The sequence below is a fragment of the Miscanthus floridulus genome, chromosome 8, assembly GCF_019320115.1.
Source record: "Miscanthus floridulus cultivar M001 chromosome 8, ASM1932011v1, whole genome shotgun sequence".
Classification (NCBI taxonomy): domain Eukaryota; kingdom Viridiplantae; phylum Streptophyta; class Magnoliopsida; order Poales; family Poaceae; genus Miscanthus; species Miscanthus floridulus.
In genome coordinates, this window is record NC_089587.1 from 22,926,007 (window position 1) to 22,998,095 (window position 72,089).

At 45.5% G+C, this 72,089-nt stretch overlaps 3 protein-coding genes and 1 pseudogene across 3 annotated transcripts; 3 read left to right on the forward strand and 1 right to left on the reverse strand.

The window, feature by feature from the left end:
* The first annotated feature begins 8,282 nt into the window (after positions 1–8,282).
* LOC136475965 (transcription factor TGAL9-like) lies at positions 8,283–18,339 on the forward strand. The gene is given in 11 exon segments (XM_066473620.1): positions 8,283–8,676; positions 9,506–9,609; positions 11,795–11,850; positions 11,977–12,132; positions 12,231–12,383; positions 12,590–12,667; positions 12,949–13,015; positions 13,177–13,478; positions 17,606–17,689; positions 17,691–17,855; positions 17,967–18,339. Coding segments are annotated over 11 exon segments (1,485 nt in total). The 5' UTR covers positions 8,283–8,575; the 3' UTR covers positions 18,186–18,339.
* Positions 18,340–18,467: 128 nt separating this feature from the next.
* On the reverse strand, positions 18,468–27,136 carry LOC136475966 (uncharacterized). The gene is made up of 6 exons (XM_066473621.1): positions 26,479–27,136; positions 21,374–21,825; positions 20,867–20,951; positions 20,622–20,791; positions 19,546–19,859; positions 18,468–18,904 (listed from the first exon to the last, which is right to left on the reverse strand). Exons 2-6 carry the CDS (start codon positions 21,747–21,749, stop codon positions 18,749–18,751), a joined length of 1,101 nt encoding a protein of 366 aa, XP_066329718.1. The 5' UTR covers positions 21,750–21,825; positions 26,479–27,136; the 3' UTR covers positions 18,468–18,748.
* A 3,638-nt stretch (positions 27,137–30,774) lies between these two features.
* LOC136468695 (uncharacterized) lies at positions 30,775–49,912 on the forward strand. Its single transcript, XM_066467173.1, has 4 exons — positions 30,775–30,862; positions 48,709–48,834; positions 48,949–49,235; positions 49,313–49,912. The coding sequence occupies exons 1-4, from the start codon at positions 30,775–30,777 to the stop codon at positions 49,910–49,912; spliced, it is 1,101 nt and encodes a 366-aa protein (XP_066323270.1).
* Positions 49,913–68,842: 18,930 nt separating this feature from the next.
* Positions 68,843–72,089, forward strand: part of LOC136471337 (uncharacterized) — a 4,849-nt pseudogene continuing 1,602 nt past the window's right edge.

A 72,089-nucleotide genomic window follows, 5' to 3' on the forward strand; every position in this document is an offset into this window, starting at 1 on the left:
TATCAACACTCTTGGTATATTTCCTCAGCTCCACTCCTCTCATTTGGCCGGTTGGGGGTCTATTTATAAGCCCCACTAAGAAAGTAGTTGTTGAGGACGAAATCTCGCTTTTCTACTACTGACCGGATGCTGCTTTTGTCCTGATCGGACACGTTCGATTGTCCCAACCATTGAACACATGATCAACTGATCGAACGCTAATGGCGTCTAGTCACATGCCACCGAACGTGTCCGGTAGCAATTTCACCGCTTAGGAACCTCTCTGTACTCGATCAGACGTTGTAGTCCTGCGTCCAGTCGATTTATCGCCTGCGTCCGATCAGTACTGAGTGTGTTGCCATGATGATGAATAGTGCCATCGGTGCGTCCGATCACTTTCAGTACTCAGCGTCTGGTCGCTGCTGCAGACGCTTTCTGTTGCCAAGCAACTTATTAGAGCATTCGGTCGCTATAAGGGTTGCGTCCGGTCTCTACGTCCGATCACTCTGCCGAGCATGTTTCTTCATGATCTTGCATCTTGCTTGATTCTTATCTTCGTGCTTGGATTTTACTTGATGTCTTGGATCTTCTTTTGTGCTTCTAGGGTCTTGCTTAAGGTGTTGATCATCGGATCATCACGTCACCTTCGTCCAAGTCACGTCTTGCACTCTATTGAACTATAAAACAATCACTTGCAAATTCATTAGTCCAATTTGGTTGTGTTGGTCATCAAACACCAAAATCCAAAGTAAATGGGCCTAGGGTCCATTTTCCTTACAATCTCTCCCTTTTGGTGATTGATGACAACACGACCAAAGCAAGCAAATAATAAAAATTTGGAATTTAAAAACTATCTACTTGCTAGGATGCAATGCAAAGGGCTAGGTTATATGATACTAAAAAGATACCACTTGTAAGACTAAAGGATACCAATTGTAAAGCTAAAAGGTAACACATGTAAACATCTTTGAAAACTTATCTTGCCCTTGCAAATGTCCCCATGTGGCATTATAGATTTAAGCCTTGCTTTTTGGTCCTACATTACATAGACTCATCCATAATCCACTATCCTCCCTTTCTTGGACCATTACCACTTGTAGACCATTACCACTTGTAAATTATTATGATCTTGCTTTTGGTCCTACAAATCAATGCTTGCTTTTGGTCCTCTAAATTCTCCCCCTTTGGAATCAAACACTGAAAAGGAAGACATTAGTAGCACAAGGGAGGGTCAAACTTTGTGATCCTTTTGTATGTGGAGTGGAATAGGTCACAAAATTTGACTCTCACATTACATAGACTAAGCCCCCCCTAAATATATGCATAATATGATGGAGAATGTAGTTTATGCATAATTAGCAAATTAATGCTCAAGAGCATTTAATCTATATAATGCATGGAGAAAACATATAAATATCAAAGTGAAATCAACGTGATGATATCGGTTTAGAAATACCACATGTAGAAACCAATTTAATTTATACCACTTGCAATAGGTGGTGGATATTTGAAGTATGATGCTTAACTCCAGGGACTCTATTTTCCTTGCAATGAGACTACTACACACATGATAAGTTTGAAAAGGTGTTAGTCTCAAAGCATCCAACTTGTAGAGTAACATCCCCCTAAATTTGTGCACACAAGTATGGAATACTTGTAGGAGACATGCACATTGATTTTAGAATCAACAATAACACTTGAAAGATGACATCACATGATGTGAGAATCATTTTCAAATGTGATATTCAGGAGAAATTATCTACAATTTGGACTTTGGCACATATTAGATGAACAATTGTAAAATAAGCTATGTGCCATGCTCCTAAACAATTAAAACCATGTAGGTTTGCTCTAAGGGTTAAGAATGAAACCGAGCAAGCCTACCATAAGATATACCTAGTGTATGCAAGACAAAAGAAGAAATATGCAAATGCAAACCTAGGCATAAAAAGGAACTAGATGCTAAAAGATACCAGTTGTAAGAACTTAAATCTAGTTACCTAATATGGGAAGGGGAATTTGGATCCATAGTATTCACTAACCCACTTGGCAATTACCTTGTCTATAATGATGCACCCCATGAAATGCACCCATACTTTGCCCAAGTCTCCAAATTCTTTGAAGTCCATTAGACTTCTCACTTTCCTTTCGGGATCCAAACCTTCTTGGTGCTCTTCGTATTTGAAATAATTTCCTTTGGCACCCAAAAGCGTTTGACCCCATTGTTAACTTGCTTGTTCACCTTGATGGCCACTGCCTTATCATTTTTCTTCTTCAAGAGAGATAAGGTGTGGAGGTCTTCTTATCCACCTTGTTGGTGTAGGTATTGGAGAACTTGCTTGTTTGCTTTTTCTCTTTCTTCTTTGCTCCTCACCCATTCTTCACCTTGCACTCATAGAACTTGTGGCCTTCCTTGTGGCATACGTAGCAAACCACGGTTTGTCCTTCATCAAGCTTCTTCACTCCCTTGATGGTGTTATCTTGATGAAGTTGGGCTTGCTTTGTCTTGACTTTCACTTGAGTCAAGTCCTTGGTGAGGCGAGCCACTTCTTGCTTGAGTTGCTCATTCTCCATTGCAACCTCTTGTGTGCATGTATGTACAACAACTTTCTCAACACAAACCTGGTTGCACAAGGGTGAGTCTAAACATAAATTATTACAAGAAGTAGAAGCATCCTTTTTAGGCATGTTAAAGATAGAACTTTTCTTTTTAGATTCCTTGGTGGGGGTTGTATCGATGGCTTCAAGATTAGCAACTTTATTAGTTATCTCATCACAATGTTTGCACATGGTTTCTATTTTAGCAAGCAAACTTTTATAAGCATCTTGTGATCTAACTAACTTTTCTTTTATTTTTTCATTTTGCTTTACAAGTTGCTCATCATTGATTGTGCATGCATTTGTTGTTGCACTAGCCTCAAGTTGCTCAATTTTAGTAGATAGTTCAACATTGAGATTAGCAAAATTCTTATATTGTTCAAGCAAGGTTTTATATGCTTCTTGTGAACTATCTAGCTTTTCTTGCAACATTTTTAACTTCTTTTGTTGACTGGTGCAAACTTTAATATAGTTAAGATTTTGTTGCACAAGTTCATTAAGAGAAGGTATTTCATAATCACTATCACTCTCACTAGAGGATGAGCTTTTGTTACCTCATGCCATAAGGCACATACGAGAAGAGCTTGACGATGAGTGCTTATGGCCTCGCCTCTTGTGATGGTGTTCTTCTTCACTTGAAGAATCATCCCATGACCTTATTGATGTGAGGGATTTGTCCATACACGCCTTCTTCTTTGTCTTAGGTGTGGACTTGTTTGGACAAACTTCCACAAAGTGCCCCAACTCTCCGCATCCATAGCATCCTTTCTTTCTTTGCTCATTTCTTTGATTGGTGAAGATGATATCTTGAATTTGGATGGGCACACCCTTGACATTGAGCTTTTGGATCATCTTCTCCACCTTATTGATAAGTTTGATTGATTCTTCATCAAGGTCAAAGGTAGAGGAGGAAGATTGATCATCATCACTTGAATCTTCATCATCGTCATCATCATCATCCTCATCTTCTTTATCTTCACTTGAGGAGCTTGAGCTTGAGCTTGTCTCAACTCGCTTGCCATTCATCTTCTTTTTCTCACTACATGCGAGAGCTTTGCCTTTGCTTGATGAAGAGGCTTCTTCTTAATCCATCTTGTGTGACATTTCAAATGCCACTATCTTGCCAATGACTATGACCGGGGTCATGGTGCTCAAGTCCTCCATGTTGTGAAGGATGGTGATGATGTTTGCATATTTCTTTTATGGTAGCACAGAGATGATCTTCCTCATGATGTTCGCATCATCTAACTTTGTTAATCCTATTGAATGAAGCTCATTGATAATTAGATTCAAATGAGAATGCATATCACGAACAAGCTCATCATTATTCATTTCAAAGGAATCATAATTTTGTTTAGATAGACAATGTTTTGGCTCACGAACATTAGCTATGCCATCATGGAGCTCTTGGAGTTTTAACCAAATTTCTTGTGCCGTATTTAAAGTGAACACTTTGTTAAACACATCCATACTAAAAGATTCAAACAAGCAATTTTTAGCTCTAGCATTGAAATGAATTTTGTTTTCTTCACTCTTTGTGGGTTTATCGGGATTCTTAATGGGTTTCATCCCGTCATGAGTGACTCTCCAAACACCCAAATCTACCGCCTCAAGATGACAAGCCATTCTAGCTTTATAGCAAGGGAAGTTAGTGCCGTCAAAGTGCGAAGGCCTAGAGGTATCCATCCCAACCACTCTAAATAGCGTCAGCTCAATGGCAGTTAAGCCAAAGGTCCAAATTGAGCCAACCGGCTCTGATACCACTTGTAGGGGACCGTGACACCTAAGAAGGGGGGGGTGAATTAGGTAACTTAAAATTTTAACTCTAAACTATGGTATCTTTTTTCTACCCTTAGCAAAACCTATACAAAAGATAAACTATCTAAATATGCAACTATGGTTTTGCTAATATATTGCTATCTCTACCGCAACAAGGAGTAATACAAACAATGTAAATGCAGAAGCTAAAGAGCAAGGTAGAGATATGCAAACTTCCATCGACGACTCCGTTATTTTTACCGAGGTATCGAGAAGCGTGCAAGCTTCCCCTCAGTCCTCGTTGGAGCCCCTCTCAAGGAATCCCTCGCAAGGGTCAAGCTCCCAGTCGGGTAACTCCATGGATAGCCCTAGGCCTTCTCCATGCTCAAGTGGGTCTCTGGTGTGCCTTCCGACAAGCCTCTCCCAGACCGCTCCCCACCGTCTTCACTATCAAGCTTCCGGCCAAAACGCCACGGATCTTGTTCCCTCCGGTACACGGTGGCGGCTACACCACAAACGCGGTTGGTGTGATCTCGCAAGACAGCAAGCCCCTCCGATGTACAACAATGGTGCGCGCAAGCACTGAGTGGTAAGAGATATGCAAACCTCACTAAACGCTAGGCCTAAACCTAGAGCAAGCGCATAAGCGGCGGTCTAATCAATCTAGGCACTTCACAAAGCACCTACGCTAATCACCTAATGAATCACTAAGTACTATGCAAGTGGAGATCACTAAAATAGTGTATCAACACCCTTTGTATGTTTTCTCAGCTCCACTCCTCTCATTTGGCCGGTTGGGGTGTCTATTTATAAGCCCCACTAAGAAAGTAGCCGTTGGGGTGCTACTGGTCGGACGCTGCTTTCATCCTGACTGGACGCGTCCAGTTGTCCTGACCGTTGAGCGCGCGATCAACTGATCGGACGCTGATGGCGTCCGGTCGCAATTTTGCCGCTCAGGAACCTCTCTGTACTCGATCGAACGTTGTAGTTCCTGCGTCCAGTCGATTTGATGCCAGCGTCCGGTTAGTACTGAGTGTGTTGCTAGGATGATGAACAATGACATTGGTGCATTCGGTCACTTTCAGTACTCAACGTCCGGTCGCTGCTACAGACGCCTTCTATTGCTGCGCAACTGATCGAAGCGTCCGGTTGCTATAAGGGCTACGTCTGGTCACTCTGTCGAGCATGTTTCTTCGTGATCTTGTGTTCGGCTTGGTTCCTATCTTCATGCTTGGACTTTACTTGATGTATTGGATCTTCTCTTGTGCTTCAAGCGTCTTGCTTAAGGAGTTGATCATCGGATCATCACGTCGCCTTCATCCAAGTCACGTCTTGCACCCTATTGAACTACAAAACAATCACTTGCAAATTTATTAGTCCAATTTGGTTATGTTGGTCATCAAACACCAAAATTTAAAGTAAATGGGCCTAGGGTCCATTTTCCTTACATCTCTATCCGTGTCGGTTAAGGACCGGCCGTTACATTGGATTCTAGTCAGGTCACAGACTTATTATCCTGAGCACATACTTGTTTATGGGAGCATGGAAGGCTCGTTGCTCTCTTGTCATGGGTTCCGGCTCTTTCCGTGCCGACTGATTGGAGACGGAGATGATGAAGGTCTAAGCACCACACTGAGTCTGGGACTCAGGTGTGTGGGCTTGGAGTCCAAGTTTGGACGGGGACCTAGACCCCTTGACAGGAGAGTGGTGGGTTGGTCCTACTTGTGCCTGGTGTTTTAGGATACCCAGCTGGGCTATATTGATTCGTGAATCGCCGTATAATACGGTACGACTTGTCTACGATCTAGCACCGTAGTAAGAACTGAAAGATGAAAGATGGTGAAATGGATCTGATTGCTCAACTCTTGCTTGAAAGTAGAACATGTGCTTACATAGAATGGTTAGCTAATGAACTAATTATGACTGCTAATAAAACACATACATAAGGATTCACTACTAGTATTGTTTTTTTTGCAAAAAGGAAACCCGACAAATCATAAAGCTTATCATATCCTTTAGAGTCAGAAAATTATTCCCACTAGTCGGATAAGTCTTGCGAGTACATTGTGTACTCAGGGTTTATTTACCCCTATTGCATGTGTAGCTTGAGAATGGCGGTTGTGTGGAGGATTCTTCTGGTGGGCACAGACGGATCCTTTATCTTATCGTTAGATATTTATTTTAAATTCCGCTATTTAAATTGCGCACTCTGAATTTGGTATTGTAATAATGTATTTCTGAGAACTTTTTCTGAGAACTCTTAATGTATGAAATGGACTAAGTATTGTAAACTCGTTCTTATTATTGGATCATGGAGGAAAAACGTGGATTGTTCGAGTTCTCACTTGGGTGTGGTCGACGAAACCGTCCGATGTAGCTAGCTTTCGGGGCGTTTAGTGTCTGATGAAAGACGAGCGCCTCCGGAAGAGTGCTATTTCGGACGGTTCTGCCACGTTCTGAGATTTCTTTAATTTTGAGCATCATTTTTTTTTGCTTTTATTTATAGGGCCGGTGAAGGTGCAACGCGTAGATGATCATCATACAAATGCATGCATCTATCATTTGAGGTCAACGACTGCAACATCATATCATTTGCACGCGGCTAGCTAGCTGGATGCATGCATTGCCCGGCAAGTTCGTAACCTAACAGAGACGCAGGCAGCCAGTACATACTGGCCAGAGATCGAATTAATCAAAGGCAAACACTGTTTTATGCTTAGCAAACATCAGACATTCAGACAGAGTGTTGATAAGTGTCTGGAATTTCTTTATAACGACATAGCAGAAAATTAGAGGATACCTGATTTATTCTATCGCCTTACGTACATTATTCCTTTATTTTTTATATAAAAAGACAATTAAGAAAAATATATTAATTACAACAATATTTCTTCTTTAGTGATCTCACATTCTTCAATTTCCTCTCTCATGGTCAAACTTTTCCCGAGAAGTTCTGGGAATTCTCTAGGTGTTTTTTTCATAGGAACTTTTGGTTGAATTTGAGATACTGTTTGTGAACTTTTTTTTTTTAGAAAATGGAGCTGCCTTTGCTGCTAGCTAGCTAGGATATCATGATCACCTTTTTCCACCAAAAGTTTGATCAATTACACATCACATAGCTTGTTATACACAAAGTGTGCCATGCATAAACCAAAGAAATTAATATAAAATCCTCTCACTCATCTAACATAACCCCATAACTGATCCACTGTTAGACAACGATGGTCCAAACAGAACGAAGTTTGTTTTCTAGGGCCCAATAATTAATTTCCCATATAAATCCTACCAAATGCCTAAAGTAACAAGTTTTTTTTCCGGAACCATGGCACCTCGGAGAGACGGAGACTAAGACGATAGATTTAAAAATTGACGAACTCACCGTAGACGTCTTGTTATCACAAGCACGTCCCCTATCACTAAAAGAACAACTAACACCGTTTTTTACCACAATGAACCTAACCGGCCAGTTGAGCTCAATTCGCCCGGAAGCAACAAGCTGAATAGTATGGCTGGAGTTGCTGAAATTTGGTTTATGCTAATGCTTATATTGATTTGTTGTGAGAGAAAAATAATGTTAGTTCGCTGAAAAATACTATTGAAGTAGTGCTTTATATTATTTTATTAACTTTGCACAAATATAGAACAGTTGGCATTAGTAGCAATTAATGTCTCACTCCCGAACCCTATTGATGATTCAGATATAGCTTCTTTTTGCAAAATTGACTTGGATCTCTAATTTAAGATGAAACATGAGAGATCAAGTGGCAGGTCAATATAAAACTAACTGCTCCGAAACCAGTCATCCTATCTCACCCTGACTCGGTCCAACGACACGTCGTATTCTGCCTTTCTTTTTTTTTTTAAAAAAAGTCTAATTATTGTGCCTAGCTTTTTCCAAGCTTTTTCCAAGGTTTGTAACCACTCCCTTATATTTCTTGTACAAGCACTCCACCTCAATCAGCCTCCAAGTCCTACTTTTGCTATAGTTTCCGGTCAGAAGAAGCCATAGCCAGGAAGAAGAAGCCATAACAAGCTAAGGGGGGAACTAAAGAAGAACAGCAGCGCATCAGATGCGAAGAATCGAAGCTGATTTTTTGAATCATATGCCTTTCCTGCTTCATCAATCCAATTGAGACTTGAGAGAGAGGTGCGAGAGAGAAGAGAAGAGAAGGTCAAAGTGATCAAGAAGCTTAGTAAGCTGCCGGCCGCCGCACTGGTAGCATGCTAAGTGATTGCATGCATGGGGGATAGGACATGGCAGCAGCCACATGAGCAGGCTCCTTATCCAGACACAGGGACGATGGTCCAAGCTTCATCCTCCTCCGTCCATGGCAGCATCATGTAAACCCTAACACAAATAGATAGCTAGATTCGAATCTTGTTCTACTTTATTGCGAATAGATATGTAGAATTGAAAGTTGTTGCTCTATTTCTTACTTGCTTTTGGCTCCTCTCTTCTGATTTCTGAAGCATATATGAATCTTTTCTCGTGCCTTATATTTTATATGGCCCTTAGTCTCTTCTCTGGTTTTCATCATCTTTTTCGGCCCTGTGCTTCAGCTAATTAAGGTTTTGGAGAGTTATTTTCATGTCGCGGTTATGATTGTTAGCTACCTACTACGCAGGCATGGTTTGGGAGCATATATAACCATCTATCTACTATACTTCTGTAGATTATGAATGATGTTTGGGCGTCCTATTTTTTTTTAAATAATTTTTTCTTTAATTAGTCTGTACTTGCATATGTAATATGTACTACTCATGACGTATGTTCAGAGAATGCCATGCTGTAAGTCTGTAATAACCACGCATGCAAGCTATCAAAACTTATATATATATATTTTCTTATTTAATTATGAGATGTCAATTCAATCCTATCAAAGTTAACCAGTATTTCCCTTCTACTTAACTTTTCCCACAAGATGGAAATGAATTGTGTACGTGGAAATGTTAGCTTACATTAATTAATTTATTATTGGTAGCATTTCCAGTGGATTTAATTAATTTAATTTAATTGTTGAACATAATTTTTTTTGTCTTTGCATTTATTTATTTATTTATTATTGGTAGCATTTCCCTAGTATATCATTTTAGTAACTGACCGAACTAAAATGATGGTTGATATCAACTTAATTTATAATTTTGTGTGTATTAATTTGTGCAAGTGCAGCAGAAAGGAACCTGGAGGCGGATATGACATGGCCGAATTCGATCAAGCGCTCTTCCTCTATCTTAACAGCCAGGATCAAGCATCAGTTATTCAAAATCAACCTCGTAAGCCACACTTAGCTTATGCATATACATAGCTGCATAGGTTGATCATACATGGCAGATTAATTAATAATTAAACATAAACATGTCATTTAGTCATGCATCTACCCTGATTGGACATGGTAAAACAAGAATGAGCCAAGATGCGAGACAATGGCGTGATAAAACCTCTCCATCGTTTTTCCTTCTTGTATGCAAAGCTTGTTCTGTCTGAGTCTGACAAAAGCCAAAATTTCAGAAAAGGAAAAAAAGAATCTCTGCTAGTTCAAGGAGAGTGACATGTAACAAACACATGCTCATGTATGTGTGTTCATTCTGGATAGGTCATTTTATTTCTGCTCAAATAAGGCAGTTAGGCAGAGATATGATTTCTCATTGTCCAAATATCCTTTACCACTTATCTACTTCCAAGAACCATATACACGCATATGTGCATGCATTTTTTTCCCTTGTCCGTATTGAGTATATATTCTCCTATACATTTATTCTTCGCTTTTAACTGTATAATGTATAGGACAAGCTAATAATTATTTCACAATAGTGTCATGATTAACTTTTGGTAGAATTTGTGGGAAGAAAGAAATCGAAGAACATCCTTCCAAAAAGCCGGTCTCCAAACGGCCGGTTGAATTAGCTTAATTATATATGTCAAGCAATAATTTAGTTTGGCACCCCAAACTCATATCTCGAGATGTCAACGGGGAATTCCCCATCGGGGGTTACTGCCCCATCCCCGTCCCCGCGGGGGCAAATTTCCCCCGTCCCCGTCCACGTGAAGGCTCATGGGGAGCACTTCTTCCCCATCCCCGTCCCCGCTCGGGGATTTAATCCCCGCGGGGATCCCCATCCCCGCAACACGTGAAGCACGCTCGCCGCCGCCGTCGTGGACGCTTGCCACCTCGCCCGCGGATCTGACCACCACGGTCGCAGATCTGCCTAGAGAAGCCGCTGGAGGTGCTCCTCGGCCAGATCCACCGCCGAGTTCAAGGGAGAGGGAGGATCCACCGCCGCTGGAGGTGCTCCTTGGCCAGATCCGCCGCAGAGCTCGAGGTAGAGGGAGGATCCGTCGCCGGGGTACGCCGTCTCCCGCACCCGCGAGAGGGAGGCTGTGCCGCCCCGCGCGATGCCGCCACAGGTGGGCCACCACACCGAGGATCCACCCGGGCCCGAGCTGGATCCGCGTTGCCCCGCCATAGATCCACCCGGCCTCGGCATGGATCTGCGCCGCCGAGCGCTGTGAGGGCCGCTCCGCCATGATCCGCGCCGGAGGGAGGAGAGAGGACGCCGCTACGGAGGGAAGACAGCGCCGTGAAGGAGGGAGGACGGCGCCGTGAAGGAGGGAGGAGAGGACGCACAAGAGGGAGGAGCCGGGAGGAGAGCGCTGGAGGGAGGGAGACTGGAGAGGCCGTGCAAGAGGGAGGGATCGAGGGAGGGAGTGACCGGATGGGGAGTGACCGGGAGGAGAGCGCCGTGAAGTGCGGGTGAGGGAGGGCGCGCGCCAGCAGAGATGAGGAGGCGGACGTGGAGCTGCGCGGCGTGAGCGGGGTGTTGGAGAATTAGGGTTTGGACGGCGCGTTATATACCTCCACGACTAGGCCTTTACATGGGCCGACGCCTGCTGCGTGCTTCGCGGCCTCGCAGGGCGGGTTGGCGGGGATTGGGGTCGGGGACCAGGCAACCATCCCTGTCCCCGCCATCCCCGACGGGGACAACCTTCCTACCAAATATTTTCCCGTGGGGATTAATTTCCCCCCATCCCCATCCCCTGATGGAGGAATTCCCCGCGGGGAATCGGGGATCGGGCCCTGTTGACATCTTTACTCATATCATGGATCGTTATTCCAAGCATTAGTCCATTTTTTCTCTACCGTTGTACAAGCTGCCCTCTATGGTTTTGATCTTTTTTGTTGTATTTTTAGCTCATATATTCTAGTACTAGTAGTAGTTGTAGGGGCTGTGCTGTTAGATCCCAGAGCAGTTGCACGGCTGCTTGTATTTTTTTTCCTCTTGTTTTGTGTGTGTTATTCTTGTTTAGTTTGGTCACTGTGTTTTCCTCCTAATAATAATATAATAACTCTCTTAATTGCCGTTTTCTAAAGGATAAATTAGTTCAATGGACTAATTAGCTTTGTTGTAAACGTCATGTGTATATGGTGTTCATGCATGTTTTGGCACGCTGTGCATGCAGAAACTCTCAACATCTTCCCTTCTCAGCCAATGCACGTCGTCGAGCCCGTACCAAAGGTACGTACGTATATATGCATTAAATATTCATCAGCTTTAATACACGCGTTTAATTGGGATGCATGCGTTTTCTTTTGGAATATTATTTTTGGTTTCAAATATTCTAATCGATCAAATTTCTAGCAGGGATCCATGGGGACTAACAACACGGCGTCGAACGCTGGCCCGTCCAAGCAGCAGCAGCCGCCGCCGCCATCGAACCATCCGTCGAGGACGACGACTCTGGCGGCAGGGCTGCCACCGCCAAATAATAAGGACGGCGGCAAGCCGGCAGCTGTCAAGGTTATTAGTTCAGTTACCTGACTGTGCGTCCGTATATACACACAACACGCCTAGCTGAGCTGACGTGCCCATGCCATTGTCGTCGCCGTCGTCGTCAGAGAGAAGGGAGCAGCGGTGGCGCCATGGGAAGCGGGACGCCGTCGACATCGAATAATCAACAGGAGGGCCGCCCCAGGACTTCAAACGCCAAGACGCTGAGAAGGCTCGCGCAGAACAGGGAGGCCGCAAGGAAAAGCAGGCTTAGAAAGAAGGTATATATATGTGTTTCAATTTCATCCTGCGCCTAACCAAGGAAGCGAGTCCTAACAAAACAAAGAAAATGGTGAAATTAACTTTGGATTTGTCATGAGATTCCCATTTCCTGTATGTTTCCCATACCATTTCTTCATGTGGCCTGGATTGATTAATGTTCGTTTTCATTTGTCTCTTCTCTCTAAAATATAATCAATGATCGTAGGCTTACATTCAGAACCTAGAGACAAGCAGGATTAGGCTGGCCCAGCTGGAGCAAGATTTACACAGATCCAGAACTCAGGTATGAACGAACTGAAAAGAAGAATGCTAAATTAATAACAATCTATTTCCAACTTTATTACTGAAGAGATTTGGAATTAACATGAAGCAGGGAGCTAGGCCTGCCAAAAAAAGAACCTAATAATTTGATCTAGTTATATTATTATTACTAGGCAGAATAATGATCATTTTTTTAAGAAAAAACAACTGCATAAGCTTATTATAAAAGTGAAGATAATATAGTTCCATATACTTTCATAAACGTACCGACTGAGTTTTTTCCGTGTGCATTTTGCCAAACAGATCAACCAGGGAGCAGTGTTTGGTGGTGGAGCTCTTTCTGCAGGTTGCAGCGGCGGACTAAGCCCAGGCACGCATTCAAACCCTAGCTAAACTGCTCGCATACATGCATCTCTTACATTACGTACTCCCATGCTAGCTCCTTTTTTATACTACCTCTCTTGCATGCACTGCACGTTTACACGTTTATCACAAGTTGATGAATAGTGCAATCTTGCATGAGATGAGCAGAGGCGGCATGGTTCGACATGGAGCACGCGAGGTGGCAGGAGGAGCACGGCAAGATGATGCGCCACCTGCGGGCGGCGCTGGAGGCGGAGCACGCCGCGGCGGCGACGACGTCGACGGCGGCAGACGCACAACTCCTCCTGCAGCTGGTGGACGCGGCCGCGGCGCACCACGGCGTGCTGGCGGAGCTGAAGGCCGTGGCGGCGAGGGCCGACGCGTTCCACCTCGTGTCCGGGGCGTGGGTGTCCGCCGCCGAGCGCTGCTTCCTCTGGATCGGCGGCTTCCGCCCTTCAGAGCTCATCAAGGTTAGTTTTACCAAGTTTCTGTAAGCATGAACTCACAGGCTACACTCACGTATGATCAACCAATTGCGTGCTACTCCTTTCTTTAATTAATTGGTGTTCCCAACAATCAAGTCCACGAAATTGATTTTGTAGAAGTAGTGCACTGCGTGTCTTAACTTTGACCCACACCATGTCACACAGTTCCTGCCGAGCTGCCTCCTTCTTGTTTTTGGCCATGTACACGAGGCATGCATGCATGTCTCACGACTCACGGCTCATGAGTGAGAGTGACAGCTATGCATATAGGTTCCTGTACGTGCTGATGATGTAGGACGACAATAATACACACATATATATACATAAAATGCATATGAAAAGGTTAAGGATTCAGGTGCTATTTGGTACTAATAATGGACAGAGACATTAGGTAAAAGCAGCATCAATGGAGAAATATATATAGCTGATTAGGTAGGTAAGAGGTCCCAGTTACGTTGATGGGAACAGTTCAGGCCTTTGGAATTTTCTTCGGACTTTTCTAGCTATATAGTACCAGCAGCCATCTACTACTACTACTATGTGACTGGGTACTTACTGCAACTGCAACAGGGTAGTAGGTTAGATGGGAGATGGAGACGGGTTTGGTTAACTTACCTACAACAATGCAAAGGACCTGCGCTTGGCCTTGACACATGTGTATGCCTTTCGGCTTCTAGATGGATTGGTTGGAACTTGGAACTTGCAACTTGGGAACGACCAACAACCCTAGGTTTCACAATAGTACAAGAAAAGGTCCCTGTTTCAACTCTAAAGGATAGGTAGATGTCTCTATTCTCCCAATACAACGCGGACTTTTTTTTTTCTTAAACTGTCAAACTTGCAAGGCGAACTTTTTCTTAAACCATCAAGCTCTGCTTATTGTATGCGTACGTTACAATAGGGTGTATCGATCATTTTATTGTATATATAGTCACTTAGACCAATTCATGATAATGGTAATTAGTCAACTATCTTTTTTAAAAAACACTGGAGAGCTGCATTTCATTGTATTAGCTAACTATCTTTATTGGATTTAATTAGGCTTGATTGGACCTTATTTCGACTAAATCAGAAAATGTGGCAAAAAAAGAGAAAATAGGTCACCAAACCTCGTATCCAAGTTTCTCAAGCATCAATGTGTTTTTCTAAAATTTTATAGAATTTTCAGGTCACCTTTATATAGAATTTGACTAAACTTTGAATTCTATGGAATTAAAACAAAAGCTAAATCATTTTCTCTCTTCCTTACTTGCTCTAGGTTCAGTAAAGTGTTGTGAGTGGGTTGTATGCTAAGGTGGAGGAGTGCGAGGAGAAGCGGGCTGGCCGGCTTAGAGAGAAGAGCCAAGAAAGAAACTTTGTGAGAGAGACAAATAAGCCATGTGTTAATAATAAATAGTTAACTACTATATGAATAGGCTGAGAGATATGCTGTAAAGATCCATTCAGCCAACAACAGGCTATACTATTAGGCTTGCTCTTAGCCCAACTTTTTTTTTTCTCTCACCCAAACCTACCTCGAGCTTTTGGACCATTTATTTCCCATCTTATCTCTTTTCTAGGCCAACTGGAGCATGGACCGCTCCTTCTCTCCTTCCTCCGGCCTGACAATGGCCAGGCTGCAACATTCTCTCACACTCTGCCTCCTCCTCCCTTATAGTCGTCCTTGCGCAGCGAATAGAGTTAACTGCAACAGGGTAGTAGGTTAGATGGGAGATGGAGACGGGTTTGGTTAACTTACCTACAACAATGCAAAGGACCTGTTGGCCTTGACACATGTGTATGCCTTTCGGCTTCTAGATGGATTGGTTGGAACTTGCAACAACCCTGGGTTTCACAATAGTACAAGAAAAGTCCCTGTTACAACTCTAAAGGATAGGTAGATGTCTCTATTCTCCCAATACAACGCGAACTTTTTTTTTCTTAAACTGTCAAACTTGCAAGGCGAACTTTTTCTTAAACCATCAAGCTCTTCTTATTGTATGTGTACGTTACAATAGGATGTATCGATCATTTTATTGTATATATAGTCACTTAGACCAATTCATGATAATGGTAATTAGTTAACCATCTTTTTTTAAAAAACACAGGAGAGCTGCATTTCATTGTATTAGCTAACTATCTTTATTGGATTTAATTAGGCTTGACTGGACCATATTTCGATTAAATCAGAAAATGTGGCAAAAAAAAGAGAAAATAGGTCACCAAACCTCGTATCCAAGTTTCTCAAGCATCAATGTGTTTTTCTAAAATTTTATAGAATTTTCAGGTCACCTTTTTATAGAATTTGACTAAACTTTGAATTCCATGGAATTAAAACAAAAGTGAAATCCTTTTCTCTTCCTTAATTGCTCTAGGTTCTTAGAGCAAGTACAGTAAAGTGTTGTGAGTGGGTTGTATGCTAAGGTGGAGAAGTGAGAGGAGAAGCGGGCTGGCCGGCTTAGACAGAAGAACCAAGAAAGAAACTTTGTGAGAGAGACAAATATGCCATGTATTAATAATAAAGAGTTCACTACTATATAATAGGTTGAGAGATATGTCGTAAAGATTCATTCAACTAGCTGCATGCTATACTATTAGGCTTGCTCTTAGCCCAACTTTTTTTTCTCCCACCCAAACCTACCTCGAACTTTTGGACCATTTATTTCCCATCTTATCTCTTTTCTAGGCCAACTGGGGTGTGGACCGCTCCTTCTCTCCTTCTTTCGGCCTGACAATGGCCAGGCTGCCACATTCTCTCACACTCTGCCTCCTCCTCCCTTATAGTCGTCCTTGCGCAGCGAAGATACAAGGGTGAGCAATGCACGTCATGCGCTACGGCTACTCTCTGTTCCGCATCTCTCTTCCCACGCGCGCCCCTCTCCTCTCTTTTACGATGACAACAGTTTCATCACTAGAGAGTCATAAAATACAATCTATGATTAAAAACCCAGTTAACATCATTATTTGAACAGTCACAGAAGGCAGCATCTCTTACAGTGAAGGGATTGATCCCATATAGAAAATCGACTAGATATTGGCTCGGTTTAAAGGGATGGCTTTATAATGTGCACCTATCATGAGGTTAGGAAAGATGAAATGTGAGCCACACACACGCATGTGGCATGGGCTCAGGAAGCGAGGCTACGATAAGAGCGTCGAGCATCAATAAAGGTTTTGCAGTTCTACACTGTAACCAACGTCGTGTCCGAGAGGATACAATCTATTTGTAGTTCCAAACTATAGGTAATGTCGTGTTAAAGGAGGATACTATCTATCGGCCCTCGGACTCTTTGCCATGGGCGTATGTTTGTCACCCAAGCCTCAGACTTTGGGTTTATGTTTGCCACTTGTGAAGGCAAGAAGAGTTAGAGAGTCTATGTTTGCCACTTGTAGGAAAAGAGTTGGAGAGTCTATGTTTGCCACTTGTGAAGACGAGAAGAGCTGTAGTGAGAAACGACGGATCAAAGGATAGGAGAAGAGGTATGTAAGTGAGGGACGACAAACGGCTGAGAGAGTGATGAACTAAGAGGTGTAAGAAAGAGGAACGAACATAAGAAATTTGTTGTCTAATATTAGACAAGCAAGCATGCTCACGTGCAGCTTGGGTCATCTCTTAAAATCAGACTATATCCTGATGGAACATGCGCTGTTCTAACTCATGGATGGTGAGGACCGGAGCATAGAGTGACGATAAAAATTTAGAGGAGATTTTTTATTTTCTATGTAGATATACATATCATATCATATATCATATAATATTATTAAGATCTCGTGTCTGAACCAAGGGTTTCACTGCTCCACTGTTCATCACCAGTAAACCCATCCCAGCCGTCCGTTTGTTCACCGACCACATCAGTCTATCTCCGGGTGTTAAAAGCTCATATTCATTTACCTATCGGTAGTTCATTCCTCTAATGCTGAACATCATAATGGAGTATATTCATGTGTATAATATACTAATAAAATTAATTTCGTGCGTGCTTTTTTTCATGGTTAAGTTGTCCAAATTTCAATTCTTATCAGCAAGGTAGCACTTTCAACTTTGATTATTTATTAATGCTGCTATTTTTTTCTCAAAAAGAGTAATTTGAAGATATCAATGAATTAACCATGCAGTATGCATCCCCACGCAGATAGCGGCCCGGCACGCGGAGCCCCTGACGGAGCAGCAGGCGATGGGCGTCTGCGGCGTGCAGCAGTGGGCGAGGGACGCGGAGGGCGGCGCTGGACCACGAGCTCCAGGCGATGCACCGCTCCGTCTCGGAGGCCGTCTCCTCCGACGCGGCGGCGCTGCTCTTCCCCTACTCCGACGTGCCCGACTTCATGGCCACCATGTCCCTCGCCATCAGCAAGCTCGCCTCCCTCGACGCCTTCGTCAGACAAGTAAGCAAAGCTAGCACATGCCTGCCTGCCTGCAAGCATTTTGTGTGTTTCCCATGATGAAATGGTAACAGCAACAATGGTGAACGCGTGCTTGGTTGCATTGCATTGCAGGCGGACGCGCTTAGGCTGCAGGCGCTGCACCGGCTGCCGCAGATCCTGACGGCGCGGCAGTCTGCACGGTGCTTCCTCGCCATCGCCGACTACTCCCACCGCCTCCGCGCCCTCAGCGAACTCTGGCACACCCGGCCAGGCCAAGTTCCAGCGGCGAGCAACCCGGCGGCCGGCCCCAGCCAGAGACCGCCCTACCAAAGTAGAGACGGTTTACTATAGACATTATAAGAGCCTGCTCAGCCTGGGATAGTTTCAGAGATACAGATAGAGGTGATCACTGATCAGGAATTCAGATGACCCATTTCTCGCTTATTTGACATCAGCTCTAGCCTCTAGGAGTGGTTTATACACATGTAACTGTGGAGTATATATAAAGGGTAATAGTAAGCAGTAGCTGATTCAGCAGTATGAATATGAAATAGTAGACAGGAATAATAACTGAAACTACCCAATTGCCAAGCTGATTGACATGTCAGACACTCAGAAGATGTAGCATTCAGATTGATACATGGTGAGAAAACAAATTATTGCATAACTATTGCCAAATAATGGGGTGCTACATGCTACAATTGTCATGTACAGCCAGCCTCCCTCCAATCTCAGCGCGAAAAAGAGCAGTTAGGTTGACAAATTGTAGTTAAAATAAACTTCAGTACAGGTGTACCTAGTATGAAATGTCAAATGTGGTTACAGGGTTCAGCAGATGTCGCAACCCCAAGTTCAGAACAGTCACACAACATAAAGTGCCATGACAAGGATGACTTCTCTCTCACCTTCTGGTGTTACAATCTATCAAGGGCGTCGATGATGGCCTTGCGAAATGCGTCATTGTGGAGGAAAAAAGAGGAAACATGGCCGCCTGTTACCCACCGGACTTCTGAACCTGGCCATGCCTTCTGGAGCTCCATGACTGAATGTCTGGGAATATAACCGTCATCCTGTAAACAGAACATAGCACCAGATTAGAAGAATGCTCCAGATAAATAAGACTACCGAGTAAGAAATCGAATCCTCTGAAATAAGGAGGTAATTTAACCAATCTTTTAAAAAAAGAGTCCTCAAGTAAACTATCTGCTATCAATGTATGTTTCAATTTCTCAACATTGCTCAAGCAAGCTAAGGTGACCTGCTGTTTGCTGTACACAGTGCAGGTAAAAGACATTTTGAGTACTCACACCATTTCCTTTTATAAACTGTAACAGGATTTGATAGTTTTTCAAGATAATCTTTTGACCATTAATTTCTCAGTGTATAAGCAATTACTACAAATAAACATCCTACTAAAAGGCATAAACACAAATCTATTGATATATCATTGTGCACTAAACACCCATATATTGACTAACTGATGATCCAAGTTTATAGTGTTTGACTTTTTACGAAAACTAATACACCCTGTATTTTGAAATGGAAGGAATAGTAAAGTAGGCAGTCAACTAGTGACATAATCTGATCGTGGTTAGTGGTTACTCTGCCAAAATCATGAAACCAAGTAAAAAGACGAGCGGGAAAACAATTATGTTTTTTGAGATAATAAACTGATGTTAAAAGGCCATAAAGCTCGGAGAGCATCACTAACCGTTGCACCAACAAAGATGACCGCCTGTGGGTTCTTTGGGACTGGGAATCGAGTGACATCAGTCAAAGACAACACTGACCGCAACCTATCTCTGACTTGTTCGATAGTAATCCCAGTTTTCTGTGCAGCATTTTCTGCCAAAGATGTTACATCTTGAGTTAACGCTGCAGCATCTTCTCTCAAAACATCCCAAGCTGTGGCGTATTTGTAGACCCCTTCACAGAAAGGTACCACAGCAGAGTGTGGAGCGAGAAATGGCAGTGTGGCAATTGGTGTAGGATGCAGGGATCCCACCATTGCAGCATGTACTCCACCTGTGACATCAGCAAAGAAACCATTTGAGAAGAATGCACAAGATATCTTGTAAAATCTGCTACATGATTTCTAAGACGCACTTATTCAGTCATCAGGAAAACCAGTAATTTTAGCAGTGCTTGAATTTAGGTACTTGGATGTCATGGATTCACAGAAACAAGTGTCTTTGATGGTGCCTCCCCCTCACTCTTGATGGCTTATCAGTATTTCAAAGAGGACATGAGATTATGGGGCCTAGCTGGAGCTAGAGAGCTTCAGGAATTGGGCACAGGTCAGGGGCTAGGACTAACATGATTTAGTCCAGGCTAGGGTTGTTCCTTGTTCTATTTTGTTTCAAGTGTATGTTATTTTTACCCCTAGTCTTTTAAGGTCACCCCTTCATATTCCCTTGTGAAATAAGGGGGCTCTCCAAGATGAAGCTCGACTTCAAGCTTATAGGATTTCTGAAAACAAGCGATCTGTTTTTCTCTCCTGGGTTGATTCTTGTGTTTAGTGGTTCTTTGTCTTTCTTGTTCTAGCCTTGCTAGGGCTTAGCTGAAGTGTTTTCTGTTTGTTTGTCTCAGTTTTTGTTTTTGTGTTTTAATAAAATCTTACAGTGGGGGCTTCCTCTGCTGTTTTCCTGGTTCAAAAAAAATAAGGGGGTTGTGTTGTATTGTATGGGACCGTTCTTTCTCTCTCTCTCTCTCTCTCTCTCTTTCATACAAAGATACGCAGATCTCCTGCGTGTTCGGGAAAAAAAAAGGAAAACCAGTATTACATACCCATGCTGAGCCCACATACGCCCATCTTGCTGTAACCAGCCTCAGTCTGCAGCCAGTAAAGGAGACTGCGAGCTTCATCAATTGTGGCTTTCCCTAAAAGTAACAGGTCACTGACACACTGGAGCTTTGCACCACGCTGCATGCTAGGACGTCGCTGTCCATAATAGGGGCTGTGGTTCATGAGATATCAGATCTTAGCAAACAGTGGATAAAAAATCATACAAAAGAATGCAAGCAAATCTCACCTCTCAAGAACCATAGTTGCAATATTGTTCTTAAGAAGAGGCCCACCGAGCCGAAGCCTGCGCTCAAATGTGTGATCACCAGTGCCTATAATATTTCAGAAAATGTAGATTAATTCATTACATGCGAGTAAAGGAATATTTTTATATAAAAAAGAGGCGCAGATTTTGATAAAATGGAAGTATACATTTTTAGGCAAGAACAAGTTTATGATGCTGCTTAGGCGTTCATGAATCAATGATACTTACAATAAAAAGGACTAGTAATTGTTCAAGTTTGGCACTTGGAAGCAAGAAAAAAAAATATCTTGAAGATAGGGAAGTTGTCAAAGAGGAATGTTAAAGTTGGCAGTGCTAGAAAGCCAGCAGACAATACATCCATATAGCATTCCACTAGCAAAAACCTTTTAAAAAAGTGAAATGCATACAAGCCAAACAGTCATATCAGAAAAGGTTTTCATAACCTATGCAGCATTAGGGAACAAATAAAGAAACTACAAAATCATGTACCTGCAAGATGGACCACACATGACATCTTCTCAGGTGTAACATTTTTAGGGGTAAGAAAAGCAACTCTTGCATTGTGACTCTCAAGGGGCAATGCGTCAATTAGTCGCTCATCACATGTAGTCCTGAAAACACCTTCTCGCAGACAAGAACTGTTTGTCTCCCATACTGTTTTCCACATAGGCTGCACAGCAGTTGGTGGCCAGTTTTGGCAATGTGCCTCCGGAAACAGCTGCTTCACCATCTTTTCTAGCAAATCAAGTTTGGTACCTCCCCATCCTTTTGAGAAAAATGGTGTTCCTAGTTTGGTGCGATGAAGAAGAGTTCCATATATGTGGTCCAGTACATAATGCACTAACCCAAGATTAACTGATACCATGTCCAACCACTGGTTAAATAAACCTGATTCTCCAAACCTTCTTTTTATAAATTATAATTACAAGACCAAGATATGCCTGCAACATAAAATCAACAAGAATCAAGGTTTAACATACTTTAGGAAATTCAATGCAGCAGGAACACTTAACAGAAGGACAGTCTGCAGCATATCACAGTCACAGAGTGGAGGCTCACACAGTTGTTTTTGACAAGTGTCAGACCCAAAACTTTTTTGCAGGTTATATTCAGAGAACGCATTGGCTACGCCAATGGGTGCAATTAGAGCGGGATGAAGCCAATAAACAGCACATTATCAAGTCTGTCAAATGCTAGAGGCAATGGCAATGGATTTTTCTGTGTCCTTTGGATGGCCTTATAATTTTAGAATTGTGTTTTGAGTGTGACATTTGTGTGGTTACACAATACTGTAATAAGTGGTCTGATTATCTTGGAGACAGGAGATGAAGCCAGATTTATTTCCATTATCTAAAGAAGATAGGGCATAGCAACACGAATTAAGCAATCAACGATATATAGAGCAGCAGCAACAACAACAACAAAGCCTTTAAATCTCAAACAAGTTGGGGTAGGCTAGAGTTGAAACCCAGCAGAAGCAATTAAGGTTCAGGCACGTGAATAGCTGTTTTCCAAGCACTCCTATCTAAGGCTAAGTCTTTGGGTATATTCCATCCTTTCAAGTCTCCTTTTATTGCCTCTACCCAAGTCAACTTCGGTCTTCCTCTGCCTCTCTTCACGTTACTATCCTGGCTTCGGATTTCACTACGCACCGGTGCCTCTGGAGGTCTCCGTTGGATATGTCCAAACCATCTCAACCGGTGTTGAACAAGCTTTTCTTCAATTGGTGCTACCCCTAATCTATCACGTATATCATCGTTCCGAACTCGATCCCTTCTTGTATGACCGCAAATCCAACGCAACATACGTATTTCCGCGACACTTATCTGTTGAACATGTCGTCTTTTCGTAGGCCAACATTCTGCACCATACAACATAGCAAGTCTAATCATCGTCCTATAAAACTTGCCTTTTAGCTTCTGTGATACCCTTTTATCACATAGGACACCACATGCTTGGCGCCACTTCATCCACCCTGCTTTGATTCTATGGCTAACATCTTCATCAATATCCCCGTCTCTCTGTAGCATTGATCCTAAATATCGAAAGGTATCCTTCCTAGGCACTACTTGACCTTCCAAACTAATATCTTCCTCCTCTCGAGTAGTAGTGCCGAAGTCACATCTCATATATTCAGTTTTAGTTCTACTGAGTCTAAAACCTTTGGAACTCCAAAATCTTCCACCATAACTCCAGTTTCTGATTCACTCCTGTCCGGCTTTCATCAACTAGCACTACATCGTCCGCGAAAAGCATACACCAAGGGATGTCCCCTTGTATGTCCCTTGTGACCTCATCCATCACTAAGGCAAACAGATAAGGGCTCAAAACTGACCCTTGATGTAGTCCTATCCTAATCAGGAAGCCATCCGTGTCTCCATCACTTGTTCGAACACTAGTCACAACATTGTTGTACATGTCCTTCATGAGCCCGACGTACTTCGTTGGGACTTTATATTTGTCCAAAGCCCACCACATAACATTGCCTTAGTATTTTATCATAAGCCTTCTTCAAGTTAATAAAAATCATGTATACCGCTCCATAACTTGTCTTATTAAGAAAATGGCTTCCATAGTTGACCTTCCGGGTATGAAACCAAATTGATTCATAGAAACCCTCGTTATTGCTCTCAAGCGATGCTCGATAACTCTCTCCCATAGCTTCATAGTATGGCTCATCAACTTAATTCTCCGGTAATTAGTACAACTTTGAATATCCCATTTATTCTTGTAGATCGGTACCAATATACTTCTCCTCCACTCGTCAGGCATCTTGTTCAATCGAAAAATATGGTTGAACAGCTTGGTTAGCCATACTATAGCTATGCCCCAGAGGCATCTCCACACCTCGATTGGGATACCATCCGGTCCCATCGTCTTACCTCCTTTCATCCTTTTCAACGCCTCTCTGACCTTAAATTCTTGGATTCTCCACACAAAGCGCCTATTGGTGTCATCAAAAGAATCATCCAACTGAAAGGTTGTGTCCGTATTCTCATAATTGAACAATTTATCAAAATACTCTTGCCATCGATGTCGGATCTCATCCTCCTTCACCAAGAGATGCTCCCTTTCATCCTTAATGCCTTGTCTCTCTCTCACGAACCCTAGCCATCCTATAAATGTTTTTCTCTCCTTCCTTCATACACAAATATTGGTAAAGATCCTCGTACGCTCTACCCTTTGCCACACTTACAGCTCGCTTTGCAGTCTTCTTTGCCACCTTGTACTTCTCTATGTTGTCCACACTCCTGTCATAGTACAAGCGTCTATAGCATTCTTTTTTCTCCTTAATAGCCATTTGGACTTTCTCGTTCCACTACCAAGTATCTTTAGCCTCGCCTCCACTTCCTTTGGTTACTCCACACACCTCTGAGGCCACCTTCCGAATATTGGTTGCCATCTTCTCCCACATGTTGTTTATGTCCTCTTCTTCCTTTCAAGAGCCCCTCTTTGATAACCATTTTTTTGAATACCTCTGACGTCTCCCCTTTCAGTTTCCACCACTTTGTTCTTTCAATCTTAGCTTGTTTATCCCTACGGCCACGCATCTGAAAACAAAAGTCTGCCACCAAAAGCTTATGTTGAGAAACAACACACTCCCTGGTATCACCTTGCAACCCAAGCATGCTCGTTTGTCCTTTCTTCTTGCGAGGACAAAGTCAATCTGGCTAGAGTGTTGTCCGCTACTGAAGGTCATTAGATAAGATTCTCTCTTTCTAAAGAAAGTGTTGGCTATTATCAGGTCAAAAGCTACCGCGAAGTCCAGAACTTCCTCCCCCTCCTGATTCCTACTACCATACCCAAAACCTCCATGAACTGCCTTAAAACCTGCGCTTGTAGTACCTACATGCCCATTAAGATCTCCTCCTATAAAAAGCTTTTCACTACTAGGTACAGCTCTAATCAGGCCATCTAAGTCTTCCCAGAACTGTGTCTTAGCACTCTCGTCGAGGCCTATTTGGGGGGCATACGCACTAATTACGTTCAAGACCATATCACCAACGACAAGCTTGACTAAGATAATCTTATCTCTTTCGGGTTTCATCTCCATTAGAATGGCTAGATTTAACGTTGGCTCGCCACGCCTATCACAACCCTCCTCCTTTACCAGGGCTTGGGACCTGCTATGTTAAGACAACACAGGCGGAGTTCAACGATATATAGAGCAGTGAGCTACAAAAGCTGTCCAAGATTTGGACACAACCGGAAACCATAATAAGAGTAGAGAACTGCTAAGGGACAAAGCCAAACTAGAGTGGCCGGTTCTGAAATTGGAATGACCAACCAAGCTTAGTGAAATACAAACTACTGAACCAGACACCAAATATTCCGAACATTTCTTAAAAGGCAGATGACATGGGCTTTGATAAATTTGGTGGCTCAATGTCGTAGATATAAAAAGGAAAACATTTCTTTATTTGAAACATGCTTGCTTGTGTTGACCCATTTCAATTAGACATGACAGTTGCAGCCTTATAATTTCAGAATTGAGTTTTGAGTGAGACATTTGTGTGGTTACACAATACTGTAATAAGTGGTCTGATTATCTTGGAGACAAGAGATGAAGCCAGATTTATTTCCATTATCGAAAAAAGATAGGGCATAGCAACACGAATTAAGCACTTAATAGATATATAGAGCAGTGAGTTACAAAAGCTGTCCAGATTTGGATACAACCAGAAAACATAATAAGAGTAGAGAACTGCTAAGGGACAAAGCCAAACTAGAGTGGTCAGTTCTGAAATTGGAATGACCAACCAACGTTAGTGAAATACAAACTACTGAACCAACCACCAAATATTCCGAACATTTCTTAAAAGGCAGATGACATGGTTTTGATGCATTTGGTGACTCAATGTCGTAGATACAAAAAAGGAAAACATTTCTTTATTTGAAACATGCTTTGCTTGTGTTGACCCATTTCAACTACACAAAACAGCTGCTTTGAAGGAATATCTGAACTGGTGAACTAGTCAGCTAGGCTCTGAAATTGGAATAATAAGAGTAGAGAACTGCTAAGGGCCAAAGCCAAACTAGAGTGGTCGGTTCTGAAATTGGAATGACCAACCAATGCTTAATGAAATACAAACTACTGAACCAACCACCAAATATTCCGAACATTTCTTAAAAGGCAGATGACATGGTTTTGATACATTTGGTAGCTCAATGTCGCAGATATAGAAAAAGGAAAACATTTCTTTATTTGAAACATGCTTTGCTCGTGTTGACCCATTTCAACTACACAACGCAGCTGCTTTGAAGGAATATCAGAACTGGTGAACTAGTCAGCTAGTGTACCACTTCCAGGAGACGAGAATTACAGATCACTTGAGGGCAATTCAGGATAATGTAGCATCATTTCATCTCATACAAGTACTACAACCACAGCCTAGGCATCCGGGACATCAAAAACAACAGCTTTTGCACAGAGGAACGCATCTAATGAGCTAGATCCAGAACAAATCCGATTAAGCACACTAGCAAACGTCCGGAAGATGCAATGCAGGTGCTCAGATGTGCTCTCCCCAGCACGCACATAACATCAAATCAACATATTGATTTCGAATTATGTGGAGTCCAGAAGGTCGCACCTTGCGATGAACGCGACGGGGAGCCGGCGACGACGAGGCGGCAGAAGACCGCGAGCCCACCTCGGCACCCGGCGGAACACTAATACCAGTCCGACACACTCAGTACCAAACCCGCGCGCGAAGGGGAAAAGGCCACCTTTTTCTGCGTGGTATAGGGACAATCGAGCGACAGAACGCGGGTGGTGGCTGGGCGGCGCGACACGAGCAGAAGGACCTCACCAAGAAACCAAGAAGACGGCGTGCGCGGCCATGGGTGGGAACTGGATCGCACGAGCCTGGCTGCACGGTTCGCTTTCTCTCTGTCTGGTACAAGCAGCTCCACGGATTCCTTGTGCACAGCTCAACCCGTCAACCGAAGAAGAAGACGAGGAGGAAGAAACCGGTGGGCGACGACCGCGGGGATGGGGAGGGACGGCGCCGTGACTTGCTTTCGCTCTCTCGGATCTGATTCGGGGGCAAATGCTCGATTCTGCCGTGTGGGCCACTGAAGGGGCCCGAGGAGCAGGGACAGGCGGAGAGCGCCACGGTGCGGACGCGCGGTGTCCGCGGCCGTTGTCTTGGGCCAACGGCGGCCGGCCGGCGGGTACGTGGCGGTCGGATAAGGTGGGCCCGATGCCGAGGTGGCGGTGCAAGTCGGAGCAGAACGGGACTGGATTTGGCCCGGACTAGCAGGTTTCTTGTTTTTGCTCTTCAGATTCAGAGCTCAGATAAAACCCAATTTTGGAGTCGTGTTTGCTACTCTCGAGCCGAAAACCAGTAATTCTAGTAGTGCTTGAAATTAGGTACTTGAACGTTATGGATTTACATGAACCAGTGGTTCCGAAAACCAGTAATTTTAGCAGTGCTTGCTAAAATATGATAGAAAACCAATAATTTTAGTCCAGTGTCATGCTAGTTCCACACGGAGGTTGGGTTAGAGATATGATTTTTTTTAGAGGTCAGTATTTTTCTCAGACACATATTGCTGCATGATAATCACGCTGTGTGAAAGAACATGTTCCAAACAAGCCCTTTATACATAGATGATGCACAAGTCCATGCGACATGATGAAATTCTAGAAAAGCATTTATTTAATATGATAGTGATGTGGTCCATCTTTTCCTCGCTCTTTATTTTTTACTTGGTTTATAGTTGATCCATTACTAGTTTACTATCTCATTCATCGTAAGCTAATAATTAGTACTCTCTTCAGTTCTAAATTATAAATATTTTTTGGTTTTTTTATTTATAATTTTTACTATGTATCTAGATATGTTGTATGTCTAAATACATTGCAACAGCTATGTAATTAGAAAAGCCAACAAAACGACTTATAGGTTGGAACTAATAGAGTACTAGCATATGCGAGAAATGAAGTCTTTTCACTAAATTTACATTGTGTTTGGTTTGGTTATTGGTCGTATCCAGCATGAGGATTGTCGGGGTTATAATCCCGGGTGTCTTAAGGCACCGATTAGTTAGTAGGCCGAGCGACCCACAATACACCAGCTAGTGAAAGTCCGAACGATCGAGGCCCAGCTGAGCCAAGTGAACCAGGTTGGACACCAAGGCCAGGGTCAGCCACGACCTCTCCCTTCTGCCTTAATTGCACGACGCACAAGGGACTCATGACCTCTCCATCGTCCCAACCCCTGGGAGGAACAGGGAGAGGTAAGCCCAACCAAACGTGCCCGCTCTGACAAGAGTAGGCACGCCGCACTGACCCCGCAAGGATCGAGGAGACAACAGTCACCTTGGTTCGGTCAGACGCCATCCCTGCGCCACGCGGTGACGGCCAGGTACGGTGCCCACCCGCCAGATACGGCCTATAACACCCCAAAAATTCTATTTTGGGTTATGAATAGAAAATACTAAATAAAATAAATAATTTTAGTTAAGCTTTTGGTAATTGAAATATGCAAAACATGAATTTTTAAATATTTTTTTATAATTTAATTGGATATGGTTGTTGCATTCATGCCATTTGCATTAATTTTATTGAATGGAAAATAATTTATTAAATCCGATTTAGGGTCAAATCGATTTTGCTCTATCCAAAAAGCTTTTGAATTTGATCTTAAAAGGAGTTTACATAAGGCAAAGAAAAAGGCTGAAATACATCTCTCCTTCCTGAGCCTCGGCCCTTCTTTCCGCGCAGACAGGCCGGCCCGCGCTAGCGCCTCTCCTCTATTCGGAGTTACCTCTCAGTTTCTTCCCGACTCTTCGCAAGGGCGACTCCGAGGCGGTTGCGGTTCTGCCGCCGGAATCCGCCGACTTTCCCTTGCCTCCGGCGACCTTTATGGCACCGGTGAGCTGAGGGGGGCTACGGATCTGGTGGGTAGTGTACATATCCCCTCCTTTAGGGTAATTTTAGGTAGTTTAGGGTTGGATTTTGTCCAGGTGAGAAAATCAGTCGGGCTCTTTTGGTTCTTCCTCACCTTCTCTGCTTTCGTCTCCTTCCATGGTGAGCGAGGCTCGGTTGTGTCTGGTGGGTGCGTGGTGCTCGGCGACAACATCTTTTGCAGGGGATTCGACAGTGACGGGTATGCCATCGATGTATTCATTTGCGTTGGTGTTCGATTCCTCTGTGTTCTTCTCTGTGTCGGCGATGCCCATGCCTTCATCGTCGATGCTGGCCTCGTAAGCCATTGTATGGTGGCTAGGTACGTGGAGGAGTTTTGGTGGACGTATCGATAGGGATGGGTGTCATCCATCCATCTTTTGTCCCTCGAAGGAAATTCTGGTGGACTGCGTCAGAAGTTTCCTTGTCAGGTTAGCTATCCACCTTCCTGTGTGTTTGGGTTGGTGTATTCAGATCCCCCTCGTGGGTTTGCTGGTCGTCGTCTGGGGTTGGATGGTGAGGCAACTGGCGTCAAATCCCCGCAACGACGAGGAGATGGCAGCTTGCCTTTGGCCGATGCGTTCAACGAATCAACAGCACGCCTTGGGCGTGTTTTTTATGGGCTCCTTAAACTTTGATGAAGATTCTTCGTCGATCCGGAATTCGGCCATGAACTTCATTCCGTGTCTTCTTCATCGCGGGAGGTGGAGAAGGACCGGCTTGCTGCAACATCGGTCGGCGACGGCGAAGGCTACGGGGTGCTCCTCCAGAGGACTTAGCTGTAATTTTTATTTTCTTGAGGGGTGCCATTTACGGGGCTGGATGTATTAGTTCTTTTCCTATATTAATAAAAATCCAACCCTTTTCTCAAAAAAAAAATGCCAAGCGGACCTCGCTGGCTCCCTCTCACTCGGTCGCTGACGTGTGGCCCCCAGTCGTCAGCTCCACCCCTATCCCCCGTCCGCTGGACCGGACGACGCCGCCGCCATTCCCGGGAGCACGGAGCTCCGCGACCGAGCCCCTCCTTCCCCTCTCCACCCCGTAAGAACAGGTCCTGAGGACCCGTGCATCACTGCCGCCACCGCTTGGGGCTTGTTCGCCTCTGACCGGTCGCACTGTTTGCCCCTCCTCTAGAGCCGGGCCTGTCTGTCTCCGATCGGAACCTGACACCACGAACTCCTCCATCAGATTCGCGGTGAGCTCCCGAATCCAAGGCACCTGATCTCGTCGTCTCCCGTGCTCTGTATCTCGTGGGTGTCGCCGGCGAAGTTCCGCCGCGGGTACCATGCACCGTGAGCTCCTCCCGTCCGACGCCCTGCCTCTTGTTAGCTTGTTGACACCATCGTGACATCACACTCGCATTACGGCCGTTTTTCTTCACGGAAACAATTCTGGAAATACATGAGGAATAAATACGTACCTCACACTCGCAGGTTGGCCGTGCGCGCCTTCTCTTTGTTTGCTTGATGATGTCACTCCGACGTCATACACAATTTATGGCCGTTTTTCTTTATTAGAAAAATAAATCCAAGAATACAACTTCAAATACATCATCATGGACATGGTCCTTGGTGCGCTGCTCTCACAGCCCTTCCCCGGTCCACGGACCGTGGACCGAGTGCGCAGCATAGTGCATGCAAACTTACAATCTAGCCCTTTCAGTTTTGTCAAATTAAATCACAGTTTCATGAGTTATGCTATTCTTCCATTTCAGCCCCTATCTTATCTAGTTTTCATACCCGCAGCTCAGAGCTCTTTTCTTTTTCAGTTTTATTTATTTAAAAATCTGAAAACGAGTTCAGTTTATTTACAGTTTTGCCATCCAACTTCAAAAGCCCATAACTTTCAAACCGTAGCTCCGTTTTAGTTGGTTCTTCTGCTCACCAGTTCATATTGATGAGTACTGCGTGTTAGTAAACTTTATAATATGTTTTTCCAATGTTTGGCGTATTGTTCTTATCATGTTTTGTTGGCCATGTTTGGTGTATTGATTACAAACAGTGTTGAATGCGAGAACTTCCGGGACCAGCAGATTGATATCCCGGAACAAATCCAGTTTGAAGGCAAGTGTCCTTGACCATACTTGCTCCTACTTTTGTTTTATTGTGAGTTAGTGTAGTTAGACCATTAGTTGCATGCAGAGTCTAAATTTGAATCCCATGTTATGGTTTACTAGAACTTGTTACATCATCCTTGAAACCCGGTTTGGATGGGTAGATGCCATGCTTAGCTTTGCAGTCTTGGGATGGGAAAGGTTGTAATTTAAACTTGATTAATGATCTATGCAATGGTTACTAGTAATGTTTTTAGCAACATGGTGAATAGGAAATCTAAGCATGATCATTGGTTGTGTTTGATTCTACTCTGGGTCCCTAAGGACCGGTTCTCAAAGCATGTAATCTGGCTTAACAGCGCAGCCATGAGGTCTGGATGGGATGGACCTAGCTAATTAATTAGGGGATCCCTATGTGGATATTAGTCTCATAATGACATGGGTACAAAAGAAGGTTTCTATGCAGGATATCGCTTGGTACGGGAGTTGGCTCCTAGGCTTGCCTAGTCCTGGGCTACAGGAGATGGCTTCCATGCATGCCCTGTGAGAACTAATACATATGGGAGGACTCTTTGTAAAGGCCTTATAGTGAAACCCTATTGATCTACCTTAGAAGTGGGTCAAGAGGCTAATCGCCTCACAAATGGGAAACATGACTCATGGTGAAAGTGTGCAACCTCTACAGAGTGTAAAACCTGGTATATCAGCCATGCTCATGATCAAGAGCGGGCTGAGACTTCTTTGGGATTAGATGGCTCTGGTTCAGTTGGGTGGTTCCCTTAGTAAGGGAACAGGTGGTTCAGTTGGGGGCTTGGATGGAATCCAAGTGTGGTGCTTGGATGGAATCCAAGTGTGGTTTGGTCCTCTAAGGAGAAGGCAGAATCTCACTTAGTAATTAGGTGCTAAGGAAATTAAGGTAATATGCGTGTCGCTTAGGTGCTAGGTGTCAAACCAAGTTAGCCTATCCTTGCTTTAAGCCTCATGTCATACTTTTTCTACACTTGTCGAGTACATTTCGAAGTACTCACCCTTCCTCTTTGTCCCCCTGCTATCCCACCCAGACGTTGGAGATGACTGAGGAGGAGTACGTTGAGGACATTGCCTTCGACCTCGACGATGTGTACTAGGCTGGTGCTACCCCCGGTCAACCTTCCTGTGTAGATGGCGTCCTTTTTCGCTGGAAGCTTAGTAGATTTTCTTTTAGACCCATGGGTCATTTTTGTAATAATGTTTCCGTTATGTAAGCAAACCTACTATGATACTATAATGAAGTCGACATATGTATGAATAAATTGATCCTGGCATACATATGTTCTGCATCAATTTTGTCCTTAAAATCAGGTGTGACACGACCCAATAAGACGCATGTACGATTCTACCCACTACAGAATAGGATCCATGACGGAGGCCTTGACATAGAGGCCATCCAGCCGGCGGGAGCCATGACCTCGGAGCTCTAGATCATGGCCACCTGCTCCTCAAGACAACCAGGCGATCGATGGCCTAGAAGCGGCTACCAACTCTGGTATGACACCCCTAGGAGACAGGAGGCGATGATGAAGGCCATAACGGAGAACACATCGCAAAGGATGGCTGGCGCACCACCACCATGTCTATAGTGCTACCACGGCCGGCATAGACCATGCCACGCCTTACCGCGACGTGGGCACAAGACCATGATGACAACCATGCCCATGCGTACTTCACATGACGACGTAGCTTGCAAGCCAAGTTAGCTAGGCCTCTCCCTCAGACTCATGACCTCACGGGTGGGAGAACCTTCTTCGTTGTACATGTCCTGGCCTTGGGCATCCTGATCTGGGGACATTATCTCATTCTACGCATCTCTGGACTCCTGAAGCTTCCCTTCTAGCAGTCCATCTCCTAGCTCTAGATCTCCTACCTCTTCCACCATTCTTGCACCCCCATTGTAAGAACTTCAGACCATTCAAGCAAGGAACATGCACTCGATCATCTCTAAGATAGGACGTAGGGCTCCGGCCTGAACCCATATAAATCCTCATGTCTTTTGGATGCTACCATTGTCTTTCTAGAGTAGTGTGGTAATCATATAAATTTACTAGTCTAGTTTACGAAACACCAATAGTTAGCGCCAGGTACAGGATAGTCGCACACCCTTGATTGTTGAGAAGGAAGCGATGGCTCCTCGCACCATCAGTGGACTCCCTTGTGGAATGGCCCATGGCAGCCACATCCACCATGAAAAATACGAGTTCACCGGCATCGAAGGGCTAGCGCCCACGTTTGCCTTCAGCCGCATCCAAGACCTTCGCTCCAGAGATCTGGACCCTACGATCTACGATGGACACACTCTTGGAACTACCCTTAGTGGTAGCATCCTAGAGTTCACTTACATAGGGGGGCTAGTACCCTCTCTCGCCATCGACCATGGCCAAGTCTTCCACCTAGGGAACCAGAGGTCCACAGCTTAAGGCGAACTCGCCCAAGGAATCACACCAACCGGCCACATCCTTTTAGGGAACTGCAGGGTCATCCACACCAATGGGTCAATGCCTATCACCAGCTTCTACCACATCTAGGCCAACTGCGAGGGAGGCCTTGGATCGGTGGTAGAACCATGTCTCGATCGGTGCCTCCACCACCAACGGAACGTAGCACGTTAGGGCATACACGAGTGACGAAATCACCCGCCACCACCCGACATCATCATTGGTGATTAGGTGGCTACCCGATGCCAGACCTTGAAGGCCAAACCTGAAACCAGGGCCCAGTCTCGCATGGCGGACAAACTATCCATTATGTCTCAGTGAACTATCAGCCTTCACTTGGAGGCATGTGCATCCAAGAAAGCAGGCTCGCAGAGTGCACCATGTGTCACGCCGAGCAGACCAAACCACGTTGCCCTCAGAACCTGCTTCTGCAGCGACAGGTCACGTCAGCTCTTTGCTGAGAGCAGCAACCACACCTAGAAGTGAAGATGTGGCAACCACAATGTCGTCGCGCCATGAAGGCTCAAGCACCAGAATGCGCGAGCCTCCCTGGCCAGAAGCTACAACAGGCCAGACTTGAAGGAATCATCCCTAGGGGCTTGTGAGCCCGCTAAGGACGTCGAGCAGGCAAAAGTCAACCCAAAGCCACCCAAGAGGTCAACCCATGTCAGCTATGACCACTCCAAGCAATAAAGAAGCACCCTCATCAGCTCGTGGCCCAGGGACCGCAACAACACCACCACAAACAGGCGCTCGGGGGCTTGCCTCATCTCGAGCGACGACAACTAGGTTCACGATAGCTTCTAGTACACCGGTCAGTCACATCCACCTTAACTTTAGCCTTTCTACCCAAGAACGTTCACATACACATGTAGGCTCACCTATAGTTCCAAAAAACTTAGAGCCGACCCATAGAGCCAACCAAGGAACATGATGTCAATACACTTCACCCTAGCAACGTCCATACTCCTAAGCGACTCGATCCGGCTTGCGTTGGCAGCTAGACACGATTCACTTGTGGGGGTAGTACACATAGTCACATATATGTGATCCATGGCATAGCACTGCTTGTCATCGTCCCGGTGACTCGCTTGTTTTGAGCTCTTTCTAATCATGCCTCAAATCATGACGAACCGATGACCCGAACCTTGATTTCTCATTCGCACCAGGGTCGCCCCGGCTAAGCCCCATGGGCCAGCTCCTGGGTAAGGCCAGGCACCCACGCATGAGACTAAAAGGAAACAATAAACTCGTTCGCTCAAGAAGGAATAAAAGGAAAGAGAACTCTAGTCGCTCGCTCGCTTTTCTTCTCGCATCACACCGGATCTACGACCTTTCCTTGATGTCTTGTTGCGTGATCAGGTCATGTGCCTTTGCTACCCCATGGGCCAGTCCCCAGGCTAAAACATGTACTCACATGCATAGGACTAAGGAGGATGGCGTACATTCCTAGCTTGAACTAGAAGAGAGCAAGGAAACGGCAAGGTGACAAAGCGAATGCGCCGACCACATGCCATACATACACAAAACCCATAACATGTTCACCACAACAAGAACACCCATGTAACATAGAATCCTTACACGAGGATCATCACACGCTAGAAGCTTAGGAACTGGTGGCGTATGTAGGCGACTGACACATTCACCAACAAGGACTCTCACTCCATGAGCGGCAGAATCACTCATCGCAAGGATGTCATCCGTCTGACCTCCCCAGCGTGTGACCTCGCACAACGACATCGAGGTCGGTGCCAGCATAGCACGGGCCCTCCAATGCTAGGGTAGCCAAACAATGAACGACTGTGTTAGCCTGACCAGCAAGGGACGTGGCACATCGGAATAAGCACGCCAAAAATGACTCTCTATCAGTGCATCCACACCCCGGACGACCAGTGTCGATTGGCGCAAACTAGCCAACTGGGGCTCGCTCACGAAGACCACAGCGCAACGCGCCATGAGCTCATGCGCAACAAAGGACCACGCTGAAGTCAAATCTACATAACCCAATCTAGGCAGGGCTTCACTGCCTGCGCGAAAGCAAGGAGAGGAAAGTGTCCACACAACTCGAAGAAAAATGAAGAAAGGCGAGATGCCATTGAACTTACCCTATAGATACTGAGAGGACCTGAGAATGCCACCTAGAGGGGGGTGAATAGGTGTTTCTAAAAATGCAACCCTTTAAAATGCTGAAATGATTAGTGTTGGAGTTTCCAATTACTCAGAAACTCCAAATCAAAGAAATAAACCCCTCACGAGTTAGCCAATAGAGAATACAAGGTATATAGAATAAATCTATGAGCTACAACCCTGCAACAAACAAGTTAGAGCAACAAGTGAATAAATTCAGCATAGGGTCCAAATTCCGGACACTGCCCGGTATTGATTCGTACACGTCCGGTATTCAAGGGCTTGCTGGATCAGCCCTCGATTTGCTTTCGATCGACTTCTCTTTTCAATCCAAGTTGTTGGCACCTACTAGATACCTGTCAACAAGCTCAAGCAACACAAGCAGATCACCAATGCCAAAAGAAAAGAGAGATCGAGACACGAGATTTATTTTACCAAAGTTCTGACTTCGTCGAGTCCTACTCTTCGTTGAGGGGGCTGCGAGCGATCCAACAAAGGTCAGCTCTAGAGGACCACAAAGGCCACTCTAGCTAGAGTCTTTTCCAACTCCTTTTCCTCCTTCTACTAGTTGATTCCTTCCCTTGCGGTAGTAGAATCGAACCTGGTACAAACTTTTTAAGGCACACCATAAGCTCTTGGGTGCTCTCCAGCGATGCCTAGCTATCTAGGACCGAAGAATCTAAGAGTAACAAATGCAAATCATGAGATCAACAAATATGCACAAGTGCTCAAGGGTGGCTTGCTCTCAATTTGAATCTAACTCAACCCATAAGATGGATTTTGCAAGTTTGAATCAATCAATCACTAAGAGAGAGTTGGAGAGTGTTCTCAAGGCTGAAAAATGTGTGAGAGTGTCAGCAGAATCAGTAGGCTCCAAAGGTGGAGACTTGGGGATATTTATAGACCCCACTAAAAAACTAGACGTTTTATAGCCATTGGAATACCATACACATTTGGTATCAATATTGGCATGCACATCGCCAACGGTCACTAAGTCAGTGGCACGTGTGAGGTGTCGGAACTTTCGATGATTGCCAGAACTCCTAACCCCCAAAACTCCCAACGATAGTTAGAACTCCCGACTGAACCAAACTGAGAACACGGAGAAGGCTATTGTAGTTAGGCCAATACCGGACATGTCTGGTCTTTGGACCTACAACACAGTGAGTTAGCACTTGGCTCTCTCTTTCACTCAATCCACACATGGGTTGGCTTGAGCACTATTGAATAATTATCTATCAACATGATGTATCCCTCTTAATAGTACTGACATACCTATGTACTCAAGATTAAATGAAAACAGAAGTTGAACCGCTTGAGTTGAAATCCTTGGAATCAAATGCCATAGTTCTCAAAATTCACCAAGAGAGGGGGGTGTCAACATGTCAATTTTGATTTTCCCTTTGAGCATAGTCATCTTGAGCATGTGACTTAATTTCATCCAATAAATATGAGTTGACGCCCAATGTAATGGGGACGAGGGTCCTGATCTTCTGTCAGGTTCAAGATAAACAACGATTTATTCAGAGAGCGATACACTGATCCGGTTTCAGATCACAAAGACCTGAACCCTGCAACCTTAGCACCACGTCTCCTCTGGTTATCAACCATGTCACAATCCGGTTGACCTTGCTAAGAAGGCTAATCCCTGCCACGAGTCGAAGAACACAAGCAAGAACAAGATAACACGCAACTCAATTGAAGTGACAATTGCAGATGAATGATTAAGCACTCGAAGTTGGGGTCTTGCAAACCGATAACGGTGACTGTTCAATGACAGATTGATCTAAAACAAAACCCAAAACCTAAAGTAGGTGGTGGCTACTGATTATATAGCCTAAGGGACGTCCAAGGATCCCTCTTCACGTCCTAAAGGTGTTCCAACACGTTACAAGGCCCAACGGCCCAAAAGACGACGACGCAGCACCGTGACAGATTCTAGATGTCAATTTGTTTTGACGATTCCCATTGATTCTGATGGAATTTTGATGTGGGACCACTTCCATTGGTTTCCTTATGAAATTATCTTTCCATCCATATGTGGATCATAAAAAACGGAGTCCATATGTGACCTGGACATCCGTTTTACTACACGCTGGTCATGAAGACTGAGATGGACTCGAACTCAAGTTGGACTGGGCCTCCGGCTTGGCTTGGATGTCCTTGCTGGCCTCCTATGGTGGTGGCCAAGGATTAGGATGTCTAAGGGCTTCCTTGGTGGGTTCTCCAAGTCCTTGGGGTGTGCTCCCACTTGAGCCAAGGTCCCAAGGATGAATAATAAGCCCATAACGACAGTGTAGCTCTCGACAGAAATAGCGACAGAATATCTTGATGGTTTAGAGGCCTTGCCGACTGTGATATTAAGATGAGACCAGATCTATTTGAAATCTTATCAAACAAGCTTTCCATCAAGTGCTCATTGATCTCGATCACACTCCAGGATGGCTGAGTTATGGCCTTCCCAATGAAGCACTGTCGAACTGCCGATGAACCAAAAATTCAACTTTTATGAACTTGCACGTTGAGACACATTTGTACCTACATTCAAATACGACATGTACATGTGGAACCAACTGAATTGTACCAAAAATCACTATGCAAATATAGGAACGAGCTCACCTTATAAACAATGGTCATATCCGATGGTGTCATGTCCTCATCATCCTTTCCTTCTTGACAACAAACCATCCTTGGTTTGGGATTAGCTGAAGGGAACGTTGTTGGTAGTAGCCAACATTGCTCCCCTTCTTGAAATTTAACATGTTTCTTTATAACAAAACTAGGGAAACTCGACATGACAAGATTATAGCAATTGCAATCCTTTGGTTGATCATACTTTTGCGCAATATAAGGAGATTTTAGATTTGAACAAATATAGACACGATGCACTATATACTCTCCTTTATAATTATACTTTCCAATAAAATTATATGTACAAGTAGACAACCATGGCAATTCAACACATTTAAGTTTCTCTTCTAAACTACTAAGAGCATATAAAGTATCAAACTCAATATAACCCTAAGTATTTGAAGAATACAATAATTTCTTTTCTTTTTTTTTGGTAGCAATGGGAAGCAAACTTTTATGGTCAGCATAAGTAATTGGTTCCACAGCCAAAGCATCATACTCATTCACTAGTTGTGGCATATGTATAATAAAAGCATTTTCACACAGCTTTTCTTTATCACTAGCATTATTAGAATAATTATTTTGTGACAAAGGCAATTCAGATTTAACATCTAATTCTTTCCTTTCATTAGCAGTTCTATCTCTACTAGTTTGTGCATTTTCAGCATGGTTTAAAGTTTTACCATACTCCAAAGTATGTGTGGGAGGTGGTGGTGGTGAAGATGTTGTTGTAGTGGCAGAAGTAACCACTCGCCTTTTTATCGTAGTCTCAACCTTCGTAAATGGTTGCTCCACCCTTGCTAAAATCTAGGTTGAGATTGTCGCCAATGTTGGTATGGTTCTTTTGCTGACATTCCTACAATTCTTTTTCTGCAAGCATAGCAAGCTAGAACAAACGTTTGAGAGTATAAAATTCTTTATAGAAAACAATATCTTGTATTTCATGCCTCAAACCACCAAAAACGAACAATGGTATCTTCCATGTCCTCTACTATCCCATAACGTATTGCACACTTTTGAAACTCTGTATAATATTCTTAGACAGACATATTGCCCTGCTCTAAGCACTGCAATTTGTTATGCCATTCATGTTTATAAGGAAGGAGGAATAAAATGATCACGCATAGCTATCTTAAGTTCTTCCCATGTACCAGGTAAAACATCCTTTGCAACTAGCCCATACCACCAAATAATGGCAAAGTCCTTAAACTCACTAGTAGCTTGTTCGAACTCTATATTGCTCAGGTACAAGGTGGGCACTAAACTTTTGTTCTACCATTATCTCCCAATTAAGGTATCCTTCAGCATCATAATGACCCGAAAAGGATGGTATGGTCAATTTACCTCTCATACCTTGATGATTATAGTCTATATGTGAGGGCTCATTGTTCTTTATTCGGTCCATCCTTGCAAACTTCTGGTCCATGATTTCCTACAATTCACTCTTAAACAGAAACTCGTTGTTTGATATTGTTAGAAATTAATATAAATCCCCTATCAACTATTTATGGGTAAGTGGAATCACACTCTCACATGTCTTACCAAGTTCTTACAAGGTTCTTACCAATGCAAAGCAGTGGATGGTACAACCGGTGGCTGGTTCATGATACCTGTGAGGGTGTGACACCAAGATTGCAAGGGTCTTTTTCTGTACCGATCTGAAGTATATGTAGAGCTTGGGAGGCACGAAAAAGAACAAATATATATATGTGGCACACAAGTCAGTGACAGACAGCAATATTAAATAAATGTCCAGAGCACTTATCCTAGTTGCTGGCCTATACGTGTTTCTATCACTAGTTGTGATAAACAAGAGAGGAAATAAGGATGAAAGGAAACAAGTATTAAAGGCAGCAACGGATATGAACAAGGCAAAAGATACCACAAACAATAGAGCTATTCAGTGTTCCTTATGTGCTCCTTTTCGATGTCCTCTATTCTCTTTTACTATTTTTTCTTTTATTTTTTTGTCCAATCTTTTTTTTCTTGCTTTTGCTCTTTTGATATTTTTTCTCAGCAAGGAGCACACAAGAATAAACCACAAAAAATTTGAGCTCAATTGAATAAAAGATGTGGCCTATAGAAAATTAGGACTGTGCTCTAAAAAGCATACCAAAACTTGTGGGCTCAGAAACTCAATTTTTCTAATCGAATTTCACAAATCTAATTTTGCAAACCCAACAATGCTAGGATGAAATAGATCTAAAATTTTCTGGCATTCTCCGTAGATATAAAATTTTCCCCATTTCGAGTTCGGATGAAAAAGTTATGACTGTTTTAAGGAAGCTGCTCGAATCAGGATTTTAGTGGACACAAGATGCAAACCGATGGTGATACAGAATAGCGGCGGGGGAAGGGATCAGCACAAACTAGAAAAGAACATAATTTAAACTAGCAATAAGACTTTGACCTAGGACACAAACTCAACAAAGCAGACTCTGAAACTGAATCATGCAAAGGCTATGGCACGGATAGTTATATGACAGGAAACAAATATGGCATTGGACTATGGGATAAAAGAAAAAAACACTCAAACTAAGGGTAAGATGCGAACTTGATGGTATACCTGAAGCTCTGATACCACTTAATGGGGACGAGGGTCCCGATCTTCCGTTAGGTTCAAGATAAACAATGATTTGTTCAGAGAGCGACACACCGATCCAGTTTCAGATCACAAAGACCCAAACCCTATAACCTTAGCACCATGTCTCCTCTGGTTATCAACCGTATCACAATTTGATTGACCTCGCCAAGAAGGCTAATCCCTGCTGTGAGTTGAAGAACACAAGCAAGAGCAAGATAAAACACAACTCAATTAAAGTGACAATTGCAGATGAATGATTAAGCAGTCGAAGTTGGGGTCTTATAAACCGATAACGGCAACTGTTCAATGACAGATTGATCTAAAACAAAACCCAAAACCTAAAGTAGGTGGTGGCTACTGATTATATAGCCTAAGGGATGTCCAAGGATCCCTCTTCATGTCCTAAAGGTGTCCCAACACGTTACAAGGCCCAACGGCCCAAAAGACGACGACGCAGCGCCGTGACAGATTCTGGACGTCAACTTGTTTCGACGATTCCCATTGATTCTGATGGAATTTTGATGTGGGACCACTTCCATTGGTTTACTTATGAAATTATCTTTCTATCCATATGTATATCATAAAAACGGAGTCTGTATGAGACCTGAACATTTGTTTTACTACACGCTGGTCCTGAAGCCTAAGATGGACTCAAACTCAAGTTGGACTGGGCCTCTGGCTTGGCTTGGACGTCTAAGGGCTTCCTTGGTGGGTTCTCTAAGTCCTTGGGGTGTGCTCCCACTTGGGCCAAGGTCCCAAGGATAAATAACAAGCCCATGATGATAGTGTAGCTCTCGACAGAAATAGCGATAGAATATCTTGATGGTTTGGAGGCCTTGCTGACATGATATTGAGATGAGACCAGATCTATTTGAAAGCTTATCAAACAAGCTTTCCATCAAGTGCATGTGGAACCAAGTAAATTGTACCAAAAATCACTATGCAAATATAGGAACGAGCTCACCTTATAAACAATGGTCGTATCCGATGGTGTCATGTCCTCATCACAATGTATCAAGTCACTTCTTATAAATTCATCCAAGATATTTGATCCTCCACTTCAATATGACCATCATGGTTTGATTGGTACCTCAACTAAATGCAAGTACTTCCTTCTTCACCTTAGCTAGGTTCCTCGGTCGCCAAGCCATTGCTTGCCCTTCACCCTTGCTTAGTACCTCAAAGGCTTTCCTTGCTATCTTCACCATCTCAAGCCATTAAGTCACACTTGGTGTTGAATCATTCATTAAGATCATTAGTATAATTGTCTTTCAATATAACAAGCTCTAAAAAGTGAGACCATTCCATATGCAATCTCTCATGTCTCATTAATTATTTTTCAACGCGCTTGCTTTCATATGAGTCATCAAAATCCCACCATGAACAAGCCTTGCATGAGTTACATTTGCACTATTGTCTTGTGTTTGAACTAGATTATTTATACAATAAAACATCATTTTGGCTTTCATCAAATACCTATGAGATAACCCATTTCCTATCCAACACTTAGCAAAATGGGTTAGACCTTTAATCATGTTATCATTCAATCATCTAAAACCCACTAAAGGGCTTGTTGCACTTTCAGATACCTTAAACGTGAAAATAGGGTCGCACTAGGTCAAGTCTCAAGGGTTGATCCCTGGGCGGGGCTATGTGGCTACAGCATTCGAGCGATCGGACCGACGGCGGTCACGGCACAATGATGGCGCGTAAAGGAAACAAAATCAAGGGATACAAGCTGAAAAGAGCATCTTTACTTGAAATTTTTTTGAAGACCCTAGACACATCCTAAGACTCTTAATCATCGCCATGGATGATACCCTTCACATCCACAGCAACCACGACGGTGGCCGAAGCGGTGGTAAAGTCATTGACCAACTCCGCCCACTTCTCCCACTGGACATGCTCTAAAAACCTAGGTGCCACCCGATAGAGGTCCATCTTGACTCATAGCTGCATGGCGGCAAGGGCGACACCGGCCCCTTGCTAGACTCCCACCACCACCACTCGCTCACAGTCCTCCACTATGATGAACCCCAGTGGCGAGCCACCTCCTCTTCATGGTGAGAAGTCGCCAACTGCTCCTCTAGCGCTGACAACAAGACAACACAAAGGTAAGAAGCTATGGACATTAGTTAGCACATCAAGACGAAGGAGGTCCTTACCCATGATACAGGGTTGGGCGCCAGTGTCCGCCGCCTATGGAACGGTGGTCTCACCCTCCGAGGCGGTGTGAGCAACTTTGGTAGCGTCAAGGTCATGCTCCAGCCACCTCGCCTCATGGACAACCATAGAAACCACTGGTGAGCTTCGTCTGCCTTGCCGATGAGTCGACAAACTCTCGATAGCCGCCTAGAGATGACGAAGATGAGCTCGAACCTACCACCGGCGGGGGCCTAGTTGGGGTAGCGTCGATGGCTCCTCTCGACATGGCATGAGAGACGGGCCTAAGGAGTACTCATGATCAACTCAGGTTTGCATCAAAACTCAAAGCATTATTTAAACACTTACCCCTGTTCGCACAATAGGGCTTGCAGGCATGGTGGGGACCACCAACCTTCGGTGACCCTTCCTACGGGCGCTTGCTGCGATCCATCGTCTTGGTGGGGAAGGGAAGCTTTAAGCACACAAAGGCGAGGAGGAATAAGCAGCAGGGCAAGCATCGAGGAATAGATGATTCCCTCCGTCGTACTAGTTCTCTTGACTTATAGCCATAGTAAACAACCACGATGGATACCTCGGGCGCACGCGTATTCACTCTCATTTACTAACCACTTGAGAAATCCTACACAGCAGGTGAAGCGATCGGAGGGGAGGCAGAGCGACGGTCGCCCACGCAGTGGCACGAACCAAGTAAGCCTTGTGTGTCCCTACTTTTTCCATATCATTTTGATTTACATGCCCGCATTACGCAGCTCACGACTGCTCGTGAGTGGGCGTCATTATGCCACGATGTGACTTGGGAGGCCAACCACCTCCTGAGATCATGTGTAGAGCGGCCCATCGCAACCATGACCCCACATCATCCTTAGAAAAACTTCTCTTGGGCCTAGCCCTTAGAAGGGCTCGAGGCCACAAAAGGGATAGGGGCAGGGAGGAGATGGGCCCCTGTGGCTCTAATCGGTGGTGCGGAGCCCACATGACCATCTCTCTCTATGTTCAAGTCATCCGCTTCAAAGTTGCCTAGGTTGACCCCCTCTAGGAGGGAGGCATCTTGCCCTCTGACCACTGCAGAGGTGGTTGGGGACCGACGGATTTGATGGCCGACTGATTTATGAGACGTCTCTTGATGAGACAGTTGAACTCCACATCGATTAGGGATGATATCAGGGTCTCGCTTGAATTACCCATTGACCCCTACGAGGCGCACCACTCCGATCGCGTGGTTATGGTGGACATGCCTCTCCCCGTGTGGGGCAAAACCAAACCTGCCTATAACAGGGCAATGTGACCTCTCAAGGTTGGTAAGGATGCTGGGGAAAAGTGGAGTCAGGTCCCCATGACCCCGCAAATGGGTCAAGGCCAAGCCGCAACAAAACTCCTCCCGGCGTCCCCAGGTCTAAAGACCTAAGGCTAGCCACGGAGACTCACAAACTATCAGGGGTCCATGACCTCCCTGGGAGAAATCGATGGGGCATATAGCCAGGGTAACACAACAAGTGTCTTCCATATGAAGCAATGCAGAGCCTAAAACATGATCATGGCTTGGTCATGTGAAAAAAATAAAAGGTACAAGGCCTACGAGCCACCACAAGGTCACCAAAAACCTCGTGACCGCAAAGAGAGGTTGGGGAAATAGCTCCTTTAACCATTAGGCTAAAACGGCCCTTTTGGCGACCCCTAGGCAAAGGCACGACCCTGGCCTCGAGGCTCGGGGCTTGTTACCACTAGGGAAGCCCAAAACTCTGAGGAAACTTTTCCTGACTCAGCACCTTCGAAGACAGGGGTGGACATACCGCCCGCGAGGTGCCAAAACCAGGTATCACCTTGAAGGTGATACTGCAAAAACATTTAGAGGTGGGCACCGCTGAGCGCGAGGAGCAACAAGGAGCCCCCACGAACCTCCTCACCACACCTCTGGACCGAAGCACGCAGGAGAGGTCAGGGTCGGCGGTCTCAGAGACCACCACCATCACACCCTGAAAAAAATAGGTGGGAAATGACACCCATAGTTTTCTAGGAAAGCTAATCGTGGCCACTGGGACTAGTGTTTCAGCGAAACCCAAACCTAAAAGGACTAGGAGCTGCTGAAACCACTGAGCCTAGAAAATGGCCTAAACACCTCTCGGTCCTTTCCTACTCATAAATCTCCTTCTAGCACAAGCTGCTAGAAAGGGCAACACTGGCTCTGGCCACCACAGACGACCCCTAGTGGGACATATAACAAAAACCACACGGTTCTCCTCAAACCTTTCTCTCCATTTTCTCACTTCCTCAGCACCTAGCCATTCGGGGAGGCAAGGAACAATTTATTATAGTCACAGGCTTGAGTGGTTCAAACGGTAGGAAAGCCCCTATCTATAGGCCCAAAGGCGGACTAAACAGCTTGTGACCCCCACGCCACATGGCGAGCCACGAGAGGTCACAGCCGGTGTCAGATGTCCGCATGAGGTTGGGAAAATTGAGACTCTCATAAAGACAAGGCTGGTACAACATTGATGAGACCACTCGGTCTTGCCTGGGTCACGAACCCTGTTACGCAACACACTGACATGGCAGGGCTTAGCAGTCATGCACCACATCATTAGGGCATCCTGATGTGGTGGAACACAATGGCCACCTACCGCATTGAACACACCAGTCCACAAGGGGTCGAGCGACGAAGCTCAAACAGGCCATGAACTACGAACCAACACTTGGCATGAACGCATCACATCGCTTTCACGATCACTTCGTGATCGCAAAAATGCTTGGGGGCTACTATCGGGGTCATAATCCTTGGGTGTCTCAAGGCACCGATTAGTTAGTAGGCCGAGCGGCCCATGATACACCAGCTAGTGAAGGCCCCAATGATCGATGCCTAGCTGAGCCAAGTGAACCAGGCTGGATGCCAAGGCCAGGGTTAGCCATGACCTCTCCCTTCTACCTTAGCCACACGACGCACAAGGGACTCACAACCTCTCCATCATCCCGACCCCTGGGAGGAATGGGGAGAGGTCAAGCCCAACCAAACATGCCCACTCTAACATGAGTAGGCATGCCGCACTGACCCCACAAGGATCAATGGGACATCGGTCACCTTGGTTCAGTCAGACACCATCCCTACGCCACGTAGCTCAGGAAAGACAACACCGCCCATGTGGGGATGGCCGGTATGGTGCCCATTGGTCAGATATAGCCCGACAAGATGCATGTACGATTCTACCCACTATGGGATAGGATCCACGATGGAGGCCTTGACTTAGAGGCCATCTAGACCAGCGGGAGCCACAACCCCAGAGCTTGGGAGCATGGCCACCTGCTCCTCAAGACAACCAGGCGATCGATGGCCTAGGGGTAGTTACCAACTTTGGTATGATGCCCCTAGGAGATAGGCGGCGATGACAACTGGCCATAACGAAGAACATGTCGCAAAGGATGGCTGGCGCACCACCATTGTGTCTATAGTGCCACCACAGGCTGGCACAGTAGCACCATGCCACGCCTTACCATGACAGTGGGCACAAGACCATGACGACAACCACTGCCCAGGCATACTTCACACGATGGCATAGCTTGCAAGCCAAGTTAGCTAGGCCCCTTCCTCATGCTCATGACCCCTCGGTTGGGCGAAACCTTCTCCTTTTTACATGTCCTGGCCCCAAACTCTATATAAGGGTAGTCAGGGCATCTTGATCTAGGGACATTCTCTCTTTCTACATGTCTTCAGACTCCTAAAGCTTTCCTTCAGGTAGTCCATCTCCTAGCTCTAGCTCTCCTACCTCTTCCACCATTCTTGCACCCTTCCATTGTAAGAACTTCAGAGCATTCAAGCGAGGAATATGCACTTGATCATCTCTGAGACTAGACGTAGGGCTCTAGGCCTAAACCAGTATAAATCCTCATGTCTTTTGGATGCTACCATCGTCTTCTTAGAGAAGCACGACAATCGTATAAATTTACTAGTCCAGTTTACAAAACACCGACAAGGATGGACCTGCTTAAAAATGGATTAATTTGGTATTTTTGGACTTGGTCCTCTATGATCCCTTAAGGTTCACTCTACAGAGATATATTTGTAATAATGCATCACCTCATATAGAATGTAATGGTTCTTCAGACCTAGACTCCCCTTTTAACCATGACTGATCTATTTGTTAGTCTTCAGATTGGCAAGCCAGAGTACATACAAGCTGCCATGCTCGAATCTTTCTAAATGTGAGTAACATCAGTACACACTATAATAGTGGCACATGACAATGGTAAGTGCATTGTGTCATCAATCTAGATGCACCAAGCATGCCTCTCCCATGTCTGTCTGCATCTATCTCTGAACATCTAACAGATAAAGGGAGGTGGGGAAATAGGATCAGTTAGATGCCATGCATGTCTAGCAAGCAAAGCAAAATGGATGGGCATGCCCTACCCTACAAATGGCAGTAGCGTGCTAAGATCAAAAGACGGCGAGCATGGAGCATGATCCCATGCATAGAACGACTGGCTAGGTTGGTTGTAACCTGACACATTCTCTCTCTGTGGTTTCTGTTGTGAGCTCCAGCAAGTGGCCATCATGGTGTAGTATCCCTCGTTGTTTCACTGAGCAGAGGAATAGAAAAAGACATGTGTGGTGTGCGACATGACGCGGATGTGCCACTCACCACCATCAGTGGCGGATCTAGTGGGTGGTCTGGGTGGTCCACCGACCACCCTGTGGCCCGCCCGTCAGTCAAACATAATAGAAAAAATGAAAAAAACAACTTGTCCTATTCATAGTACGTGAGTGCGGCGTCTGTTCGACATTCGTAGTACGTGAGTGCAGCATAAATGCGCGCTCGTGCTCGATGGGCCGGCCCAGCTCGTAGGGGGAGTTGGATCAGCAGACATCGAACTGTCTAGGGAGGCCAAGACTCAGGAGGGAGTCGGATCACCAGACTCCACTCACGGCCACGGAGCGTTCTTGCCGTGAGCCTATCACGGACACTGCCATCGCCCTTCGGCCTTCATGGATCGGCATTGCGGCACCAGGCAGCTGATCGGCTGATCAGGTGACTAGGTGATCCTCGTTCCTCCCCGTCCATCTCCAGTTCTCCAGTCTCCACCCTTCCTTAGTTTCAGGTGTCCGTTCATTAGTTTTGCTAATTGGTGAGTTTTTTTTTAATTTTCAGAACTCTTGAATAGTTGAATTATGAAGAGAAACAGGAGACATTCGAATCGCTTTTTCAGAATGCAGCAAAGAAGGCTGGCTTGCTGTTGCTTTGAACCCTGACCCACCTCCGGCTCCGGATCAAAGTATTATGGAAGAGCACAATCAAGAAGAAGATAGAGTACAAGTTGAAGAAATTGCAGATCCTTTGCCCTCGCCCCCGCTAGCATCACCGCCACCCCCTGCATCAAAGCCGCCAGTGTATGACATCAATAGCCTTCCATATGATCTAGGTGAAAGGCTACCCATTGAAAATTATCATGTTAATGATCAAGATGCAATTCATATAGCATATATTACTAAAGGTGCTTGCAAACCTTATATACATGATTTTCCATACTGAAACATTGGAGGTGTACCTCGTCGATTCAGTATACAATGGTTGTATAATTATGAGTGGCTTGAATATAGTGTCAAGAAGGATTCTGCATTTTGCTTCATATGCTACTTGTTCAAGAAGGGCAGTGGGTCAAATACTTTTGTGGTTGATGGATGGAATAATTGGAATATAGGAAACACAACACTTCTTAAACATTGTGGTTCAAGGGCACATAAAGCAGCTCAAGAGAGGTACATTGGTTTTATTAATCCCAAGGTTGCAATTGATTATCACATTAACAAGTGGAGTGAGGAGGAGCTTTGTCTTTACAAGAAAAGATTGACATATTCACTTCGATGTATCAAGTTTCTTTTGCATCAAGGATTGGCATTCTGTGGACATGATGAAAGTGAAGAGTCTAGCAATAGAGGCAACTTCATTGAACTTTTGAAGTTTCTTGCAGGAAATAGTGAAGAAGTGAACAAGTATGTCTTGAACAATGCACCAGGTAATTGCACTTTGACTAGCCCAAGCATACAAAAGGAAATTATTCATTGTTGTGCCATAGAAACTAGAAAGAAAATAATTGGAGAACTTGGTGATGAGCCCTATGCAATTCTAGCTGATGAGTCTAGTGATATATCACATAAAGAACAACTAGCTCTTTGCTTGTGTTATGTTGATAAACTTGGAAGGCCATGTGAGCACTTCATTGGAGTTGTTCATGTAGATGATACTACCTCTTTGTCACTTAAGAAAGCAATTGAAGATTTACTTGTTATTAATGGATTGAGTCTGCAACAGTTGTTAATGGATCAAGATATTCTTAATGCGATCTCACTTGTTAATGTGGCAAAGAGCAGAATGCAGGAGTTGAGGTCTAATGGTTGGGATAATTTTCTTCAGAAGGTCACTTCTTTTTTGTATTAAACATGGTGTTAAAGTTCCTGCTATGGATGGTGCTTATGTGCCTTATGGAAAATCAGCACGGTATGCCCGTGCCCAAAACCAAACAAATGATGACCATTTTAGAAAGAGAAGTATACATTGGTGTCATTGATCAAATTAGTCAAGAGCTTGATAATCGGTTTGATGAGATCAATATGGAGCTACTCTCTTGTATGGCAGCCTTCAGTCCTTTCAACTCCTTTACTTCTTTTGATGCACGGAAGGTACGTAGATTGGCTGAATTTTATCCTAAGGACTTCTCCAACAATGATTTGTTAAAACTTGAATTGCAACTTGATAATTATATTGATGACATACGACAAGATACTAGCTTCCAAGGTCTAGACAACATTGTTGATCTCTCAGTTAAGCTTGTTAAAACAAAGAGGCACAAAGTGTATGATATGGTGTACTTGCTTCTCAAATTGATATTGTTTTTGCCGGTGGCAACTGCGAGTGTTGAAAGGGTATTTTCTGCATTGGTTATAGTGAAAACAAAGACAAGAAATAGGATAGATGATATTATTTTGGATGATTGTCTAGTCATATTTATTGAGCCGGATATTTTCTTCCAAGTTGATGAAGATGATATAATTGAGACATTCATGTCATTGAGAAAGCGGTGGATAAACAAGTAATATTGTAAGTCTCTCCTGTTGCTATATTTTGAAGTATTTGTATTTCATTTGAACTATTTATATCAAGATTTAGGCGTCGTTCGTAGCTTAATATTTGAATTTAAATCTTATTATGTTATTTAATGTAACTTGTTTTAATGAATTATAATATGGTTTTACCGAATTGTAAATGGTTTACCGAATTGTATTAGAAATTTTTTTGCAGCGCATACCCAGAGATAAAATCCTGGGTCCGCTACTGGCCACCATCGGCGTTGAGGTGGTGGTGTGCAAGCAAACAAGCATCGAGCGGTGGCCAAGCCAATGATGGATTGGAATGGGCAGGCAGATAGAGGAGGACCCCTATGTCATGAACCCATGGGGGATCAGATAGGATAACTAGAAATGGAGTTTGGGGAAGGAATTTGTAGAGAGTTCAAGGATGAAGCAAGAACAACAGAGGACATGGTTTGTTATTTAGAGTTCAGGAGTTCAATTGTTCGATCATTCAGACTTCCGATTACACGACACTTATATATGCCCACCCGGCTACAAGCCGCCCTTCTCCATTATGCAACTACCTAACAGTAGACTAATGGGAGACTAACAACCCACTGGCATAGTGTCATACTACCCCACCATGTCTGTCGCCGCCATCATCGTTTTCTCTATTGTCGGACGCCCAATAGTAACATGACTCTTCCATGCCTTCTTATTAGTAATCCTGGCATTGCCTCCTCCTCGAAAAGTAGCTTGACCCTTGCAAGAGGTGTGAAGAAGCTTGTCATTAGTTCAAACCAGACTTGGAAGCTTAGGCAAATCAATTTAGTTCAAGTCAACATTAGAAGCTCGTGATAGTGATAAGAGTACAAGCACAAGACGACAATGCAAATTGATATATAGTTTGTTTGTTCTAAGTGGTATCTAGACTCAAGTATTTCATCAAGAATTTACACGTAATGTCTAGATCAACTCACAAGTGATATCCTATAAGTGCTACTCATGAAGATAACAAAGGTTCAAGAAATGGTTTTAATTGATAAATCCAACAAGTGGTTCCAAACTAGAAGATTCTTTCAAGTGGTATTCACTTCACACAAGTGGTATCACATCTACACATGGTATCAATCATACAAGACGATGGTTCCATAAGTGATCCTCAATTTTAAGTGATCATCAAATGAAGAATTGCACACTTTGGAAAGCGGTGACAAGTCCAGAGCTTCCTCTTATGTGGTCAAGGACTCTGGATAACCAGACCATTGTAACTTGGATCTAAGATAGGGTGGTAGCACCCTTATGAACCATTCTAGTCTCTAGAAAATGAATTGGCTAAACATCCTCCAACCTCCAATGGATCATCAGGAATGGCTAAAATACCATCTTCTATGTGTACAGAAAGCTAGAACATGGCACATCAACTGAGAAATGTGGACCTCAGGATGAATTTTGTAAGTATCAGGCAAATGCAGATGATAAGCTACTGCACCCACTCTGTCCAGCACCTTAAAGGGACCATAATATCAAAAACTCAGCTTCTGATTACTTCTTGGAGCCCCCGAAGACTGAATGTATGGTTGCAACTTAAGATATACCAAATCATCAACTACAAAGTCCTTTTCAGTTTGGGTCAACATAGTGTTTCATTCTATGTTGGGCTATTTGCAACTGATACTGAATAACATCATGCAAAAGATTTCTTTCTAGAAGCCATTGCTCCAACTCTGGTGCATGAGACTGAAGATCATTGGTAATACCAAAATGTCTTGGTGGATGTCCATAAAATACCTCAAAAGGGGACCTGCCTAGAGCTGAATGATAAGAAGTATTATGCCAGAATTGAGCAAGGGATAGACACTTATCCCACTGCTAGGGACAAGAATGAATGAATACTGCACCTCAAAAACCCTTCCAAGCACTAATTGAGCCTTTCAATCTGCCCATTAGTTTGAGGATGATAAGAAGAGCTCATGACAAACTATGTGTCGGTAATTTTGAACAAAGTCTCTCCACACTTGTAAATATTTTATCCCTATCAGATATAATGCTCTTAGGCAATCCTTGTAACTTATAGACATTATCCATGTAAGCTTGAGCCACCTGTATGGCAGTAAAAGGATGAGCTAATGGAATGAAGTGGCCATATTTGATGAATTTATCGATGACCACCATAATTGTGTCAAATCTAGAAAACTTGGGCAGACATTCCACAGATTCCATTGAACACCACTTTCCAAACCTACTGTGGCATAGGTAATGGCTGCAATAAGCCAGCTGGTTTACTATGTTCAACCTTAGCCTGCTGACAGATAGAGCAAGACCTAATAAAAATCTCTAATGGTGCCTTCATGCCTAGGCCAAGTGAAAAGCTGCCTAATTATGTAATAAGAGGTCTAAAATCCTGAGTGTCCCCCTAATCCACTACTATGCATAGCTTGGATCACATGCTGCTAAGCCAAGGAATTGCTACCTACCATACCCTTCCTCTAGTCACGAACCCGCTAGGGATTGATCAGGATAACTGGAAATGGAGTTCAGGGAAGGCATCAATAGAGAGTTTAGGAAGGAAGCAAGAACTATAGAGGGCATGGTTTGTTATCCAGAGTTCAAGAGTTCAATTATTCAATCATTCCTGACTTCCCATTACATGGCGCTTATATACACCCACCCACCCACCTAGCTACAAGCCAACCTTCACCGTTACGCAACTGCCTAACATCAGACTAATGGAAGACTAACAACCCACACTCATAGTGTCAAACTAGAGGTGACTCGAGGGCATCCGCCTGGCCAGCCCCGTGCCTCGCCCCCCCACCAGCTAGCTCGGCTATCGCCGCTGCGGCATCTCGCCTCCTCCCTAGGTGGCAGCGATGGCTAGGGGGATAGGGCTCAAAAAGGCCTCCTCCCTCATCCTTCCCTCCCCTATCCCCACTGAATCTGCTCCCTCCACACCCCTAAAATCCCTCGATCTGTGCTTGTTCCTATCAGATCTGTGCCTCTAGGTGGTTGGATCCGTGTTGTGGGGGACCAGATCCGGGGAAGGTGATAGTCGTCCGGCCGTCCCTGCCGTGCGCTCGGCCTGAGGTAGCGGTGACTACTCTTGGCCCCCTTGCCAACATCTACCTAACTAACATGCTAGGCGTGGGGCCAAGGCCACGTGCATTGGGCTACCTAGGCTTGGACCCTGTCGGCGTCTGCATGCGTGACGCGCCGGCCGTGGGGAGCCGCTGGGTGTGGGGCCTCAGTCGTGTGCATGGAGCCATGTCGTAGAGGCCATACCGGCGCTTGTGTTGCTGTGCTACACCAGGGCACTGGGCTCCGCCTACGAGCACTAAGGACGTGTGGGAGGATGTTGCTGCCTACCATGACTCAGGCACCTCTGCCACAACGGTGGCCTCCAATAGAAGCGCATCGCCACGGCACCTGTTCCTCGACGTACGCTCGGCGCAGTGCCGGCTAGGCTATGAGCAGTGGTGGTCAGAGGCGGTAGCTCCATCCTATCCCTATGCATGCACATCATGCTATCTTTTGACATGATGCTACAATAGCAGCAGGCACGCCGGTGCTGTCTATGCTTCTCGGGCGTGGCCACATTGTTGTCTGTTGGTGGTGGTGGAGCCATGATGTGCAGCGTTGAGGGCTCGCATATGAATTTGGGTGAAAGCCCTACCCAGACTCAGCTCTGGTCCAATAATGTTGTCGCAACCTATGTCGTCTACCTCCTTGGAGGCGTCATTATGGGGAGTATGACCCCAGATACCCATGGCAGACTACATGGGCTGCACCACCTAGGGTTGTCTAGCCCACAAGACGATGCCTTGCGGAGCACGTACGCTACTCAGTGCACCCCGCAAGACACCAGGAAGATATCTTGAAGATACGACATAATCTGTTAGGATATGTTATGATCCCGTGATCCCTATAATCTGTTATTACTTACCGGTTATCACCTAGATCTAACCGACTTGTAATCCTACCCCCCCGGCTATATAAGGCGGGTAGGGGACCCCCTCAAAACACACGCAATATCATACAATAGCCAATACAAACCAATAGACCATAGTTGTAGGGTATTACGTCATACAGACAGGCCCAAACCTGTCTAACTTTTGTGTCTCTGTTGTCTTCTTGTTCTCGATTATACGCACCTCTACCGATCAATCTATCTTCATGGGATATCCCTTGAAGGACTGTCGAGCATCTTTTGTAGACAGTTGGCATGACAGGTAGGGGTGTGCGTGTTGTTTCTATGACAAACAAGATGGTACACTTTGCAGGCTCTTCGTCCTCTCCAAAGCTTGGCCAGATCTTTACTGGTCGGATCGATCTCCTGGGTCATCTGTGCTGACTAAGATAGAGGGATCATCAAACCGGTGCATATCGATTCTGCGTTGACCACACCAGCACCTACAATAGCAGATCTAATCTTAGAACCGCCCCTCGAGGTCATCTTCACCAACAACTCGCTGCCTACTCCCCTGCTATTCGAGGAAGCAGATCGACAATGATGATCTGATAGCATCCATCGATCAGGTCGGCCAGAAGCTCACCGACTGCCTCTCCCTTGCGGAATCGACTCTAACCACTCTAGGTTCAGTGTCGACCACCCTCCGATTTCGATCTATCGAAGGCTGATCAGGAAAACTCTAGGGGTTATGGCCGCCATCCATCAAGATGCCTTAATGGGCAAATTCACCGACTAGATGGGAGACATCTATCCTCTCGCCGACTCGATTGCTGACTAGTTCTCGCCGACTGTCAATATGCTGCAAATCGGCCGACATACAGAAGCATCCCTCCACATGATCCTAGAGAAAAATCCAGACTCTGAGTCCTAGAGCTCTACGGAGACTATCGCTGAAACCGCCGCCGTCCAACCTCCTTTCCCTCCCTTCCGTGGAGGTGGGATTTTTAATGTCAGCATCGACAACCCTCCGTGGGATGGGGAAACCGATGAGAACCGCGCAGCTCATATCAACAGAAACGCCAATCATGCACAACGCCAAGTGAATGAGGTCGCCATTGTGTTAGCCGAGGCTGCTCACAACAGAGAATAGCTCGACTCGCAAGGGAGGCCACGCCCACTCCACCGCAACCTCAATGACAAATTTGTCCATGTCGATGGCCATGATGTCTACAAGACCCCAAGCGCCAACTTGGCCATGGCCGCTAATGAGCTCGCTCGGCTCGAGCAAACACCAGAAGTCACCAATGTCGCTGCAATGATTAAACCTATGCACTGCCAGGTCAACGAGATCCGCCAGGATCAGGGATCTTCCTACTCGACAAGCTCAAATCGTCGATTAGCCACGCCAAGATCCAATCACCTGCCCTAGCAGAAGCTGTTTCACTGACCAGCATCGTGATGATGGATGACCCCTCTAGGGGGGAGCTAGGGGGAACTGTATCGACTACCCTCACCAACATGACCAAGAAGTCGACCAGATGTTCGAGCGCAAATCAACAATCTCTGGGATGCACAACGTCATATCGATGGGCGCCGTTTCTCTCGCCATGAAGAGGAAGTACACCAGCATCAAGAATACGAGCAAGAGTTCAGTAATCTGGATGCAGCCCTCCAGCCACTTAACACCGGCAATGCTGCAGATCTCGACGATGACGATCCTGAAGGGCCCCAAGCATTCACGAGAGCACTTCAAACACTCCAGTGGCCCCATGGTTTCAAAATCATCAGGGTCAAGCCCTACGAGGGGCAGATAAACCCCACACAATGGCTACAAGCTTATGCCACCTGCTGTGCGCACCACCAGGGGAGATACCAGTGTCATGGCAAACTATCTTCCTATCATGCTCATGCCAACCGCAATGAACTGGCCCATGAGCCTCGCCCTAGATTTCATCGAATCTTGGGAATAGTTGAAGAAGGTCTTCACCAACAACTACATGGCTATGTGTACTCAGCTGGGCACCAAGCATGATCTAAATCGCATCTATCAGAAACCGTCCGAGCTTCTCCGTAGCTACATCAGACATTTTTCTAAGATGAGGAATTCTATTCCTAACATCACGGAAGCAGAAGTCATCACCGCCTTTGTCTGAGGACTCCATCACCGTGACCTCTGCTCCAAATTCAATCATAAGCCACCAAAGGGGATTGGCGAGATGATCATGACTGCCGATCAGTACACCGATGCTGAAGAGGCCAAAGTTCGCTTTAATGAGGATGTGGGCACTCATCGCCCAACTCACCGCAGCGACGAGCGCCCCGATGAACAATACCATAGTGATCACCGCTACGATGACTGCGGCCACCATCAGGACAGTGGCCGTCATCGGCCGGAAGGGTCCAAAGCTGGTCAATATCACTGCCGCTAACCAGACAACATCATCACCGCCATTGATGAACCTTGTGCCAAATGTATCTATGATGAGTAGTACAAGAAAATCCTCAAAGGCCCGTGCCCCCTCCATAAGAACAACAAGCACAAGATGAAGGACTGCCTTGGCTTGGCTAAGGAGTTCTAGGCCAAAAAGAAGGATGGCGACAATGACGATGGAGCCAGAGGTTGCCAACCACCTGGGGACAACAATGACGCCTTCTAGGATCATGACAAGGTGGTCGCCACTATCTTCGGGGGCCTCGCCACCGCTGAGAGCAGAAGAGATCGAAAACTCACCGCCTGTGAAAGCTCTAGTTTGGTTTTGGTGAATTGATGAACCCTTAGTGCTAACCTAGTTTATCAAAGTAATCATGAGATAGGTAGCACATTGGTGAAGCAAATGAAGATCATGACATGATGATGGTGATGCCATGGTGATGATCAAGTGTTTGGACTTGAAAAGAAGAAAGAGAAAAACAAAAGGCTCAAAGCAAAGGTATAAGTGGTAGGAGCCATTTTGTTTTGGTGATCAAGACACTTAGCGAGTGTGATCACATTTAGGTTCGATAGCCATACTATTAAGAGGGGTGAAACTTGTATCAAAATATGGTTATTAAAGTGCCACTGATGCTCTAACTCATTGCATATGCATTTAGGATCTAGTGGAGTGCTAACACCCTTGAAAATGTTTGTGAAAATATGCTAACACACATGTACAAAGGTGATACACATTGTGTTTAGCACTTGGGAGCAAGGGTTCAAAACTTCACCAGCGGAGTGCGGACAGTCTGACGGTGCCACTGGTGCCCTATACAGAAAAGACAGGGTCTCATAGAGTGCACTAGAATCTGTCCTCAACTGGACCGGTGCGTCCGGTCACTGGAAGCAATGAAGACGCTGGCGTCGGTCTTCGACCAGACGCTGGGTCACTTCATGACCGAATGCTAGCTGGCTACGTCAGGTCCCACTGACATGGCAGCACACAGAGAAGACAGTGAGTGACCGGACGTTGGGCGAGTCTGGTCAGGTATGACCGGATGTGAATTTCCACCTCTGGATGCTTACTGGAAGTGACCGAACGTTGGGGTGCTACGTCCAGTCGTGATCAATCGGATGCGTCTGGTCATGAGTGGAACCTTACTAGAAATGACCGGACGCTGGTGTTGGTGCGTCCGATCACTTCGAGTAGCGCATCCGGTCACAACTTAAATGCACTAATGACCATTGAGATTAGGCGATCAGCATTTGAAGCAGGGGACACATGGCGTGCATCACACAACCGGACGCTGGGGTCCTACATCCGGTCGATCTGACTGGCGTGTCTAGTCGCCCTGATTTCTCAGTGAACAGAGAGCCAACGGCTCTATTTGTGGGGGCTCTCTATTTAAGCCCATTTGCTAGCTCTAGCTCATACTCTTGGCCATTTGCATTGACATAGCAATCTTGTGAGCTTAGCCAAAGCCCTTCCACTCATCTCCATCATTGATTCATCATCTTTGTGAGATTGGGAGTGAATCTAAGTGCATTGCTTGAGTGTTTGCATCTAGAGGCACTTGGTGTTCGTGTTTTGCTGCGGGATTCACTTGTTACTCTTGGTGGTTGTCGCCACCTAGATGGCTTGGAGTAGCAAGGATCTTTGAGCGAAGGTTGGTGATTATCTCCGGCTCTGATCATGGTGATTGTGAGGGGTTCTTGACCTTTCCTCGGCGGAGAGCCAAAATGTACTCTAGTAAATTGCTCGTGGCTTGTGTTATCTTCATCTTGTGTTGGTTGTGCGGCACCCTATCGAGGGTTTGGTGTGTGATGCGAATTAGCGCGTGAACCTCCAAGTGAGTGAATTGCCACAACAAGGACTAGCTTGCTAGCAAGCAAGTGAACCTCGGTAAAAAATCATTGTGTCAACATTTGATTCTGAGGTGATTGGTATTCATTGGTATTCATACTTGTGATTGATTGGTTCATTCCTTGACTCGACGGTATAATCATCTTGCTCTATTTCTTTACATTACCACAAACTAGTTGTCAAGCTCTTTAGTGTAGCTAGTCATGAGGGCTAGTTAGTTTGGTTAGTGTGGCTCTTTAGTTAGCCTTTGAGAGCACACTAACTTAGTGTAGCAACAAAGCCATTGTGTGGATAGAGACTATACAAAATAGAATTGGGTAGGTGGCTTGCAACCCCAAGTATAGTGCTAGCGCAAAATTCGCTTCGCCATCTTATTAACTAACCATTCGTCTTAGTGTTGTTGTAGAAATTCTTAATAGGCTATTCACCCCCCCCTCTAGCCATTAAGACCTTTTAGGCCACAGAGTGCTCGTCGTCAACATAGAAAATGCTATCATCGACCCTAGCTATCGCCCCTGGTCTAAAGTCCCCATCACCTTCAGCAGGGCTGACCAGTGGTGAACATCCCTTACATAGGGCATTTCCCCCTCGTTCTTGATGCAACCGTTAAGAAAGTACTCATCAAGATAGTACTTATCGACGGTGGAAGTGCCCTGAACCTCCTCTTCGTCGGAGCCCTAAAGGAGCTAGGCCTTGGAGTAGAAGACCTTACTCCCTCTGACTCCTTCTAGGGGGTGGTACCTAGCATGGCATCGTGACCGCTTGGAGAGATCACCCTCCTAGTACAATTCGGCACGGCTAGCAACTTCCATGTCGAGCACATCAACTTCTACATAGCTGAATTCAACACCGCCTACCACACCATACTTGGTCAGCCAGCTCTCGCCAAGTTCATGGGCATACCGCACTACGCCTATCTGGTATTGAAGATGCCTTCTCCTATAGGAGTTCTGGCCCTATGGGCCAACCTCTCCATCACCTACGCCTATGAAACAGAGAGTCTCTCCCTCACCGAAGCTACCGACCTCTCCATCTAGATGGCCAGCATGGTCACCGACACCAAGATGGTGCCCGCCGATGACCTGAAGATCCCAGTGCTGGAGCCTCCTCGTGCCTCCACCAAGTCTAAGGAAACGAAGAAGGTCGGCCTTAGCCTCGACGACCCCACCAAGACCGTCAAGATTGGGGCTCATCTTGACCTCAAATAGGAAAGCGCGCTTGTCTCCTTCCTACATGCCAACATCGATGTGTTTGCTTAGAAACCTGCATACATGCCGGGGGTACCATGGAAGAAGATCGAGCACTCCTTGAATGTCTCGCCGACCGCCAAACCGATCAAGCAGAAGTTCCGACGATTCGCGCTAGACAAAAAGGAGGCTATTAGGGTAGAAATAAAATGGCTCCTAGCAGCCAGATTTATTAAAAAAGTGTATCATTCGGAGTGGTTAGCAAACCCAGTTCTTGTTCAAAAAAAGAATAAAGAATGGAGAATGTGCGTTGATTACACTGATCTTAACAAACACTGCCCTAAAGACCCCTTTGGTCTGCCTCGGATAGACATGGTTGTAGACTCCATCGCCGGCTATGAACTCCTCTCCTTCCTTGACTTTTACTCTGGCTATCATCAGATATCTCTCAAAGAGGATGACCAGATCAAAACATCATTCATCATGTCTTTCGGTGTGTATTGCTATACCACCATGTCTTTTAGACTCAAAAACGCTGGAGTGACCTACCAAAGGGCCATCTAAATGTGCCTTGATCAATAGATAGGCCACAACATCGAAGCTTACATCAACGATGTGGTCGTCAAATCCAAAACTGCCGATAGTCTCATTGCCAACCTCGAAGAAACATTTGCCAACCTAAAAATATACAGATGGAAGTTGAACCCTTCAAAGTACATCTTTGGAGTTCCATCTGGCATACTCCTGGGCTACATCATCAGCGCCCGTGGTATCGAACCCAACCCCAACAAGGTCTCTGCCATTACCAATATGAAATGGCCAACCTGTGTAAAGGATATATAGAAGCTCACAGGTGCATGACTGCTCTCAGCCGCTTTATATCACGCCTCAGTGAAAAGGGACTACCGTTCTTCAAACTACTCAAGGCCTCCGAGCACTTCTCCTAGTTGGAGGAAGCTGATACATCCTTTGAACAACTCAAGTTGTTTTTAACAAAGCCTCCAATCATGATGGCGCCTCAACCAGATGATACCCTATTGATCTACATCGCCGCCACTTCTCGCGTCATTAGCACAGCTATCATCATCGAGCACGAGGAAGTTGGACATGCCTATAAGGTACAACATCTAGTCTACTTCATCAGTGAGGTTCTTAATGAGTCTAAAACTCGTCACCCTCAGGTTCAAAAGCTATTATACACCATTCTGGTCACATCGCGCAAGCTCCACCATTACTTCAAGTACTACAAGATCGCTGTGGTCACCGAGTTCCCTCTAGGGGACATCCTCCGTAACAAAGAGGCCAATGGCCACATCATCAAGTGGGTAGTTGAGCTCGGCACTTATTCCATAGAATTTAGAAGTAGGCCTACCATTAAGTCGTAGGCACTGGCTGACTTCATCGCTGAGTGGACCGAGATCCAAGAGCCCATCCCCGCTGCTTGCCCCAAGCACTGGGTGATGTATTTCGATGGCGCCCTCAACATCAACGGTGCTGGTGCTAGCATTTTATTCATTACTCCAACTAAGGACAAGCTCTGTTACGTCCTCTGAATTCATTTTCTAGCTTCCAACAACACCACGGAGTATGAAGCATGTCTCCACGGACTTCGTATAGCCATCGAGCTCAGCGTCAAATGCCTCATGGTATATGGAGACTCCGTGCTAGTCATCAACCAAGCCAACAAAGATTGGTCCTACTCTAGTGAGAAGATAGACGCATACTGCGCCGAGATTAGGAAACTCGAAGGAAAGTTTTACGGTATCGAGTACCACCATGTGGTACGAGACCAAAATCAGCTCACCAACCACCTATCTAAGATAGTCTCTTCTCATGCCACGATTCCGCCTAGGGTTTTCGTTCAAGACCTCTTTACGCCATCTATTAAGGAAGAGAAGGAAGTTTAAGAAAGCCCCCCCCCATGAGCAGCTGGTACTCGTAGTACCTTCGCAGGCCATAGATTGAAGGGAATAGTTCATTAAGTACCTCACCAGCGCTGACGTACCCACCAATAAGACCAAAACTAAATGCCTCATCCATCGCAGCAAGCATTATGTGCTAGTGGATGGGAAGTTGATGAGGAAAAGCGCCAAGGAAGGGATACTGCAGAAATGCATCACCCAGAAGAGGGTGCAAAACTACTCCTTGAAATCTGCTCTGGTTCCTGTGGCAATCACGCGGCCTCCAGAAACCTGGTCGGCAAAGCTTTCTGAGTTGGTTTTTATTAGCCCATGACCATCATCGATGCAGAAGACCTCGTTCTATGTTGTGAAGGATGTCAATTTTTCGCCAAGCAAATACACATGATGGCGTAGGAATTGCAGACCATCTCGGCTTCTTGGCCTCTTGCATACTAGGGACTAGACATGATCGAGCCTTTCAAACCTACGCTAGGCGGTTTTTGGTATGTATACATCACCATTGACAAGTTCTCCTAAGTGGATCGAATACAAGCCGGTTTGTTTCAGCCACTGCAAAGAAGGCAGTTGAGCTCTTTGAAGATATCATCCATAGGTTTGGTCTCCCGAACAGCATTATCACCGACCTCGAAACTACATTCACTGGTCACCATTTTTGGGACTTCTACGAAGATTAGTGCATCTCCATCAAATACGTCTCTGTTGCCCATCCTAGAGCCAACGACCAAGTCGAATGGGCGAACGGCATGATCCTCGATGCCCTCAAAAAGAGACTATACCAAAAAGAGGAAAAGCACCCGGCAGATGGCTCAAAGAGCTCCCAACTATGGTCTAGGGACTGCACACACAAGCTAGTCACAACACCGGTGTGTCTCCATATTTCTTGGTCTACAGCTCAGAGGCCATACTTCCTGTGGACATTGCCTTCCGAGCACCTAGGGTGGAACATTATAATGAAGAGCAAGCCATAGCTGTTTGGACAGAGGACGTCGATAGAGCCAAAGAAGAACGTATGATCTCTTGCACCCGCACAGCCAAATACATAGAAGGCCTACGAAGATACTACAATCACAATATCAAAGGTCGTTCATTTGCGATCGGTGACCTCGTTCTCCGTAGAAAGCAGAAAACCAAAGGGATGCACAAGTTCTCCTCCCCCTGGGAAGGGCCTTACATGGTCAAAGAGGTTACCCGACCAGGGTCTTACCGGCAATGTGACATGGAGGGAGTCGATATCCCCAATTCATGGCACATCGAGCACCTTATATGTTTCTATCCTTGAAATGCTCTAGATATATACTCTCCACTCCATAATGAATAAAGTTTTTGTAGCCATAATTTGTCTCCATTATTTCTTCACTCTAGTTTAATCTCCGTTTACGATCACCAGCTCCAAGCTACACCTCAATAAGCTCTGACAATTATACATGATCTCCATAAACGCTTCGCCCCGCTTCTCCATACTAAACTATCTCTAAGATATTTCACCAACCATTGAGCAGCACACGTTCCGCTCTATGTTCTTTGGAAAAAAACCCTATCTCTGATCTCTCCCTACATGTGCTATGGGCTCCAGCGCTCTGCATTATGGGTGGTCGGCTGTGGTTCCTCAATCATGTCTGTTCCCCCTACACGTGCACGGGCTCTAGCGCTCGATGTTATGGGATACGAGCTAACCGAGGCCAAGAGCCCAGTAACAAACTAACTACTCGAACACTACTTATACCACATATAAATGTGTTAGGGTTAACAACACATCTCTTTTTCACCAAAAACACTAGCAAGCCGCCTGAACACGCACATGTTGTCTACTTACAACATTTATACAAATACACAAATGTTTGCTTAGGCCCTCGTGCATTTAACTCCCCTTTCTAGTTGTCCCATACAGGTTCCTCTCCACTCAGGTTATTGGGCTTGGCCCTCACTGTCTACCACACCGAACAGATCAACATCGCCAGCCAACCTCTTCGCTGCGTCCTCCACCTCATCCTTTAGCTACTCCTGCTTCGTCGCACCCATCCCTCTAGCGAATCTAGCCCCTATCGCTTGAAGATTGATTGCAGGGTAGTGAGACCGGACCATCGCTAGGGCATGTGTCACAACGGAGATAGCGGCATCTCAGTTAAAGCCTTTAAAGTTCTCCCACGCTGCCTTGCACCTATCAATGATGGCGTTCAGATGGGACAGCCTATCGTCAGGCTGAGGAGCTACCTCCATGTCGATATAGTCGAGCAGTGGCCTGACTTCGACCACCACAGCTTCAAGTTTTCCCCTCTGGATTTTTGCCTCCAGCTCTAGCACATTGAACTGCGCCTTAGTTCTTTGACGGTATTCTAAAGACACCAAAGGGACTCGTCAAACGAAGAAATCATATCAGTAATATCTCCGACCACGAACTACTCACCTTCTAGATCCTCAGGCCAGTTTCTCCACTCACCCAGATGCTTTCTCCTTCTCCTCTTGGAGTTGACCGACGACTTGACGCAACCGAGCGAGCTCCACATCTTGTTCTACAAACATAACGGTCGACAGCAACATCAAAATTATTCGGCAATGCAGAACAAATTCATCGATCCACAGTACCTTTCTTCTATTTGGAGATGCTTTTTAGCTGCTCGGAGGTGTGCCCCAGCTGCTCAGAGATGCTTTTCAGCTGCTTGGAGGTGCGCTCCTAGCTACTTGGAGACAGTCTTCAACTACTCGGATAAGATGCCCTTTTGGTACTCTAGGTCCTTAGTGTTTGATTCAACAAGATCCCTTTTGCGCTGGGCCCTCTAGACGTTCTTCTCCATCAGTTTGATCGCCTCCTTCAGCTTCTCGTTCTCCTCGGTGAGGGGCTCTATCCTTTTGATCAACTGCTGCCGTTGTACAGTAGTTTGCGCTATGCCCTGCAAAGCACCAAGATTATAAAGGACATAGTCTCCAATGCCAAAAGACACACACCACTAACGCAATACTAACCTCAATTTGCTTCATAGCTGTGGAAAGGGTGGACCATAGCCTCTTCACCACCCTGGTGGTGTCCTCCTCTTCCACGACCACAACTTCCTCCTCTCGCTTGCAGAGGATGTGGATGGCTTAAGGTCGTGATCCTTCATGCTCAATCTCCTTGACCTTGTCCTCTTCCTCCATAGCTGGTGGTGCTCCCTGGGGGCTCGGTGGCCGCATAGAGCGATCGACCATGCCCTGTGGCATCTTAGGGCATGCCGTTTGCTCCTCCGACACTGCTGGCCTCTATGTCCTAGATTCTGGCATGATGTCGACAGCTCCCGCTCCTGCCTCCAAAGACTCGGTGCCTCTCGCCGTCGCTCCTAGCGACTGTCGAATCACCCATAGTTATCGCCAACCGCTCTCCACCTCCAACTCCATCAGCAGCAGGTGGTCGAATCCTCTGCAAACCGACGAGCGCTGTGAACAGCCCTCGGCTGCTCGCTAGTCTAGCCTGAAGGATTCAGATCCTCCACGTGCCCCGTTCTACATCAGATTAGCTCATCGATCACCGCAACTATAGAAACCGGATAGCTATTGATCCCAAGGCAAATATACTTACATGTCGGCTTCCCGATGTTCTGAACTGGTGCTACCTCCCCAAGCACCCAGGCACTGCTCTAGGGTCAACCCACATGTCCTGGGCTAGAGGTCTTGCAGCCCCTATTGTCGGCGTCTCCTCTGCCTACTGCCCGGGGACTCCTTTCCCTTCCTTCGATTGCACCTCTGCAGTGTGTGTTGCACAATGACGCTTTAGTGCTTGGAGGGGGAGCTACTAGAGCCTCGTCGTCATCCGACCACTCGGACATTGCCGCACTCTGCGTTCGAGCGGTCCAATCACCACCAAATGAGATGCCGACCGGCTTGTGGGGAGCTACATCTGTCGTTCTTCTCTTCTTTTGGGCTGGCTCATCTTTCGTCGCCCTTTTTCCCCGAACTTTCTCCGATATCAAGGGGGGAACTCTCCTTTTGACCAGCACTTTTGCCTCCGGATTCGGACAAGGTGCTGATGGCACCTTCCTCCGGCTGAGTGGTCGACCTGGCATCCACTGCTTTTGGCCAATCGCTCCTTGGCACGCCCGAGAAGTACTGCCGCTCGTTCCTACCAATGGATCTTTCCACAAGCGAATCAGTCCATTGCTCCGCGCCAGCACCAGGAACAACAGTCGAGATTTTTACCTGAGGAGGTGGGTTCGTGCAGTTGAAGGGTTTCTATTGCCCCTGCACGGTGTATGACACATTTTGAGCAAATAGTTTAGTGGCCTGGTGTATCACAACCTCCTTCGTCAGTCTCTCCACCCTCTCCCGGGTGCCGTCAGTATCTCCTTTGAAGTTCAAAGCCTGGATGAGCCCTCTCCTTGTAGGGTTGGATGCAGGCGTAGTATGAAGTTCACCGCCACCACCACTCCTGCTCGCCTTCATGCCCTTCATTAGCTTGAGGAGCTCCTTCACCTATTCCATATCAGCACTGGTCGGTTTCTCCAACCAGCTCCTTTGATTCTCTGGAATCTGGTCGACATCGCATCGAACGGTAGGATCACTTTGCTTCATATAGAACCACCTAGAATGCCACCCCTTCGGTGAGGTATTTAGCGGCACAGGAATATATTTGCTCGTCATCCTGTCGTAGAGCTGTAGATACACACCGCCGACAACTTTAGAACCACCCTCTCCCTTCTTCTTGAGCCAGAAAAGGTATCGAAAGAGATTGAAATGGGGAAGAATGCCAAGATAAACCTCGTAGAAGTGGATAAACATAGAAATGTGCAAAATAGTGTTTGGATGAAGATTACACAAGCTCACTCTCTAATACTTCAATAGATACCGCAAGAAAGGATGTACAGGAAGCCCTAATCCATGCCAGAAATAATCTTCGAATACAACGATTTTGTCAGTGTGTGGCATCGGATAGGGCTCATCGTCGGCTGAACCCCATCCGGCTATGACACGGTCAGGAAGAACGCCTGCCTCCACCATCTCGTTGAGCTCTGTCTCCCCCATGAGTGATGGTACCCATTCCTTGTCACAGCTCGTCCCGACGGTCGCCTTCTTCGTGTTACCACCTCCCCTCTTCGGCGCCATCCCTTAGATCTGGAGTGCGTGTGAATGTGAATGGGGGAAGCGCAATGACAAGGAGGAAGACAAAGTGGTGGAGTGGCAAAGGTGGGAGCGCGGAGTAAGGCGACGCAGTTATAAAGACAACCAACCTACTTTTAGCGTTCAAGGGTTTTTGGGAAACCGCACCATGCTGATTTGCGCCCTTCTGAATTCCCCAAAGCAGCATGGTGGGCCGTTATCTGGGCTTCCGCGCAACTACAACCCATATTGTCCATTTTTCGATGCAACTTGGTACTGCACACCGAATATTCGTCGACCACTCCACAATACCATCAAGGCTCAATAATTTCTACTATATAGTCATTACTCTGGCTTTTTCTCCATGATTTGAGTAATCAGCACTTCTTGATTTATCCAAGATTTTCACTTGTGGCTCGAGGACTATGTCATCATTATGATTTGGTTTCTCACCATACTAGGAACTTTTTCCCTAGTTACTGTTGTTTCTGACCCTGGCACCATGTGACCACATCACCTATTATCAGGCTCGGGACTAAGTGGGCACACTTCACCTTGCGGTGAATGTGTGCTTTTTATTTCAGAGCTCAGCCCATGGACTGGTTGCCTGCTTGGTTGTTCTTTTGTCTTTCTTTTAATTTCTGGGCCCTAGCACCACGTGACCATGTCACCTACTGTCAGGCTCGGGGACTAAGTGGGCACACTTCACCTTGCGGTGAGTGTGTTTTCTTTAATCTGTTCATTGAGAGACTCCGTGCCTCCCGAAGTTGAAAAAGATTATCTTCTTTTCTCGTGGTCGGACTCTAAGTGGGCACACTTGGTTCACAGTGAGGAAATTTTTTATTTTGAACTTGAGCTCCTTTCATCCTTCTGGCAAGCCTTACTTGGGTAAGCCCATGCTCGGTCAGATGGTTTAGCTAGTCGGTTACGGTCCACAACTGCTCAGCGACTCATTAAGGTGGTCAGACTATGAGTCTGACTGCTCGGCTTTGTTTACGCCTGCTCGGATAAGCTCAAGACGGCGTTGCACAGCAGATACAAGGCGCTCGGGGACTAGCTATGGGGGGTACAACCATGGATACCCATGGCAGACTACATGGGCTGCGCTGCCAGGGGTGGTCTAGCCCACAAGACGAAGCCTTGCGGAGCATGACGCTGCTCGGCGCGCCCCGCAAGACACCGGAAAGATATCCTGAAGATATGACGTAATCTGTTAGGATATGTTACAATCCCATGATCCCTGTAATCTTTTTTTACTTATCGGTTATCACCTAGATCTAACCGACTTGTAACCCTACCCCCAGCTATATAAGGCGAGTAGGGGACCCCCTCAAAACACACGCAATATCATACGATAGCCAATACAAACCAACAGACCATAGGAGTAGGGTGTTACATCATGTGGATGGCCCGAATCTGTCTGACTCTTGTGTCTCTGTTGCCTTCTTGTTCTTGATTACACGCACCTCTACCGATCAATCTACCTTCGTTTGTCGACAGTCGTCGAAAATTCTATTTTGCCATCGATCCTGGGCCAAAAGGCAATCCTTGCATGACACTTCGTCCAATGATGGTGGCATCCGTGGATGTCACTTCCCGTCTTGAAGGCATCGTTGTTGTGCTCCTACCATTGTACCTTCACTCGGTCCTTTGTTCCTCTCGCTGGTTCTACCTCTCGCCATTCCTGTGTGTGCCTATTGTTCTCCATAGTGGTATGTCCTACTTGAGTGCTTGACTTAGCCACTGCCTCTTGGTCTCTGGTGGATGCTTTGCCGTCATTGTCCTTGGTCCGCTATATGCTTGCAGATACTTTGCTGACATATCTGTGTGGGCATCTCTCTTTGCGGATACTTTGCCTGCCATCGCTGTTCTGGACCCCCCTCTCTGGTAGATAGTTTGTTGCCGAGTGTGCAGCGGGCCCCTCACCTTGCGGATGCTTTGCCGTCAAGGTTGCGATGATCCTCTCGGGCGGATGCTTGGCCGTCGTTGCTGCTGGTTCACCTTGCGGATACTTTGTCGTTGCTGGTCCCCCTCTCTGGCAGATACTTTGCTGCCGAGCGTGTGTAGGCCTCTTACCTTGCGGATGCTTTGCCGCCAAGGTTGCTTTGATCCTCTCAGGCGGATGCTTTGCCACCGTTGTCGCTGGTTCTTCGAGTTCTCTAGGTGGATGCTTTGCCACCTTGGCCTGGTCCGCTCTGTAGGCAGCTTTTACGTTGATGTATCTTCTCGTAGGTTTGGCTAGTAGGGTATTGGGGTTGTGGGTTCTTCCCTTTCGTTATTCTTTTCTCTCTTTTTATGTGTTGGGTAATCTTTGGATTACCTGAGTTAGTTGTAACCTGTTCAACTCTACTTCTTCTTGATGAAATACGTGTCACAAGGACACGCTCATGAAAAAAATAGTGTCAAACTACCCCGTTTTCTCTGTTGTCGGACGCCCAACAGTGACTCTTCCTGCTTTCTTCTTAGTCATTCTGACACTCTGATGATGGCCTCGCCACTCCGCACTCGGCTTGCCGCTCTTAGGGTCCAAGAATCCCCTATAAATCCGTCCGCTCTCCCCGATGCGTACAAGTGTCAGTCGTTCACTACCCGGTCCCTTCATCTATCACTATCAGCTTGCAAGAAAGGGGGTCATGGCGCGAGCGCCGAGCGTGGTGGCGGCGGCCGCGCTGGGGATCGTGGTGCTGCTGGCCGCCGCAGCCGCCGACTTCCGCGGCGCGGAAGGGAAATCGTGCACGAACTCGTTGACGGGATTGACTTCGTCGCACACGGAGCGCGCGGCGGCGCAGCTGCGGTCGGGGCCGCCAGCGACGGCGCTCCAGCTCATCATCCACCGCCACGGCCACGGCCACGGCCACGACCATGACCACGGACACGAGAAGCACCTCACCCCGACCGACGAGTCCACCTGGATGTCGCTCATGCCGCGGCGGGCGCCGCGGCACGAGGAGGTGTTCGACTGGCTCATGCTCTACCGCAAGCTCCAGTGGAGCCACCGCCGGCGCCGCGCCGCGCCCCGGGGCCGCGGCGGGGGCGTTCCTCTCCGAGGTGTCCCTGCACGACGTGCGGCTGGAGCCGGGCAGCTTGTACTGGCGATCCCAGCAGACCAACCTGGAGTACCTGCTCCTCCTGGACGTCGATCGCCTCGTCTGGAGCTTCCGCAAGCAGGCTGGCCTGACGGCGCCGGGGACTCCCTACGGCGGGTGGGAGGGCCCTGACTTCGAGCTCCGGGGACACTTCGTTGGTGCGCCGCTGGATCTCCGTTTGGCTTTGATTTTTGGAGCATTTACCCAGAACAACCACACAGCTAGACTGAATTTCAGTGTCTTGCTGTTGTCCTTTTCAGGGCATTACCTGAGTGCTACTGCAAAGATGTGGGCTAGCACACACAATGACACTCTCAATGCAAAAATGTCATCGGTCGTCGACGTGCTCTACGATTGCCAGAAAAAGATGGGCACAGGGTACCTGTCGGCCTTCCCGTCGGAGTTATTCGATCGTGTTGAGGCCATCAAGGATGTCTGGGCTCCTTACTACACAATCCACAAGGTGAACTGATGAAGGGGTGTTTCCGTTTCTACTTCTTGATTAATGTGTAAATATCGTCGCCGAGTTGAGTGAGTTTAATTTTCGGTTTGCAGATTATGCAAGGTCTTCTTGATCAGTACACGGTGGCTGGAAATTCCAAGGCTCTTGACATGGTGGTAAAGATGGCTAATTATTTCAGTGACAGGGTGAAGAATGTCATACAGAAATATAGCATTGAGAGGCACTGGGAGTCTCTCAATGATGAGTTTGGTGGGATGAATGATGTGCTCTATCAGCTCTACATGATAACGGTGATTTGCTGTTTGTTACAAACTTACAATTGTAGCATAGATTAATAGTCATGTCTAGCTGATATGCTTCCTTTCTATTAATTGGGCAGAACGATCTGAAGCATTTGACTCTAGCTCATCTCTTCGATAAGCCATGCTTTCTTGGGCTGCTTGCAGTTCAGGTATGCTGAACACTGATCTGGTTTCCTAATTGTGAATCTTCAGCTATTTGGTGATAGATATGGATTATTTATGTCTAATTTACAATAATGACTAAAATAGAACTTAACCAGTTTAGTCTTTAATCTTTAACTATGTTAAGACCTGTGATTACTAACTTCAATCTAATCCTTTTATCATCCGGTGGCCACTACAATACTACATGTCTATACATCAAACACATTTTTAATTATGCCACCACCCAACTGGTATTATCATGGAAACTGAACTCGGGTTCCTAGTACTGGTCTTTATCGATGGATTAAAAGTACTGTTCCTCTTGAAGGATTTTCATTTGAGTGATAGCCTTCGTGTGTGTATGCGTTTCATTTCAGGCTGACAGTATTTCTGGATTTCATTCCAACACACACATTCCAGTTGTCGTTGGTGCGCAAATGAGGTATGAAGTTACTGGAGATCCTCTTTACAAGGTAAAATTCAATTGTATCTTGTTACTAGAGATTTGAGTATTCCATTTTCACAGACAGTGCACGTTCTTAACAGTTTCGATTATGATGCTGGATACTGTTCATAAGGGGTAACAAGTGGACTATTTTACTTCTTTCCCATATAAGTATACTTGTTGGCTTAAGAAAATCAAAGATATGCATAACTCTTACTGTTATTAGTAAAATTCTGAGTGTACGACTCTGCATCTCAAGTAGTACCAGCTTGTCTTGTTTTTCTCATTGGTTCTCTGCCATTTGAGTGAAGCTGACCATAAGCCTCATTTTGAAACAGCAAATTGCGTCATTCTTTATGGATACAATAAATTCTTCTCATAGCTATGCAACTGGTGGCACATCTGCTAATGAATTCTGGTATAACTTCTACGTGACTGATTTACTGACGTCCATAGTATATAGATACCAATTTCAGAAGGAACTTATGCACTTAACTGCTTTTCAGGACCTATCCAAAGCGTTTAGCTGGGACTCTGAGTACTGAGAATGAGGAATCTTGCACCACCTACAACATGCTTAAGGTTGACAATCATCAAACCACCTAAAACATATAATCTCTTGTTTAAATATGTGTCATATTCAGCCTATGTGCAGATTTCTCGCAACCTATTCAGATGCACAAAGGAAATAGCATATGCAGATTACTACGAAAGGGCATTGATAAATGGTGTTTTAAGCATTCAAAGGGGGACAGATCCTGGTGTGATGATTTACATGCTACCCCAGGCCCCTGGACACTCTAAGGCTGTGAGTTATCATGGTTGGGGAACAAAGTACGATTCATTCTGGTGTTGTTATGGGACAGGTAATGTAAAAAATCACCAACATCTATCTGTGCTGACTTGATGTGATCATTCCACAGTAATTGCTGTGCTTGATTTCAGTCAACAGTTTCTCTTATTTTGATTCCATAAGCTGAAGGCGGTGTCTAGCCCCTTCATTTTTAACCTCTTTAATTTATGTCAGTTAAAATTGGGGTTGCAATTATTTTCGAGCTTATTGTTTGTTTCGAAATATTATGATTTCCATCTGCAGGTATAGAATCCTTTTCAAAACTTGGTGATTCTATTTACTTTGAGGAGAAAGGAGATTCGCCTGCACTCAATATCATTCAGTACATACCAAGCACTTACAATTGGAAAGCAGCTGGGCTTACTGTTACTCAGCAAATCAAAACCCTCAGCTCTTCTGACCAGTATCTTCAAATTTCATTCTCCATTTCTGCAAAGGTAATTATTTCCAATTCTTTAAAAGTTAAATTCAGATAAAATATCTGCAGTCATCACATTTGTTTTCTATTTGTTCAGACAAAAGGTCAGACTGCCAAATTGAATGTTAGA

Bases quoted from the DNA above. Each gene is read 5' to 3' on its own strand.
- LOC136468695 (XM_066467173.1), top strand. From the start codon at position 30,775: ATGTTTGGTGTATTGATTACAAACAGTGTTGAATGCGAGAACTTCCGG. The intron at 30,863-48,708 runs GCAAGTGTCCTT...TTTTGCATCAAG, and splicing joins GGAACAAATCCAGTTTGAAG to GATTGGCATTCTGTGGACAT. The intron at 49,236-49,312 runs GTCACTTCTTTT...ATGGAAAATCAG, and splicing joins GGGATAATTTTCTTCAGAAG to CACGGTATGCCCGTGCCCAA.
- LOC136475966 (XM_066473621.1), bottom strand. From the start codon at position 21,749: ATGGTATCAGTTAATCTTGGGTTAGTGCATTATGTACTGGACCACATA. The intron at 20,952-21,373 runs GTACATGATTTT...GAAATATTATAG, and splicing joins ATGTGTGGTCCATCTTGCAG to GCACTGGTGATCACACATTT. The intron at 20,792-20,866 runs GTGAGATTTGCT...CATGAACCACAG, and splicing joins GCAACTATGGTTCTTGAGAG to CCCCTATTATGGACAGCGAC.